This window comes from Cyrtonyx montezumae, unplaced genomic scaffold (genome assembly GCF_038088225.1).
Source record: "Cyrtonyx montezumae isolate F1298 unplaced genomic scaffold, pur_monq_1.0 scaffold_3, whole genome shotgun sequence".
Taxonomy (NCBI): domain Eukaryota; kingdom Metazoa; phylum Chordata; class Aves; order Galliformes; family Odontophoridae; genus Cyrtonyx; species Cyrtonyx montezumae.
In genome coordinates this window covers 66,283,559-66,355,647 of record NW_027072034.1, presented here as the reverse complement: position 1 = coordinate 66,355,647, position 72,089 = coordinate 66,283,559, and the positions used below count along the sequence as shown (strand labels likewise).

The 72,089-nt window shown below is 39.3% G+C and overlaps 1 protein-coding gene across 1 annotated transcript; it reads right to left on the bottom strand.

Annotated features, from left to right (window-relative positions):
- Positions 1 to 16,808: 16,808 nt before the first annotated feature.
- On the bottom strand, positions 16,809 to 39,063 carry NRIP1 (nuclear receptor interacting protein 1). Its single transcript, XM_065741849.1, has 2 exons — positions 39,015 to 39,063; positions 16,809 to 23,957 (listed from the first exon to the last, which is right to left on the bottom strand). Exon 2 carries the CDS (start codon positions 23,589 to 23,591, stop codon positions 20,124 to 20,126), a length of 3,468 nt encoding a protein of 1,155 aa, XP_065597921.1. The 5' UTR covers positions 23,592 to 23,957; positions 39,015 to 39,063; the 3' UTR covers positions 16,809 to 20,123.
- Between the last annotated feature and the right edge of the window lie 33,026 nt (positions 39,064 to 72,089).

Genomic DNA, 72,089 nt, shown 5'->3' with positions numbered 1-72,089 from the left:
TACAAGTTGCATTATTTGATTTTTTTTCCTATCGGCACCTCAAGACACAGTACTGATTCAGCTGACAAGACATTTGTGAAAAAGAGTAACACTCAGCAGGACCACTCTTCTGAAGCCACATTCACACCTTTCAGAGCAACCCCAAATTGCCCCTGCAAGATCTGGCCTCCAAAGCCTTCTCCCACAGTGCCACATAGTGACCTTCTCACTTCCAGGAGAGGAGGACACATTGTTGACTGCAGCACATTCCCACAGTGGACACCTGTTTGTTTTTTAAGGCTGCACCATGTCTGACCTGGTCAGAGCAGTGGCATGACCCAGCTGGAGCTGTGTACCAGTACATTCAGTGCCAGGGCAAGAGGGTGTGAAATGGCTTGACATAATCCCAGTGAGTCCAAAATAAACTTTACATGCTCTTGCCAGAGTTGAGAGAACTTGGATCAGGAGGCACCACTTGTTACTGGCCACAAAACACAACAGATCTGCTGCAGATTTTTAAAAAAGCACACTTGAAAGGCAGATTTTAAAAGTCCCTGCTCTTCATCTCGAGTCACGTGGTTTCTTTTCCCATCTTAGAACTTAAAAATGATGTCAGTGGAATGTGCGTGTCTTGCAAGCACATTTCTCCAATCTTCCAGTGCATTCAGACACCACCACCAAATGCACTGCTGGTGCCTTGCACCAGGAAAAATGTTGCAACTTGACAGCCATTACTTGCCACAGCCCTCAGGCTGCCTGGGCCAGGCCTGTCCCATCACATCCCATGGAGCTCCTGCAACCATCAGGCTGTCTGATGCCTGGCCAGTATTACTCAGCTGTTGGAGCCTGGCTGTTAGATAGTGTTGTTTATACCCCAAACAATTTGTCACAGTGGTTTTGACTATATGTATTCTTAAATGAACCATTTCACAGAAGTAAATACTGGAAATTTAATGACAGCAATGACTCAGCCAGGTGTTCAACTTGACAATCAAGACAAACACCCCACTGCAACAGTGCTGGCTCCTGTGCTTCCAGCTACACTTCAAGAAGTACTCAGAGGGGCATAAGGCACTGGCACAGGTTGCTCAGAGGAGCTATGGGTGCCTCATCCTTGGATCTGTTCAAGGCCAGGTTGGATGGGGCTCCAAGCAGCCTGATCCACTGGTTGGTAACCCTGCTCATGTCAGGTCCTTGGGGCTCAGGTAAATTCTAAGATCCCTTCCAACCTAAGCTATTCTATGGTTCTATGATAAATAGAAGTTGATGGTCTCCTCAGGTGAAATTCCCCTCCTAGCAAAGCTCCTCACTGGCTCCAGTGTCTCAGATCAAAGGGCTCTTCACAGCATAGCTGTTGTGTTATGGTAGATGCAAACCCTTTCTGCCCTGCAGCCTCATTTTTATTTATTTTTTAATTAGGAGCATTAAAAAAAGTTTCAGAGGCCTCATGAGTTGAAAAATGAAGAGGTTGTGAATGCCCACCGAGTGCTTCCTCGAGTGTTTACTTTCTCTAAAAGGTTGCATAAAGAAGAGGGCTGAGTGGCCTGAGCCACGAGCAGATGTATACAATGTAATGTACATTATGAGGTATATGATGCAAATTTATACGTGATCAAATGTACTGAATTTAAATATGTAGATTCAAAATCCTCCTTTCATGAGGGACCACTTCATATCCCTGGAACAACACAGACCTCAGGTGTACTCAGGCTTCAGCATCTTTCCATGCCCAGCTACAAACAAGTGCTAAGAAACTACTTGTAAGCATGTCTGAGACCAAAATTTCATAGACTTCACACTGGCAGTATGGCCTTCTGCCTGCTTCTTTAGTTTTTGCTGATAAGAAGCAATGATAATTGAGTATATAAAATCATCTCTTGCATACAGCACCATGATATATTTAAGTATAAAAATGTAAGAGAGAAATGTCTTAATGCTAAGCATGCTTTTCTCCATTTGAGACAGTAACAGATGCCATTAAAATCTGCAGAAGGAATTCAGAATGACATCATACAATTAAAAAAATAAATAAAATAGAAGTATAAAAGAGATTCGCAAGCATGGCTGAATTTGGAGTTGTCATGGTGCCAGTGCTACTACGTGTGAATCACAGTACCATTAGATCACTGAACAGCAGCAGCAGTTTTGCCTGCACACAAAGTGACAAAATCTTGGAACAAACTGTTTTGTGCCTTTAAGGAACTCCATGTTCACTCCAAACTAAGTCTGGATTCAAAGTTCAAAAAACAGCAAGATTTTGGATAAACTGGTAATTTTGTCAGGTCTGACTCCACACCATCGTGGCATAACAGAGTTACAACTCTGCAACCTGTGGATAAAGTCAGAAGCATGAGAACCACCACAGCCTTTCTCATGGCATTGATCCTCACACATTGTGAAGGAAACATATCACTTTCTTAGGCAATTGCACCTTGATCTAGCAATTAAGAATCAGCAGAACCCTGACTGTAATCAAAACATTTATTACCACGAGGCCTTTTGTACTCTGAAGAGAACCATGTTACCACAGCATGGATAATGCATCACTATCTTGTTAAATATATATTGCAAAACTTTGCTTGAATACATAGGCTAAGCTTTGCTCCCTTTATTGCTATGCTCCTAATAATAGTGTGCAGCCAAGTGTAAGAGATCTTCTGTCTTCTCAATTAACAGACTATTAAGCTTTCCCCTAAGAGTAATAAACTCCTGTAATCTGGCAGGGACAGCAGTCCACAGATGCAATTTTTTCCCCCAAGTGCAGCTTTGTGTTTCCAGATCTGTGTAGGTTGTTCTAAGCAGATTTTGCTGAGGAGAAACATAGAAGATATATTTACATTAACTAGTATATTAAACAGGTGAAAAGTCATCTGGCATACAATTAAATCTAAATAGTTTCAAAATATTTCCTTTCATCAAGTATTCCTGCATCTTTTACTTGTAGTACATGAATACTCATTAGATACTGTCTCTCTACATCTTCTCTACTTAGGGCCATAGGGATTCTGGGCATTCCTGGAAAATATGTAAGAAGCCTGTGAGAGATAGCTAGAAAAAGGGGATTTTGTTGTTGTTGGGATGGATAATTTCACAGAATTAACATGAAACCTGGAGAACAACATGCAGTTTAACCCAAATTTGTATAGGATCATAGAATCATTAAGGTTGGAAAAGACCATTAAGATCAGCTAGTCCAACCATCATACCTAAATGCACTTGGTTAGTTTCAGTGTTCTCCATGAAAAAGGAAGCAAGGTTGGTCTGCAGAGGTGAGTTGTTACCAACACTCCCTAAGTTACAGCAAAGAACCAAAGTTCATACCCAAAAGAAACAAACCTTCAGGGTGAAAAGCCAAGGCTAAGGATTATAGCTCCACAAAACCAAGGCCAGAAGGGGTTCTTAGGTCATTTAAAAAAGAACAAAGAATTCTTTTCTGAAATATATGGCCTGAAGATCTGAAGAAATACCATCTGCCTGTTTTCCCCATTTGTTGTAGTAAACAACGAGGTTCATCTGCTTCCTGTAGCTGCTTGGCTCTGCTGTATGTGAGCAGACACAGAGAGCACACTGTACTACAGGAAGAAGGAAGATGTGATGTGTACAGGTCTTTTTACAAGACATATAGATGGAAAAGTCATCTGCTTCATCAAGCTCCATGGTTGGATTGAAACCATCCCAACAGCTGTATCAGGTGCATTTTGTTATTTTCTTGGTCCTTGTGACCAGAACTTAGGGTAGTTCCCAAAAAAATTCTATAGAAAGTCTTGCTACATTCTTTTTTTCCATTTGCAGTGATGAGATGGCAGTGTCAGTGCTAAGCAAAAGCTAGCCTTGGGTTACAGTGCGGGGACCACCCACACACCAGACGACACTTCTCTGCTAGCTAAAAGCCGCAGAGTATAAACAAAGGGAGCACCCAGGGACTTGGAGTCAGCTTGCTTCATGTGGCCTTGCCTGATTTTACCTCACTACTGCTCATTTTTCAGATCCAGATGACATTCACTTCTCTGCTAAACTCTCAAGGCTAGTCTGTATAGCCACATACTGCTCGGCCTGCATATCTGTGCAGACATACCAGCCCTAGCTGTGACTTGGCGTGGGCAACAGAAGCATTTCCAAGAGCATCAGACCTTTTATCCAACTATGCAGAAACACTTCAATTCATATTTTAGAATTATTTATGTATTAAAGAAAGTTTTTAGTTCTCCTCTACTGACAATCTTCAGGTTTTTTGCCCCATACTTAGTCCTGAGTTCACAGAACACTTATGCAAGGGATTACTGAGGAATCCCACAGTGAAAGGCCCCTTTTGAATCACCTCCATGGTACAGACTATATAGTTAAGCATTCTTGTTTCAAGTTAGCATACGACATCTCTCCTTCAGAAATAAGGAACACCAATACTTGGGTAGTGAATTTACAGTTAAAAAAAATCTTTCTCCTTCTCTATTTGTATTTTATTTACTGTTTAGCAAATTTCAGAAGGTACTGAATGTTGAGAATGAGCTGAGAAAGAATTCCTGAGAATCATCTCAGCGTCACCTGTAAACAGTGTTTCTTCACTAGCTTCAAGTCAAGCTCAGTTATTTTGTAGTTCCACATATACATATTCCCCTCTTCCCCTCCCCAGTTCTCTTTTCTTCTGTTGTCTTCAGAAGTCACACATAAGTCCCTTTCTCACCAGTTCAACCTGCTTCCCCTTTGACCTCCTCTCCCTGACAGCCACTTCAGATAGGAAGTCATCTTTCTCCAGTGTCAGGGATAAAATCCACCCCACGCAGGGGAACTGGTGCCAGGTCCACTTCAGTCTCCAAAGAATTTCACCTCAGATGACTTCTCTCCTCCTCCTCTGAACTTATTCCTTTCACAATACTTTTCAACAATGACCTCAGCCAGATTCCTTCACTACTGCTAACTTGTACCAGTACTTAATGTACTTTATATGCTTGCAGTGTTGTTTCTGAGCTTGTAATAGGCCGTGAATTCCTTGAAGCACGTCTTGTTATATTTTGTATAGCTCTAGTCACTCTGTATTTAATAAATAATGTCCACTCTATACAAGAATGCTCATTGTATACTCCTACTGTTTTAAATATCATCCCTTGCATTGTAAGCTTCCAGCTTTTTCCTTTTGTCTGCATGAGTCCCTGTACCTGTCTTCTGCATATGTTGTATGGACACACGTTCACTCACATTGCTCTCCACAGAAAGAAACACTAAAGTAATTCTGTGCACTGAAATCTCTTATTTTGCAAATAAATCCAAGCATTTTGGATTAGCTGGAGACACAGCCAACTTTAGAGATTTTCCACAGCACTGACCATGTTATTTAACAAAACCTATTTTAGACAGAAGGACCCATGTTTAACATGCCCTTCTGTAGACATAAGAAATGTATGGCAGATAATAAACAAAAAATGTGCTAAAAATACACTGAAATCTTGAGCACTGGAACTAAGCCTAAGTGAAAGAGCTTTATGTTGGGGAAAACACAGTAAGGTGTAGCCCAGCTGAGAAAAAAAAAAGTCAACAGGCTCCCACAAGCTGCTATCATCACAATAGGGCTCTTTCACTGCTGCAAGGTCTTGCTTGCTTGTCCAAGCCTATTAGGGGTTATATCTGCAAAGCAGCCTAAAGCCTGGGGTCAGCTTCCTTGAGTTTCAGGTAAAAATCATCACCGCTGCCCTGCTTCTACCTCAGTTACTCTCTTGGTTGCTGAACATTTTCTTTATCCTCATCAGCTGTTATACTTGCTCATTTAATGCCTTGTAATTGAGTTGTGTTTCCAAAATATTTTTCTTGCATGCATATTTTAACCTAGTTTTACTCCAAGATTCCAGGTGAGATGACAAGAGCAAGGACAAGATTGCAGAGCATGGTTTAAATAACTGCTGCAGAGACAGGAAGCAAAATAGACAGGAGCTGTGCAGTTTGCCTTGTGCTCTGTGATCCTTCACTTGCAAAGACATTTCTGACAGGTTACCAGAGCACAGCATTTCAATCCTATCTAGGGATTTTCCCAACCAACTAGAATCTTTTCATTTAGGTATTCTAAGCAATAGGGCCATATCACAAGTTGTGCATTCCAACACAACAAAACTTGATATAAGGCAGTTGATATCCTCTTATTTATCTTGGGTCCACATACAGCTAATACTCCACTAGCACTGAAGTCTCCCTAAAGCAAGGAAAAGTCCTTTTTAGGTCTGCTTAACAGAGAGCTCTCGACACAACCATATGTTCACATGAAATCATGAAAACCTACAGTCAACCACAACACAAACGAGTGGGTGTGAATCTGTTTGGTGACTGTCCCTCCTCTCCTGGTGAGGATGGTGGTAGGTAGGTGCAGACTCAACTTGATTTACATTACTCCTCTTTATTTCCCAATACTGTATCAAAATCAACCCTTGCTCATGGCAGGAAGATTGCAGCGATGGCTGCTGACCTTGAGAAAGGAGTGATGTAGGAGCTGCAATTTCCACTATGAAAAAAAGAAAACAGTAAATAAGGATTTGGACTTCTACAGGAGCTGCATCTTTTTGACTCTGTAATGTCCTTGCTCAGAAGCTATGGCAACGCATCCTGGTACCACAATACTCCTGGACTTCTAGAGCTAGCCCAAACCTGGCATCATTCCCTCAGCACTCAGGATGCTACCATCAACTCAGCTAGCACTGTGGACACTCCACCACAACAAACAGCAGTGTCTGGCAGAGCTCAGCCATCGCGGCACCTTCTTGGTGCCTTGTTTACTCCCTGCCAGATCCCAGATGAGACCTACCATGACAGGATTTTGCATGCCATCTAAAAAAGACATCGAACATCTTTCCAAGTGCTCCTTCTGTGACCAAGCTACTGCTCTAGTTGTCTCCTGGTCCTGACAGCCTTCTTGACAGAAGTTGAGGCTTTTTTCTTCACTACCTTCTGATTGGGGTGCTCACTCCAGGGTCTGGGTGTATTCCCACAAGTGCCATTATTGGTCATCCAATTCTTCTCCTGGCTCCCAGTCCAGAAAAATCGAACAGTGTACCAAGCACAGAAGTTGAGCAAACTCCAAATGCTGAGCACAGCTGCTCAGAGATAAAGGGGCTCTACTCTGCCCTGTAGAAGCAGATGTTGCTAAACTTGCCAAGAGTTTGACCTCTTATGCTGAATCCTCTGCTTTCCTGCAGAGCATGGTCCACATTGCAGGTAGTCACATCACAGATCAAAACAAACAGCACCAGCTTGGCTCTAGAGCAATCAGCTTTGGGCCGACTGGGCATATGCTCAAAGAGTGGCACCTGGCACAGCTTTGCCTTTAACAGAGCAACATGAAGACAGCGGATGGCTGGAAGCTGGCTGCTACTTTTGCAGCCCATGCTGTGTATGTACTGCCAAAAATCTCCACATCTCCTTGATCCAAATGGAAAGATACAAGAACTGAACTAGGTAGAAATGTATACAGTGCTTGGTATCCCATATCACTCCAGCGGTGATAAGCAGCCCATAGCCGGGTCAGAGCAGTATTCTGTTCCAAGCAGGAGGTTGGTGGACATGTCAGGAGATATTCTGCATGCAGAGCTGTGGCACATTACAGACATAGTTTGAAACTGAACAGGGGACGGCGAGCTGCCTTTTTCAAGCATAAGCACAGCATCAATGTTTATGTAAGAAGAAAAACAAAGTAGACAATAATGGCAAAGACGGCAATAATGCCTTTCTTACCAAAGTGAATTAAGTTTTCAAGTGCTAAGCAGATGTGGGAGAACAATAATGAAAAAAATCCACGGAAGCCACTGGATATAAAAAGAAAAGTCATCTATTTATGTAACTGGGATTTATCCTTAGATCTTTGATGCAAGCTTGAAAGATTTAGTACAATAGCTGCTGTCTGCTTCTGGACCATTATTCCTTTTGCTTTTAAATTAATAACTGCAAACCTATGCCATGAAGAAATCTGGGATGTCTCAGGCTGTGAACATTTTTCAGCGGGGGATTTCAGTGTCTTCTTGATCCCTCAGCAGCTGCTGAGGCTTTGTGAGCAGCCGCCAGCAGCCCGCAGCTCTCTGCGTCACCTCTCATATACATGGCAGCACCTGGCCCCTGGGATGCAACCACTGCCTGCACCACCGCCCTGTCCTATGGGAAACAGGTGGTGACACAGAACAGGAGCAGGCTGCCAGCAGCAGCCAGCTAGACTGCTCTGAGGACAGATTTAAAGAAAAATAAGAGTCTCCCTCTCACTCTTTCTTTATAGCTCTTCTCTCTCTTATTCCATCTTTGGACTTGTACCTTTCATTCTGTGTCACTTCTAAACTCCTAAATGGCAACATTTTTTGGTTAAAAAAAAAAATCAGAGCCAACTGGTGTTGTCACTTGTACTTTGCTTCTTGCTGCCACAGTAAGCACTGCTCTAAAAGGAAACGGAAGATACCGGGGGTAGATGTTGTTACAGGTCATCACCTCTTTTAGTGCACAGGAATTACACAATGCTTTGGGTGAATGCTGTCTACTGAGAGAGCAGGATGCAATATTCTGTATAGTTATCTGTACTACCTTAAACAAGTGCTTATTTCAAATCAGGTTTTTGTCTAAAAGTATATATATATTTTTCCCCTTGCCTCTTCTGCCATTCATGAGTGATGACTGATCTACTGGATAGTTTAAAAATAAGATGAAAGGACTGAAAATAGTAGGGAAGAGGAAGGGAAAAAATAGCACAAGAGTTAACATTTGCTAGTTTGAAAGAAAGAACTACTACATGCAGGGATTAGCTAAACTTCTTTCAGAGTTTCAAGCCTACTTTCAGATCAACCAAACAGCCTTTAGTACTTCTGTACAATGAAATATAAGGCAAAACCAAATTTGTGTTTTGGAGGAAGTAAGTAAAAAGCTTTCATATGTTATAAGATGTAAGCAGTGATACTGGACTACAAATAGTTTATTACCTATAGCGCAAATAGATGCATGAAGCTTCTGTTTCCTGGATTTATCCAATCCTTGCTTCAGCTGCTGATAAAGATTTCCTCCCTGCAAACCACACTGAGGAGGGAAAAATGAGTTGGGGTTTTAACATAAAAGGCCCTTGGGAATATCATCGTTATAAGCTTGCTAACCTTAGATTTTCCTTTCCTCTCTTTCTTCTCTCTCTCCTTGCATTAACAGTAGCCCATGAGGCAAGCAGTTGCTGCTCTGCCATAGCACACAAACAGGACAATTCTACAGACACATCCAAGCACTGTCAAAGTGCACAGCATGTGAAGCAAGGCACATTTCCTGTGTGACCAAAGGCAAATCATGTGCTGAGCTAAATGCAAGGCTTGGGAGAAACTCATGCAGATTTCTTAAAAGAAAACAAGGGTTGTTTCTTTCTTCAGAGCCAAACGCGAATAATACCTTTTGGGGAAAAAAAATATTGCAACATTCTAATGGCCAAGGTATTGACAGAACTTTCTTCCTCCAGAAACCCTTGGGGAAACTTCCCCCATTATGGCATTCAACTGGCCAAACATCAGAGCAAGTAGCTCCAAAATTGTTTGTTCATGTCTTACTCTCCTCTTTGGTACTGGAAGTGAAACTTAAATGTGTGTTCCAGTCTGGCAGAAATTGTAAAACTGATATTTTGCTGGCATTACAAAGGTGTAGACAAAGATAAAGAAATGACAGTAACAGATTGGAGGTGTCTGTGTCCCAGTGACAACCCACAGCTGATTTGCAGTTTTCCCTGTGAATCTCAAGAACAACAGAGCAGAGCAGAGCTGGTAGATCTTTAAGGAAATTTTCCTTAGGTGCAGGAAGTCACAAAAGGAATGCAAGAGTCTGGTATGCATGAACTGCAACTTGTGGTTCAAACTGGAGTGAAGGAAGAAAACACACAGACAATGTAACCAGGGAAAGGTATCCTGGGAGGAGTATAGAGATGCTGCTAGGCTGTGTAGGGATGGAATCAGGAAGGTCAAGGCCCAACTGGAACTGGACTTGGCAAGGGGTACAAAGAAGAATAAGAAAAGCTTCTACAGGTACATCGACCTGAAAAGGAAAGTCCAGGAGGGCACACCCCCACAGTGAGCATCACAGACAGGCTGATAACAACAGAAAAGGAGAAGGCTGGGGTATTCGACAGATTTTCTGCCTCAGTCTTCAATAGCAACTGCTCTACACACAGTCCTCAAGTGGATGGTTCAAAAGGTGGGAACTGGGGGTGAAATGCCCCTCTTGCTGTAAGCAAAGATCATGTTCATGACCACCTGAGGAATCTGAACATCTGTAAGTCTACAGGTCTTGATGAGATGCATCCCAGAGTCCTGAGGGAACTGGCTGATGTAGTCATCAAACTACTTTTGATGATATTTGAAAAGTCGTGGTGGCCAGGTGAGGTCCCCAGAAAAAGACAATATCACAACCATTGTTAAGAAGGAATGATCCACAGTACTACTGACTGTCAGCCACACCTCTGTGCCAGAGAAGTTCATGGAATAGATCCTCCTGGAAGCTATACCAAGGCACATGGAAGAGAGGGAGTCCTACCTGACCAACCTAGTGGCCTTCTATGATGGCATAACTATGTCAGTGGATGAGTGAAGAGCCACTGATGTCATCTGTCTGGACTTTAGTTAAGGCCTTTGACACAGAACCCCGCAACATCTTTCTCTCCAAATTGGAAAGATAGGGATTTGATGGGTAGACTGATTGACAAGCGACTGGTTGAGATTGTACCCAGAAAGTGGTGGTCAATGGCTCAAGGTCCACACAGAGATCAGTGACAAGTGATGTCCCTCAGGGGTCAGTACTGGGACCAGTGCTGTTCAACATCTTCATCAGTGATATCAACAGTGGGATCAAGTATACTCAGCAAGTTTGTGGATGATCACACCAGGCTCCGTGGTGTGATCAGCACAGCTCAGGGATGGGATTCCATCCAGAGAGAACTAGACAGTCTCAAGCCCAGGTGACCTCATGGGATTCAACAAATCCAAACGTAAGATCTTGCACCTGGGTCGTGGCAACCCCTGCTACCAGTACAAGCTAGGTGATGTAAGGATGGATAATTGCCCTGACAAAAAGGACTTAGGGTGTCTAGTGGACGGCATGCTGGATACAAACCAGCAATGTGCCCTCACAGTCCAGCAAGTGAACTGTACTGTGTGCTGCATCATAAGAAGAGTGGCCAGCAGATCAAGGGAGGTGATCCTGCCCCTCTACTCCATGCTGGTGAGACTTAACCTGGAGTATTGCATCCAGATGTGCAGTTCAAACTAAAAGAGGGAATATTTAGAATGAATGTAAGTGATGAAGTCTTTTACAATAAGGGTGGTGAGGCAGTGAAAAAGGTTGCTCAGAGAAGTGGTGGATGTCCAGGCTGGACAAAGGTCTGAGCAACCTGATGTAGCTGTAGTCCTGTCCATTTCACAGAAGTTAGACTAAATGGCCTTTAAAGGTCCCATCCAACTCAAATAGCTCAGATTCTATGATAATTCGCCTTTGAGGTCTGAACAGATATTAAGTTTCTTAGCATGCAAAGGTATAACTTAAAAACTGACACCAGCTTCAGTAAAGGCTGGGGCCATAGAGCCCCATCTAGCTTAGAAAATAGTCTGGCTTGCCTCACATGCAACAAGGAAGCATTCCCACCTCACCAAACTGGACTGGACAAAGAGAATCAAAGGTCATCCAGTACTGAGAAGAGGGACAGAGAGGTATCTCTCCATGTCTCCTAAGGAAGAGAAGCACCAAAAGCACATGCTGAGTTTAACTATGGAGGCAAGTATCACACTTACTAACTGGCACAGTCACAAACCAATAATGTTTGTTTTGCATTCAGTTAAATTCGAATAGTTTAATCAGAAAACTAATCTGGAAATAGTGAAAAATCTCTTTACTCATTAAGAGCAAGCAGTCCTCAAAAAGCAAAAGCAAAGTAGGCTGCGTGAGCTCAGATCAGCATATGCTCCTTTATTAGCTGTACTGATATTTACCAGCAGAGAGAAGTTTTATGCCCTGAATCTGTGCCATGCTCCCTTCTCAGTCACTCTGATAATCAAAAGAAAATAAAATCCTACCTACAGTTAGCACCTGCATGTCTTAGCCACTGCTCGAGGTGCATATCAAGTCCCCACAGACATTCCCAGAGGTGTGTTACACATCTCTAACGTGCTGAGCAGTGCTATACAGAAAAATATTTTCATTGTATTCTTCAGTTCCAAAAATCCCATGTTTCTTGATAATGTTTAAAGGTCAATCAAGAGCCATTTGTTTCACTTTTATTTGCAAATGTCTATTTGTATTGCCAACACAAAAAGCTTTTCTGCTGATAGAGGCTGCCACAATGCACAGGTCTGCATATGATCTACTATCGGAGTCACAGAATCATAGAATCACAAAGGTTGGAAAAGACCTTCAAGAGCATCCAGTCCAACAGTCCACCTACCACCAATATTCCACCCACTAAACCATGTGCTTTAGTAACACATTGAAACATTTCTTGAACACTGCCAGAGACAGCAACAGAACCACTTCCTTGTTCAGCCCATTCCAGTTCCTTGCCACCCTTTCAGAGAAGAATTTTTTCCTAATATCCAACCTGAACCTTCCCTGGAGCAACTTGAGACTACTACTTCCGGTCACATGTAAGATGAGGCTGACCTCCCCACCTTGTCACAACCTGCTTTCAGGTAGCTGTAGAGAGCAATAAGGTCCCCCCTGAGCCTCTTCCTTTCCAGAATCTTTCAGCCAGACTCTCAATCCCAGCTCCCTCAGCCACTCCTCGTAAGGTCCATGCTCCAGAGCCCTCAGAGCTTCACAGCCCTTCTCTGGACATGCTCCAGGGCCTTGATGCTTTTCTTGCAGTATGGAGGCCAAAACTGAACACAGTACTCAAGCTGTGGCCTCAGCAGTGCTGAGTACAGAGGGACAATCACTTACCTGCTACTGCAGGCAACACTCTTTCAGATACAAGCCACGATGTCAGTGGCATTCTTGGCCACCTGGGCACACTGCTGGCTCGTGCTCAGCTGAGCGTCGTCCAACACTCTCAGGTCCTTTTCTGCACAGTCTTCCAGACACTGCCCCAAGCCTGTAGTGTTGCATGAGGTTCTTATGGCCAACGTGCAGGACCCAGCACTTGGTCTTGTTGAACTTCAGCAACCATCCTCGGTGCCCACAGTGCAAGTTTCACTGAGGAGCATTAGATAGGACTGCTAAATACTGTGCAAGCAGGTTGCTATTTTTTTCCCCCACATTTTTAAATCTGTGAAGCAACAACTTCAATTTATTTATCCAGAGGATGTTTTGTGATGAACTGTCAACATCTCATGCACCTTTTGTGCATCCAAAGATCAAGAAGATTCTGCACAATCATGGGTCTGCCTGCAAAGAGTACACTGGTGGTTTGAGGCACCTCTGAGCAGTTCATTATGAGTCACTAACCAAATGTTGTAAATGTTCACTTGGATTGAGGCTCCTCTTAGAATATTTACACCCATTCAACACTCTTGTCACTCTGAAGGCTGTTTAGCATACCATACGCTCAGCTCCACAGGCCTGATTGTTCTGGTAGACATTAAATTAAGTTTTACGTGGTGCTAACAGTACATCCTGAATAAACATATCAAAATTACAAGAGCTTAAACTCACCTAGAGTAATGAAATAATATATATACATATGTATATTCAGATCCTCCAAGGAAACTGCCCTAGGACATCTTCATGAGAAACAGACACACCATTGTTTTTATTTGGTTGGTAGAATCAAAATTAAATGAACCAAGCCAGCAAGGACACATGTATTTCAGAAATTACTTCCCAGCTGCACTGCTGTGAGAAGACCAGATTGGTTCCTTCGGCATACTGCATTTTGATGTGGCTGTATTTTGGCTTAGCCATTCATCTCTGAAATTGGATGCAAGTGTACTCACACAGAGGCTGACTGTAAGGATCTTTTCACTCCAAAGCATAGCTGAATACCCCTGGTGGTACTATACATAGGTTCACGTATATCCTGAGTTGGAAGGAACCCACAAAGACGATCAGGTTAAATTTCTGGCTGCATGCAGGACCACTTCCAAAATCAACCAACGTCTAAGAGCATTGTCTAAACACTTCTTGAACTCCAACAGGTCTGGTGCTGGGACCACTCCCTATGTACTTTAGGACAACACATCCAAACAGATCCTGAAGACAGTCCATATCTGAATCCTGTTCCATCTCTGATATCAGTCAATCAAAACACTCAGAAATAAACTTTATGAAGACATACCTGAACTCTACAGAGTTAGAATTATTTTTAGATTAAATTTATGGATTATAATTTATACTTTCCAGAAAGCTCCCAAAGAACCTAACGGATGCATATTTATCTCTGTCTGAAGAGATGAGAAAGCAAAGGATGATCCATGAAAATGCTGTTATGACCCAACTACTTGCTTGCAGCTACACAATTCTGGAGAGTGTGCCTACATATATCCCCAAATAAAAACTCTCTGGAGAAGCACCACTTACATCAATGTTGCAACCTACCAACTATGCCGATCTCATAACCCAACTTAAAAGGAGCAGTATATGACACAAAGTACACTGTTGAATTTTTGTAAAGTCTTCACAGACAAATTATGTTCATTTTTCTACACTTGCTTAAGAACCTAAGCTGAACACAACTGAAAAGTCCTTTCTGTGATGTGAACCAAAGCAGATTTTAATTGGAAAGCACACCTTTCCTGCCCCATCCAGGCAATCTGAAGGTTTCAACAATTGCTTAAACTAATTCTCACTTTAAATTGTCATTTAAAGGTTTCCAGTTTATGGTTGCTGATTTCAAGTTAATAAGAAGGGTATCTGAATAAAACATAATAGAGCACTTTGTAAAGTAAAGTTCCTAATCTGATTTTAATAGTTTCACTTCCAGCTCCATGACTGAGTTTCCAGTCTGTGGCCTTGCTGAAAAATGCGTCCCCTTAAGTTCCTTTTTTTTGTTGTCATAAATAGATATTAATAGCACTGATGCAAAGAGCCCAGCAGCACTCCAATAACGTGACCCATGAAAGAAAGCAGATTTAAAACCATCAAGACAATGCATTTTTCTCATTTATTCAAATCTTCTGCAGGAAGTAAACACTGAAAGATTTAAAAAAACTTCACACTGCAGTATGTACAGTTTTGTGACATCACATGAGGAAATTAATTTCTAATAAAAAAATGAGACCAGTTAGATAAATTACTGAAAACACATCACAATAAAATTGGTTGTGGTAAAATCCCAAATTCTTATGAATGGCAATGAAAATCAATATTCCTTTGTTTTACAGCAATAGAATAGTCCCGGTACAATATCTCAGTTACGTAGAATGGAATCCTGAACTTACATGACTGATTATAGTTGTATGAGTACTTCATGTTTGAAAAGTAGTTTTGCATTTGTTTATTTTTTTTCTTTTTTTTTTCCCAGACCCTTTTGATTTGAAGCACATTCTTTCACAAAGCTAAAATACCACAGCAGAAGTCATGTCCAGAAGTGGAATACTGTTGTGTTTTGAACTGACCTGACTTGTTAAGACATTTTTTTGCCAACGCACAGATGCACAGGGTCCCCCATGCACTTTTCATGCAGCAGGTAATCACAACTTTAAATAAAAGTATTTTTCTATACATTCTTCCAGACTTGCAACTGTATACATACATGCAAAAGTTTTTAAACCTATGTGATCATATTTACACTTATACATGGAATATACATAACAAAAAAGATTAAAAGGTTTTGTGTTTTTTTTTTCCTTTGCATTAGAACAATACAAAATATGTATTTTTCATTAAGGAAACCATTATTTACATCACCTTTTAAAAACCAATTTCAACATATTATAGGTGTAACAAGTCAATCTATTTACATTATATATAAATATATATAATATATACTTACCAGTTTACTCTTCTGTAAGATGTGGCAGAGAACAAACTGGTAATATCATGTCACTGACGTCAATGAGAGCTGTAATACCTTCACCAACATTTAGCAGGGTAAATTTAAACCATTCATTTCTTTCTTTTAAAAAGATTTGTAAATTAAAAATTTAAAAACATTACTAAGAGCAAATGGCTAAGAAAAGCGAAAGCTATGGCTGAATTCCCTTTTGATCTTACAACGGTTATAAACTTCTCAAACTGCGCTGACAGGTTAAGTGGTATCAGTGGAGAAGCCCTCCAGCAACACAGCTTTGATTCCGTGGTCGTGTGTCACCTTCCTGTCATTTCCTCACGTTTGGCAGCAGAGATGTTGGAAATCTGGTTCTCTCTGTCTCTTACACTTCCCTCTGGAAACGAAAGGCATATCTGTGTGGCAATTACAAGTCCAACCCCAAACCTGCCTGCTCTGAGTGCTACACTGACACAGCGGATGAAGCGGCCTGTGGGTCCAACCTTGAGCAAGGCACTGGGCACTTGGAAACCCAGGTGTTCTGAGTTACAGGTTAAAGCTGACCCTGGTACAAATCCCAAGGGGATGCAGTTACAACTTCAAGCATCCTATGCATTCCTAACTCACTTCTTCACTGCTCCATGAGGTGGAGGCAGCTTTCCCCCAGCAGTCCCACCCGTTCCCAGACACAGTGTCATCTCTCCTCCCGCCCCACTCCTCCATGGTGAGCTCACACGACCGCACCTAGCAGTCCTGCACCTCTCACCTTACACTGCTGCTGCTGCCCCTGTCTGACATGGCCCTGATCCTCTTCAAGACCACAGTCTGAAGACCTAGCTGGAATATCACCCTCCTAAGCTGGCAGACCTATCTTTGAAGCCTCCACTACCACAGGCTGAGGGAGCATTTCAGGGACAGCTGAAACGCATATCCTAGCAGTAAATATCTACTGAACCAAGAAGACTGGAGTTGCTGAGATCACTGAGTACTACTCAGCAGATGACCTTGGCTTGTCACTCACCCCACAGGGACTAGGGGAAATCAAGGATCTTTTGAGTTGCCTGTGAAAATGGGGCCAAGCCTTAACAGTCCTTCTGCTGGTGCAGCAAAGCCAACTCCCACATCTCCCTTTTTTTGGCAGAACAAATGAGAGGGAAAACTCCCCAAGGATGACAATGGTGACTCCTTTTTACTCACCCACACTATAAGATAAAAGATGATGGATAAGCCTTCAGTCCTTTAAAGGTTTAAAGGCTGTAAATGTGGATGGGGCAGATTTTGAAAAAGAACTCTCTTCCCTAGGGATCAGTAATATCAGTGGTGCTGGAGAACTGAACATAAAAGACTGTTGCCCTCTTAACAGCTGACTGGAGAGCAGCATTAAGTTAGCACACCCTTCCCTCTCAAGGGTCTCATCATTATGCTGTACACTGCATTGAGATTGTTAAAGTCCACAACAGGCAAGATACTTCTATGAACTGTGTGTTCTGAAATTAAATTCTTGTGTATTATAACTTACTGACATCTGTGAGAATTGTTAATACCATTTCATTAACTCCATTAAAAAGAAAGCTAAATCATCAACTGGTCAAACTTAACATTTTAACTTAAATGTTTTATAAAACTTGAAAAACTAAATGTTCAAAAGTATATATTTTAACAATAGAGTACCATAGAATAAATACATAGGGAAGCACACTCCTAGACTCCAACGTTACTTTTCATTATGGTTAGTTAGACTCTCTTTCTACTTTTCATCAGAACTTCGCTTTAATGACAAAACACATTAATTCATGTCCATTCAAGCCGCATTCTTCTGAGGAGCCCTTCAAGCAAATTATAGCCCTGTATTTACTCTGGGAACCATCTATTATTCTATACTGTATATATTTCCTAGCTATTTACATGTTGTTTCAAGAAAAATAATCAATTAAGACTTTAAGAGACATTTAACAGATGGAATAAACACCATCTTTTCTAAATATTTCTGTTGGGTTGACTCATACAAAAAGAATTCATTTCCACTGTCAATGCAAAATATACTTTATCTCGTTAATGATTACTCTATGAGACATCTGAACAGTCATTGGGCCACTTATAAATGCAAATATTAAAGACAAAATTTATTTCTATATTATACTTCAGACAATGACATTTAAAATGATATTAGATTTGCGTGAAGGTTTTAAAATATAAATCTTCTTTCTATAGCCCATTAATATATTACGCTTCACCCAAATAACATAAAAATATATCTTTAAATTGCTCTGTTACTTCTCATATAAACCAGGGGGAATGTTTTATACTGGATACTGCCAAACATTTGTGTTCCCTAAAAGAAGGTATCCACAGGAGGGTTCAACAGAATTGTGGTGCATTTTCCAGACAGCAGAAAGAAGTTCCTTTCAGCAGGGACTGGACCAAAAGAAGAGAGCCCAGGTGGTGGACAGAGGATGAGAATGGGACAACAGCTCACTCTCTCTGCCTAAGTAAGCCAGAATGCTTGGGAAAGGGTTTCTGCGACAAAAGCAGAAAGGAAAAGAACAAAATGCCCCATCGCTCATCTCTGCAAACATGAGCTGAAAAGAAGAAATAGCAGTTTTGTCATGTCGTCAACTCTCGATGGTGAAAATGGTCAACACTGAAACACAAATGTGGATTTCAGCATCTGTGCAAAGCAACTGCTTAGCTGTTTTCTGATAACACAGGGAATTAGAAATGAAATCAGAAGCTACAGGGAACATTTTTTCAGGGGAGTAAAAAGTTCAGTCAAAGTATTAATGTGTATAATTTAGAGGAAGCAGATTTTGTCCTCTTCCTCTCCCATGAGTAGTAAGGGTTCCAAATGGAGTTAACACTGCCAGCGTTAACAGTGCTGCTTGGCGCTTCCCCAGTCAGCAATTCTTTTATGGTGTCCCAGCTTTGATCACAATTTTCAGTTACTCCCATCTCAGGCTGATATTGCCAGATGTTACAAATCACAGCACAGGTGGGGATTGAGGAAAAGGGCAAAGCACGATTTCTGAGATACATCCCACTATCCATTACAAAACATGACAAGATCACAATTTTATCCTCGGTGCAACCTGAAAAATTATTCTGAAACCAGATTTTCTGCAGAGAAGAGGCAGTGCATGCATCAGCTGTTCAGAGTGTAATAAATATTGGCAGAATATGGATTCCCTCCCCTAGTCACAGGAAGAGGCCAATGTGTTTTTAATGAAAAATTCTATTCTATACTTGAGTGGAAGTCTGACGTGCTACTTAAGCACAGCTGGCACTCTCTTGTGCAGGAAGCAACAAACAATCTGACTATCTCGTTCACAAACTTTCCACCATTTTCCTCGCCAAATCTATGTTTTATGCTTGATGAAATGCAGTACTCCAAGAGGCATTTTGACCTTCCCTTTTCAAGGAGGGAAGTGACAGGAATGTACCGACAGAAGACTGATGTGATACTTGCATGATATATGAAAATATGTTTTTCATATAAAAACCTAGAAAAAACCCTTAATTGTAGCTAAGAACTCATAACTATGGCTAAGGATTCTGAGGAAGGCCTTTGTCAAAAGCAGGGCAAGGAAGAAAAATAGATTTTACACCACTATTCTGTCAGGACCACAAACAAGATTTAAAAATAACAATAAAAATTTTGGAAGCACTAAAAATTACATTTCAGTGCAGTTCAATTATTAACACTGACATGGGTTTTTCCAGTGTGATGAGTTAATACCTTGGACGGACTGCTCCATTTCTTTAAAGTTATTCATAAAATTTCACAAAGCATATTAAACATTCCAAGAAAAGTACACTGTCTCTATGCTCAGGCTTCCAGAAAAATAAGGATTATTTTACAGGAGAGGGAGGAAATGCAGCATTACCACCACCTAGGCTGTACGCTTACACTTTATGTTATACCAAAGACTTGCAAATCCAAGTAAGACTCTGATCAAAGAGTACTCATAACTTAATTTGATGCATACAGAAATGTCTTGTACAAATTACAACCTTCCTAATTTCCTTGTGACAATCTATAGTAAAGCAGATTTTATCTACATGTATTTTAAATAACATCACCATAAAAATAAAAAGTTTATCAAATGAAAATGTTTCAATTAGACCATGCTTTTCTAAAATCATGCTCAATTTATACAGTAGTCAAGTTCATACTTTTTTTTTTAATGTTTTTTTTCTTTCTTTTTTTTAAACAAAGACTCAAAACCACAGATTGTAAACTCCTTGATGAGGCTGTAGTTTATTCTGGCTCTTTTTTGATTGTTAGCACTTTTTCCAGAAGTCCATGCACTTCTCCATTCACACCATGTTGATGAGAGGTCTTATTTCCCATATGGCTGTTGTAAGGGCTTCTTAAGTTACAAAAAGGAGTTTTAAGCTCTCCATCAGATGTTAACTCCTCTTTGATTGTAACACGAGTTGAACTATCAGTAAATGACGGTTCGTTCCAAATTTCTTTGTCATGTGCTTCTTGGCTACTAACAGAGTTGCCCCCTTTCTGTAACATGTAGTACAAGATCGGATTGGTTTTGGTCAGTCTCGGAGAGTCCTTTTCAAAATCATTCTTGTCCATACCTGTGATCACCCATCTAATGGGACCTTTCTCACTGGGCATGGGACACACACTAAACTGGTCAGGTTCAAGTCTCCCCAAATGTTCAGGGAAGGGGGAACTGGCAGGGCTTTTTACTGGATACTGAAATGTTCTGTGATCTACACAATTGCTCTGTTGCACAGGACTTCCCATTAATGCATTTACTGAAGAAATGCTGAATTCGGGTTTATTAATTGTTGCATTGACTTTGCTTCCTTTTTTCTTGCTCTCAGTTAGTAAGTTATTCCTATGTTGTGACAGGTCTCTCTCACAGTTTTCTGAGAGAAGCAGCTGTTTCAACACATTAAAGCCTTTACTATCTCTAGACCAACTCCTACTATCACTTTCATTGTTTGAACCATGACTTACAGCATATTTAAATTCTGAATCACTTCTGCCGAATTTCAGTTCTTGCTGGTTTAGCAAAGGTCCATATAGTGCCTCTGTAGGAGAAACGTGATTGTTTGCAGCATGAGACACATTAGTTTTCATCTTTTTTAATGGACTTTCCAAAGGCTCAGCAGGAAGCTTCCTTTTCTTCGGTACTGTACAAAGTACCTTTGATTCCAGGTGTGTCAGTTCATTGTTTTGGTGACTTCTGTCCAGCTCATCTGCAGGGTAACTATCTTGATTCTGTCTCAGCAATCTACTTAGCAGGCCATTTTTGGAAAAAGAAAAATCTTGAGGTGAAAGAGGCTCAGACTTCATCTCCTCAGATGCCGGAGAAGCAGCTGTATTTCTCTGTAGCGAATGAACAAATCCTTGAAATTTATTACCCTTACACTCTCTTATTGGTTGTGCATTTGAATTATAAGGGACATTTGATTCTTCAGATGGTTCAGTTTTTATTTTCACTGTCAATATTTGCTCATTCAAAGCCTTATCTGTCTGTTCCTGAGAACTTTCATCTCTTAAAAGCAGCCTCTCTTTCTTTTCACTTTTACCTTTATTGGGAGTTCCCAGAAGCAGCTGAAGGACAGTACGCCTTTCAAGGAGATTTTCTATTTCCGAACCTGGAAGTCCTTGTTCAGTGGGTACAGACTGACAACTTAATATTTTGTTATTTTCTTCGTGTGCACTTACTTTATTTGTAAGCAGAGGGCTGTTCAATCTATCAATCAAGCCTATGGGTTTATCTGTGTTTCCCACTAGCAGATGTTTGCCAGATCTTTGTTCTTCACTTGACATGGAAGTTTGCATACCACACTGAGCGAGATTCTGCAACAGCTTGCTGGCACTGAAAGCTGAAGAGTTTTGTGGACTGTCATTTCTGCTTAGCTTAGCTCCTTGAATATCTTTGCTTTTTGAAAGGTCTATCAAATGTTTAGAAGCAGGATTCACCAGTCTGTCTGGCTGGATGCTGCAGGCATACGGCGGTGAGCTACGCTTAATGGCTAATGATTGGTGAGAGAGATTTATAGGAGAGTCTGCTTTTGTAGAAGTAAGCAAAGGTGGAGTGTTTAGTGGAGTCATTCGATTTGCATTGGGACTGTCAGTAACAGGAGTCCTTTTACCAGTTTGTACAGTGAACTTTGCCACATCAGCAGCACTGTGTGGTCCCTGAGGCTCATTACTTTTGTCTACCTTTTCTTCACTCTTATGCCCAAGTAACAGCTGAAGTAGTGTTACTTTTTGATGGGGATTCAGCTTAGATGCCTTCGGAGTGTCTTTGTCTTCCTTGTTCTCCGGACAGGAAACTTTCGGATCCCAGCTATGAAGCAAGGACTGAGTCAGGTTATCCAACGATGCAGGTGGACCTGCATCTGGTTTGTCTGTCCTCTGTTTAAAAGATAAGTCTATAGGAAGACAGTTAGAATGGGAGCTTTCGTCATCACTGCTGTCATCTGTAAAACTAGGATTGTTGTCTGAATACTCATCAATAGTTGTTGGCGTGCTGCTCTCTTCAAAAATGCTGGCTCTCTCACTCTGTTCATGCCCTTTTAATTGTTTGGTGGTGTTCTGGCTTTTCAGGAGATGTAAGAGCAAACTGTTGCTGGGAGAAGTTTTCAGATTATTCCTTTCCAAGGTACTTTTGAATCCCACATTTTTGGGTGGTGAATGTGTGATTCCCACTGAACTCTGAAACGGTGCCATATTGCTTTTGCTAGATACCATTTTGGTTGATGATCCTGCTTGACCATTGAGATGGCTTGTCATTCCTTTTGCTAAACTGAACTGGCCCATATCTTTTTGAGCACTTTCTTGTAATCTGGCCATAGCTGCAAGTCTCTCACTTGCTATTTGATTTGCATTTTGTGCTTTTAAAGCATGTTCCCTGGAGTACTGCTGCAAGTGAGCTTCACTCGAAAGGAGTAAAGCTAGTTGGCTGCATGCTACGCTGGGCTTCGGTGAAGCAGCAGGACTAGATCGTTTCTCTACCATGCTTGCAACAGCTTGTAATCTTGCAGCACATGACAATGGTTCATTTATTACTTTAGGTCCGCCCTGCACTGCATGAGGAGATTCTATAAACCTCTCTTTGGGCAGGTTCTTTGTTATATCAGGCAGGCTGCTGTCCAACTTCTGATCTTTTGCTTTGCTCTTCTTCAATAGAGTCTTCAGGTGACTGGATGCAACACCATAGCACCGTAAATCTTTCTCCACCTGTAAAGAATCATGGCTAAGGGAATAGCCTTGCTCCTTAAGGCTCTGTCTAATCTGCTGTGACAGAGCAACACTCTGAAGCCTAGAGCTGAATGACTGAAGCAAAGAGGCAAGTAATGTGCTATCCTGTTTGCCTTTAGGCACATTTTCAACCATGCCAGCTAACAAAGCTTCCTTTTTTCCATCTAAATCCACAATGGAATCAGACAACCGCCTTCTCTTTGCTGCATTCCAGTCTTCAGAAGACTGCAACAGCCTTGCTTTTTTGAGGTGCAACATGCCAGATCCCTGATATGTACTTGTGTTAAGAACTGGACCATTACTTTGACAGCTGGGAAATATATTTCCAGAAATCTTAAAGTTTTGATCCTCTCCACTATGCCCAGTAGACTTTTTGTCAACTGTAGTACCTGAGCCTCCTGCTGCTTGATGCATTAGTAATCCCTCTAGGTAAGTTAGAACAACAGAATCCTGGTGCATCTCAGAGCCAAGCTCTTCTCCATGAGTCATGTTCAATAAAAGTATCCAAAAGGGCTCTGTTTCTATTCACTTCAAAGACTAGTTTGCTGCAGCTGAATCGAGATGCAGAGTTAATAAATAATAGATAGATGTCTACAGCGTTTTCTCGCAAACTTTCAGAAACAACACAGTCACATTCCAGGCAGGTTTCTTCCAGTGTATCTTGTTTGATAAACCAGATTTCCAATCATGTCACTGTGTTGATACACAGAATATTTACTGAGGATGTTTAGGAACAGCACTCAAAACACACTTCTAAGGTAATAAAGTTCCATTACGTATTTGCTTTCTTCAGCTTTCTCCAGGAAGCTAGTTTGGTTTTCATCTTTTTCCATCTCCATCAAGCACATAGAATACCTAAGTGGAAAAAAAAAAACCAACAAAAAAACATTGGTCAAGAAAAAGAATTAGGATAAGATCTAAATAAACTGCGTAAGAGATATTTTTTTTCCACATACAGTTTTAGAGAGATCCAAGGTGTATGCACAAAAATCACATTCTAGGAGAAATTAGTAATTGAGTAATGCAATGAGTCTATGGCATCTAATCTGAAGAACTTTGTGAAAATGATTCTGAGTCAGAAAGCATTAAGTAAAATCTAACCTAAAGTGAACTATCCTAAGAGTAGCTACTAGAAGTGATCACTGAATTTCTCTGCTCAAAATAAGAGCTAGCAACCATGAAAGAAAAATCTAAATACTGCTTAGAAAAATTTACACTGGATTTTACCTCACAGTTCCATCAATAACTTTTATGTTAGTATGTGAATACACAAGGCATGAACAGTGTCGCCGTGAAAGAAAATTCATGGGAAAAAATATATCTAGAACTCAGTATTCAGGTTTCTTTTCAAACACCAAAATAAGCAGCAACACATATCTTTGTTGTTCTTTCAACTCCCAACTACCATAAGTTATTGGAAGAGTCAGGCAATAGGAGTGGAGAAAAAGTGATTACTAACATGTTCCTGGTAGATCTTCATTCAAAGATATTTACTTTTACATTCCTTCCATGTATTCAATGCAAACTGTTGAAAAAACAGGCTTTTTCTGAAGTCTTTTTATTTTCAAAGTAATTCTCTCAAAACATCTCTACTCAATACTTACCTGGATGAAGCAGTATGCTATAAAATGTTGTTTATATCTCTTAGTTTTACACTGCTCAGTGACAGAATGAACAGTTCACACAGCTAACACAGTACAATACTGAGATCATTATACTACACATGCCTCCTTCTTTTCTCTTTCAGTTCTACATAGGCATAAATATTCATTGTGAACACAGCTAAATGCCTTTCAACATGCCTAGCTCTGCTATTTTATTTCACATATGAAAAGCATATTTAAATTTGTAAATGCATGTTTCCAGAAGGATATACAAAGGTAAAAGCCATGCATTCTTAAAGTGAATTAATGCTTTATGATTGATTTCTCAGAGGCTTTTTTTTTTTAATTCAAAAGCTACAAACAACTAGAAGTTAGAAAAATATCAGATCTGAAAAAAGTGTGGAGTTAGAACAACAGCAACACAGACATAACGCTAACAGCTTATATACATTCCTGTACAAATAGATTCTTAACAGACTATCTGTCATTTAGGGAAGCTTCACAAACTATTCAAAACAAACAAGTAAACAAATAAAAAAACCCCATAGAACTAAAACATCAGCAACACATCGTAGTGTAAATGTGTTTACCCATGTATCTAAACACTGAATTCAAAACTGGTAACTGAGGAGTCACTATTTCCCTCAGCAATACAGGTGTACATTAACCAGCACTTACATAATTACCTGCAGAAAATATCATGTTTTCTTCAATCACATAATTACAACTTAAACCTGGATTCACCCTATGAAAAATTACCTATGATCTCCCTGTTCATTCAAAATCTCGTGTCTCTGCATGAACTTTTGAAAAGGTTCAATTCCAAATGGTTTAAATATAATAAATAGCAAACCCTTGAAAAAAATATAGTTCATACATAATGCTTCTCATGAATATGTCAAGCATCCAACAAGTGCCATGTCTATACAGCTAAGCTTATTTCCTTAAATATTTGGAAATACACTTTATCCAGAAAATGAAGTTCTCCAGCTTCCGAAAACAGTTTATCTGTAGATACATTTTCACATTTCAAAAGGCAATTAAGCTCACAGCATGCTGTTCTTATACGGGAGTAAGTAGTCCTTGATAGTCTGTTTTGTGCTTAAGAAAATAAAACCATATTTTTTTCACTATCAAATGCTGCAAGTCACTGTTTAGCTAAAGCCCCAAGACAATGCACTGTGTTATGTTGGTATTTGGTAAAATATTACCATTTATAGCTACAAGTAATTTAAAAAATAAAAATAATTTTTCAAAATACAATGCATTTATGTGAATTCCTCAAGTACTCAAAAAGACTACAGCAAGAGATGACACTTGTAACCGGTACAGTTTACATTCAGGAACTCTAAACAGTGGTTCACCATTTTTATGGGATCTTTTTGCTGTTGTTTGTTTGTTTGCCTGCATGTTTGAAATTCCTCAAGGGTAAAAAAATATACCTAATTTTACAGAAATCTGATTAATGCAAGGGAGCTTTCATTGTATAGAATAAGATCTGAAAAGCATATAACACGAGGAAAAGGACACCACTAACCCTTCTGAACAGCCTCTCCTTATCAAGTACCTCAATGGTTATTATAACATTATAAAACCCTGCATGACCTGATGTGCAACACGTGAATGTGTAGTCATCTGTCAAGAATGGAATTCTCATTAAAAAAAAAAAAGACAAAAAAAACCCCAACAAATCTCTAAATCTGTACCATATTTGTGATGAGAATCCTGGTAGTAAATTTAATGGTTTGAAAACAATCTCACAACCACGCATTTCTAGCAAGTTTTGAACCTGGTACGCTTATCTTCCACTATCTGATCTGAAGTGTGGTCATACGGAATCAGAATCAGATTTGGAATTTAATGTTTAGCTGCACACAATCACTCAGTAACCTTTCCAAAACATATGGACTAAATAAAAAAAATTCCTTGGAAACACGCAAGAAATATCATTCAGTAAATTATCTGAAATGAGGAATTAGAAATATAATGAAAAAAAAAAAGGAAAAAGGAAAAAGGAAAAAGGACAAGGAAAAGGAAAAGGAAAAAAAAGGAAAAGGAAAAGGAAAAGGAAAAGGAAAAGAAAGAAGGAAAAGGAAAAGGAAAAGGAAAAGGAAAAGGAAAAGGAAAAGGAAAAGGAAAAGGAAAAGGAAAAGGAAAAGGAAAAGGAAAAGGAAAAGGAAAAGGAAAAGGAAAAGGAAAAGGAAAAGGAAAAGGAAAAGAAGGGGGATCTCATGTCTCTAACGTGTCTTAATCTCTAGATCTAAAAATTGTATTTAACTATAACGAAAGATTTGAGAAATTAAATTTGATATGCTTTCTTGACCAGGCAACTACTGTACATGAGCCATTTTTTGTTGCTTCAACTCTTTCTTCCCAGATTCTCGTATTATACAAATAAATAAAATGCTTGTTTTGCAGAGGCTATTTTCAGAACCAACATGACCACACACCGATCACAGCTCATTAAGTCATGTTTACCTAGACAAAACTAAAGCAGCAGCACGACTCACAACACAAATGCTGTAACCTGGGGAGACACTCCGAAAGTGGAGCATACCATACGAAATCAGTCCTACATCCTTTTAGAAAGTGCCCAGGGAGAATCTGTAGGCAGAGTGAGGAAGATAACAGAATATTAAAACATACACTGAACTGTAGAAATCATGAATGTCCAGAATATTAATTCTATTTTTGCAGTTGTCAAGAGTTCCTCTTCGTTTGCAAACTACAGATATACTTGGCAGTTGCAAAGATTTCAGTGGCAAGATAACAATAATCTCTTAGATCCTTTGGTTAACATGAAGTATTACTACCCCGAAAGAAAATTAAATCAGAGAACAAACCTTTCCAGGTTAAAACAACAACATCTTAGACAATAGCTTTTATATATATATACTTCATGTCTAGTATATTACTAAATCCCTGCTTTATGTCAGACATCTCTTGAGATGAATGCAGCAGCTCAGACCTCTTCATAGATTTGATTCAGGCATTTTGAAGGTTCCCCTTCCCAATTTTTTTTTAAAGACAAAAAGGTAATCTGATGATGGAGCACAATTCAGCAACAGGTGAATTCTTCCACTGTTACACTCTACAGAATTTGTGAAACAACACCTCTTCTCTTCTCTTCTCTTCTCTTCTCTCTCTCTTCTCTTCTCTTCTCTTCTCTTCTCTTCTCTTCTCTTCTCTTCTCTTCTCTTTTTTTCTTTTCTTTTCTTCTCTTTTCTTTTCTCTTTTCTTTTCTTTTCTTTTCTTTTCTTTTCTTTTCTTTTCTTTTCTTTTCTTTTCTTTTCTTTTCTTTCTTTTTTCTTCTTTTTTTTTCTTTTCTTCTCTTTCTTTTCTTTTCTTTTCTTTTCTTTTCTTTTTTTTTTCTTTTCTTTTCTTTTCCTTTTTCTTTTCTTTTCTTTTTTCTTTTCTTTTCTTTCTTTTTTCTTCTTTTTTTTTCTTTTCTTCTCTTTCTTTTCTTTTCTTTTCTTTCTTTTCTTTTCTTTTCTTTTCTTTTCTTTTCTTTTCTTTTCTTTTCTTTTCTTTTCTTTTCTTTTCTTTTCTTTTCTCTTTTCTTTTCCTTTCCTTTCCTTTCCTTTCCTTTCCTTTCCTTTCCTTTCCTTTCCTTTCCTTTCCTTTCCTTTCCTTTTCCTTTTCCTTTTCCTTTTCCTTTTCCTTTTCCTTTTCCTTTTCCTTTTCCTTTTCTTTACTTTTCTTTCTTTTTTTTTTTTTTAACAATTAATGTAAATCGAACTGTTACCCTATAACTGTGGGACGTCACTTTGAGAAAACAAAAGGAACTCTTAAAAAAGTTCTTTCAATTAATGAATGCCTCAGCTGCAAAGCTTACCCGGAAATGCTAAAACAGCCATTCTACAAATAACCAACAGATGCTCAGTTGCTACCATTTAATAAATTAAAAACAGGTAGTGATTTACATGGTCATCCAGAAGCACATTTGTCTGGTATCTCTGACTAGTACTTCCAGCAAAATCACTTTTCTAGGTCTCCCACTAGAGCTCACAGCCTGCCCATTCTTGTATTCCCAAAGCAGCTACAGCCCACCGCATCATGCAATGCTTCAGATGGTCATTTTAATCATTATGAGTTTGAGGAATCCAGGGAATACAGCAGCAGCTTGTGGTGCCGGGGTCTTGGCTACTTGCTGTGCTTCAGACAGGCTGAATGACTTCTGCTTTTACTTTTCTGTAACCTATTCTCATAGATGGAGTAATAATAGATGCAAACTTCAAAAATGCAACTGGGAATAAATACATTAAAGGCTGTAAGTTGCGTAACAGCTTTAATAACAGCACTGAGCAAGCACCTAAAACAGGATTTCAAATGATCCTGCATCCTTACAAGCTGTCTGTAGAGATGCTGCAGAACACAACTAAATTAAGTTCTACAGAAAGATTCCTAAATGCACTAATAATGAAAATCGCAGCAGAATTTTTCAGTAGACTAAACATGAGTGTGGAAAGGGAAAATGGCTGTCCCAGAATTATTTATTATGTTCTGAGTTCCATTTCTTGGACTTCAGCGGACAGGAAGGATGCATTCAGAGTGGTGGTACGAGCACTTCTGTTGACTTTTTGCTAAGATTACAAGCAGTGAAAGAGGTATGATTCGACAATCATATCCATACAGCAGCACAAATGCGGAGGTACTTCAATAGCACTTAAGCATGTACTTTAAGAGAAGCGAGTATTAAGTGCTTTGCTAAATCCCAGCTTTATTACAGAAATCTACTGAGATGAATGGAGCAGCTGAGACCTCTTCAAACATTTTATTTAGGCTGTAAAGGCATTTTGAAGGTTTCCTTTAGTTATTTTTATTCTTTTTTTATTAAAATTAAAATAAATTCATTTTTATAATTTTTTTAAATTAAAATAAATAAAACTTTATTAAAAAAAATAGATTATAGACCAAAATTCATCAACAGGTGAATACTTCTGCAGTTGTACACTAGAGAATTTACGTTCATGGAAACTGAACACTTTTCTTATGATCATGTGATACCATGTTGAGAAAGCAAGCACAGGCTTCTTCCCAACAGCTTGACATGTCACTCACTTGTTGATGGGGCCGACTTATTCCAAGAGATTTTAAACATGGAAAGGACAGCCTACTGCTTCTAAAAAGCTGCATCAGGAGAGGGCACACTGGGGATTGTGTGGCAGCAAGAAAGGTTGCTGGCAGACTTTTCCAGGGACTCCAAGGCATGCAGGAGAAGCGGAACCCCAGCAGCCAGGACCAGGATGCTCCCCACACCATGCTGCCACAGTCCTGCTGCCAGCAGAATCACCACCCACCCTTTAAAATACTCTCCTTGGGTAATGACACGGCCACACAGCCTCATCATAGATTCAGAGAATCATTTAAGTTAGAAGAGAACAGAACCAACTTCAAAGCAGACAAAAAACATTTTTTTTTCCCTCAGGGAAAAAATATGACTGTTAGTGAACCAACAGCTGAGTGGAGAAAAATAACCAAACTGTAGTGTCAAGTTACTGACTATTTAGGTTTACTCAGGCTTTTGTTTTAAGGCCTACTAAAACATAAATGCTAATGACTGCAGATGTCAACTGTAGCCTCTGAGCTGTACGTAAAAGGGATGGCTGTTTATACATTACTCCTGACAGATGTGAAGGAAGGGATTCAGACATCAAAGCTCAGTATCATTCTGCTCCTCAGACTTCACATGGTCTTCTCCACCAAGACCACACCACACCACTGCATGGCAACAAGGTTTGTCAAAGAGGAATACAGTATTTCTGTCTTTTAAAGGAGGTGTGGAAACAAAGACGTTTTCATTTTTATGTAGATACCCTTTGAGGGAGGCAACAGAGCAGATGGGGGACATTTTATGCACGTGTGAGGAGAGATGCAGAACTCTTAACACCTCAAACTCAGAGGCAAAGTATCTGCATATGGAAGACCAAAAGCCCTAGCAACATTATCTAGCCCACAGCTTACAGATACCTGAGTCATTTTTTTATTAACACCTGCAACTGAGTGTTTCATGTAAATTCCAGTCAATTCCTTTGCAGAGACACACACACATGCATTTCTAATCATAAATACTATTGGAGGAACAGTTCTTCTATTTGAGTAAGTGCTTTTATTCAAAAACACGCTCTTGCCAGATCCAGTAAGAGGAATAGCAATTTCCAAAAGGCACTTGTGAAGGAACTGATCTTCTACATCTAAAACTGCCCCCTAAGTCACTACTCAACAAATGCCAGAGTGCCAAAAGCAGACAGAATAATAAAATATATATTGAGATCTAATTGCAGGACACTGATATTTTTAAATACAATATACTTAGGTACAAGAGAGTAGGCAGAGGATGCATCTTCCTAATCTTTGTAAATTTATTCCATAACTGCTTATGTAATTAAAAGAAAACTAACAACCTGATTTCTACTGCACCACTTCCCCTCAACAAGCAACTGATTTCATACTTAATGGTGCCAGCCCCCCAAGAATGCAACTTGATTAATATATAGTAGCTTCAGGACAATCATGATTTCTGCTTTATGATTACTGCATGCAGATAGAAGATCAGAGATATGTGGAAATGAATTGTGTGTCAGAGGCTGTCAGAGAACTGAAAATACCATTTCACCATACAATGGTGTGTTTCATGCATTGGGTGGAATTACTGTACATATTCTGTGATTTGTCACAAGTTATTCATTTTGTTTTAACCAATAACAGGTTAGACAAAGGCCAAGCTATGCCTGACTGAAACCAAGGCACTTTTTATTGAAAGCAAGAGCTGCGTTCCACTTGGGACCAAGTGTCTCATGGCTACCTATGAATGAGAGATACTTTCCAAACTTTCTGCAGAACAGGTTTTAACTAACAGGGAAAAACAAAAAACAAAAACAAACCACCTCACACAGTAATTCCACAGTAAGGTACAGGACCACATTCACACAATAGTCAATTATATATACACAGGGGCTGCTCCAAAAGTAATGCCTCCAATTTTATTATGCTGACCCATGTTAGAGGATATTGTGGTATGGTGATAGACTCAATCTTCCTGACACTATTTCACTATATTTTGATGTCATGCAACAGATAAGGGGTGGTGCATTTCTGCTGTGGTGATACCAATGTGAAAGACTTGTTCTGGATGGCCATGCACAGCTGGCACAGCATCATCAGCTCATCCATGCAAACAGGGAACTCTGTACAAAGCCAAATATCAGATTCAGTGCACTGAAAACAATGGTGACAATGCTGGAATACCATTAACGGAAGAAAAAGCTCAAGATGCCCCCAGTGGGTAAAGGGATGCATGCAGTCTTCTGAGATAGGAAAGGGGGGGTTCTTCTCAGTTTCCTGGAACCCAGACGAACCAACTCTGACCAGTGCATTGCACCACTAAGATGAAGGCTCAAACTTCCAGAGTCAGGCCAGAGAAGATAACCATTCTCCTGCAACACAATAATGCCAGGTCTCATATCACATTATCAATCTTGGCTGGACTGAATGGTCTGGATTCGATGACTTCTGTCTTCCATCTTTTGGTGCTGATGAAAGATGTATTGCGTGGGCAACATTTTCCTAGCAACAACACCATCATAGCTGCTGTAAAACCATGAGTCACCTCCGCTGGAGCAGATTTTTTTTTCCCCCCACATGCATGGCATGCAGGCACTTGCTTATCACTGGTGAAAATGCCCAGCTGATGGTGTTGACTATGCTGAAAAGCAGTGTTTTGTAGTTGAGAACCTGCTCAATGAAATAGTATTATTGTACTCTTTGTGCCTGTTATAATTTCCATGGAAATAATAGGAGGCATTACTTACAGAGTGACCTGCGTATAATCTCAAATAAATGAAAATAAAAAGAAGTCATAAGTGAAAGGACAATATTGTTTCTATTTTAATGAGACCTGAGCCTTTTGTAGGTCATGTTTCCAAAGTCTAAGGACATAGAAAAGGCTTGCATAATTTCAGCTAAGTGGAAAAGGAAAAACCTGCATTAACTAGGTTTTTTTTTCCTAGTGCAATTACAAAATTGATTTTTTTTCTCCTAAGCAGCAATAATATCAGTGGAAATGAATGCTTAACATAAGAACCAATTTTAGTGAAACTTGAGGAGAAAAAAGCTAACATCTTGTAAAGAATGTCACAAATTCCTTACCTTTAAACTGGGACAGAGTTTATCTGAAAATACACGTATCAATTTCCACCTAAATACTGAAAGCTCTAAGTCATTCAGATGTATAGAGAGATAATTAGTTACTTAACAACACTCTCAAACTTTAGGAATTGTGCTGCAACTCAACCTAGGCCAACAGTCATACTGATCTAAACCCTGAGTCAAATTGGAACAGCTAAAATACTGACTCATCTGAAAAATAATGAAAACTATTACTTCATATATGCTGCTGAAAAGCCATTGTAAGAATAGTAGAAGGATGGCAAGGGGGAGCACTTAACTACCTTTCAATATAAAGGGAAAATTTGAGAAATTATTTGAAAATGTTTATGTTGAAAAAAATGACAAGCATTTTAAGCAGAAAGATGCTATGCTGTCATTACAGTGTAGAAGTTTTATTAATATGTTTAAATCTGTCTTTCATGAGTGCTATATAAAGCAACTAACTGCAAAATAACAAGAGATGACTGTTTTTTATTAACAAACTAAAAAGATAAAATAGTATACATACCCAAGTTAAAAATACACAAAACAACATATGTGCAATTCATTTTGAACAAAGCATGCATTCTTCTACATACAAGAATATAGCCAAAGAAAAAGAGGTTTAAAAAAAAAAACAACTTGCGTGTAAGCATCAGCTAATCTGGGACTATCTTTCAAAGCGCGTGTCAAACCAACAACTTCACTAAGCTTTTATGAAGTCGTATGCCTACACTGCCAGTTACAAAATCAGCTTCAATCCCATGTTAGCTTATGTCTAAAATTAAAGCCTGTGTCCAAGAACCCTGCTGAACACGCGCAGCACCAGCAAAACATTAATGGGCTGCTACCAAGTCTCATCATCGTGTAGGAAGAAGTCAATCTCAGTCATGAAGAACTCCAGTAACAAATAAAAAAGACTAGTTCAGAAGCTACATATTTAAATGTATATAAAAACATCATTCTTCAGGAATTTGCCTAATTTGAGCACAAATCACAGAATTGTAGGGGTTGGAAGGGACCTCTAATTGAGTCCAACCCCCTGCCAAAGCAGCTCCCTAGCCCAGGTTGCACAGGTAGGCGTCCAGGAGGGTCTTGAATATCTCCAGAGAAGGAGACTCCACCACCTCTCTGCGCAGCTGTGCCAGTGCTCCGTCACTGCACTGTGAAGAAGTTCTTGTGCACATTTGTGTGGAACTTCCTATGCTTCAGTTTGTGGCCATTTCCCCTTGCCCTATTGCCACACATTGCTGAGAAGAGTTCAGCCTCGTCCCTTTGCCTCCCGCGCCTTAGATATTTATAGACATGGATCAGACCCCCTCTGAGTCTTCTTTTTTCAAGGCTGAACAGACTCAGGTCTCTTGGCCTTTCCTCATGGGAGATATTCCACGTCCTTTTTCATGTTTGTAGCACTATGCTGGACACTTTCCAGGAGATCCCTGTCTGTTTTGGTTTTTTTTATTGGGGAGCCCAGAAGCAGACACAATATTCCAGGTGAGGCCCCACCAGGGCCAGAGTAGAGCTGCTGCCAAACACATGACTCTATGAACCTTGAGTTGCTTGTTCATCACCTTCCTCCCACTTGACAAGCGTTCTTACAGTAAGTTCCTACTGGGCAATTAGGACTAAGAGCCTCAGTGTCATCAAAGGAACCCCCCAAAACACCATTGAGCACTTGCTTCACTGTTCTCCACATGGGAATGTATGACTACTGAAGAAGCATGTAGGACAAAAGACAGAGCCTGCTTTTTAGAGTCAAACCACATTTTCATCAAATTAAAACTACAGAAGCACTGCTACTGTTGAAATTCCCTAGAAAGAAACCCAGGCAAACTGTCCCTTGAACAAAGACAACTTTACTGGTCAGATGAGGATGCCTTGAAGAAGTATCTCCTAAACAGAATTTTAAAAAATGTGTATTACACGTATGCACGTATGGTTAATTTATACATACAAACAGAGCAATTAAAATATTTTTACATTATACTGAGGCATCCTGTGAAGCTGCAGAACAAATCCTACTAAACTGAACTTAGTTTGTCCATTCCTAAAATAGATTTGACATACAAACACAAACACAAGGTCAAGGTCACAGATCAGCAAGAAAGATTACAAAGAGGCCTGATGTAAGAGCTGGCATTTGATCAAAGCTCCTGGTGCTGGTTGTTTTTTTTTTCCCCTCTTAGTACACTTAACAGAAATACTACTACATTTTCTTTACATTGGTGCATTCTAAGTTTAAGTACTCCCCACCTTTAAGAGCAGCTGACCTCTGCTTGTTCATGTTACTAGGAGAAGTCAGGCAGGTTGTCAAATAAATAAGAAACAATTACATTAAATGAAAAGCAAATGGAAGATACCACTTTTTGCAATCTCTCATGCTATTCAATACATATTAAATCACAAATTCAGAAGGAGACCACTGCTAGAGAATCAAGAATGTTATCTTCATATAACAGTTGCACACATACTTCTAAACAACACTCATCTAACCTCACCAGCTGTGTGTACAGCATATATTTCTCAATTTAATAAAAACAAAACATAACACGTGGTCTATGCAGAATACAATCAAACTAACTTCTGTAATCAGGACAACAGTGATCTCCTAGAAAGCTTCTTTAATGCTGAGTGCTGTGCAATTGAGCAGGTTAAACACTTCAGCAACAAGACTTCCTAAAACTCAGAGGCCGAGTGAAAACAGTTAGAAATGGAACAAGTCATTTACTGACCTATCCATCCACTCACCCACTGGTACATTCTCAAAGCCTGAAATGTACTGAAGGATATTTATCTTGCTGCTAACGTGCAACAGACACAAACACAAAGTCACACAACATTCAAATCTGCATCACCATCAAAGTTGAGATGCTCCTCCTAATGACTAGCAATCTGAAGAACAGTAAGGCTTGTACCAGCATAGCTCTGATATTAGCTTAGGCATGACTGGGAGCAGTTTTTTTATTTAGAGGGCACTATGCCTATGAATAGGACTGTTCATGTTGGTATAAAGCCTTTACTGGAACTCATTTAGAGCATGGGTAATCTCCGACATCACCAGTAAAACGCTGTCATCACACATGCATCTTCATCTTGTTTCTGTTTTAACATGCTTAATGATTTTTTTTCTCCACCTAGTTTTTGTATAGATATGACATAAACCATTTGATTGGGTTGGCTCAGTCAGTACTGAAGAGGCTTAAAGGAATAGCACAGGGAAACATAATGCCAGCTTAAGAAGGCTCCTTTTCAATAACATTCTTAACATGAATTATATCAGCACTCTTATAAGTTATGGTTACTGAGTTACTACAGCCAAACACAAATCGCTCCTGAAGCCTGGCATGCAAGCTTCACAGCACAACAATATAGGTGTTTTTAGCTGTGGTACCAACCTGTGATATCTTAAAACAGTCACTGTTTAAGATTAAACTGAGTTAAATTTTAGACCTTAGGGCAATACAGTTCCGTTAACCTTTTCTTTAACCTCTTTGAGCAAAATGGAAGAAGGTGCATTAAAATGCAATTTCTAATTTTCCTACACTACAGAAGGCTAAGAGAGCTTCTCATTGTATTAAAGAGAGAAGAAGGCAAAAAAACACATTACGTATACAAATATCACGCAATGATTATGATTCAAGATTAAGAACATCTGTAAATTAGTGACATGCTTTCTGATAACCAAACACACGTGAAAAAGTACAAGACATCTAACAACCGAAAACACTCAAAGAAACGTATCTGTTTGTAAGCAGTATAGCTAACCAGCACTTTAAATCAAGCCTATGTGGAGTCCAATAGCATAAGTTTACTAACATACACAAAAGAAGTATAATGCACAAAAATTCTTTCACTTTAATCGAGCTTGTAAATAAGTCAGTTGCTTATCACATCTGGAGAAGGCTTATCTTATACTTAGATTACAAACTTTTCACTTGATTTGGTTACGAAGATTAATCCAAACTAAAGTCGGCAGCTTCCCCCCGCTAAATATAGGTTCACACTTTACCACCCCTGCAGGAGCAGGGGGCTTCAGCTACTTCTGAATTTGGGATCAGACTGAAAACTTTTCACATCAAAGGGATGTTGTACACTGCTATAAATGGGAAGTGGATGTTTTAGTCTTTTTTTCCTGTGGCAACATAAAATTGAATCTCAGACGTGAAATGTCTATTTTATTTCCCTTCAGAAGACTCTAATGGGCAGAGTCAAAGCTCTCAGCAGAGAGCCTAAACATGTAAATGAAAGCTATTTTGAGTGTGCAGCCTTTTTAAAAGGGGGTAATGACTAACTGCAATGAATGAATGGTTAGCCAGTACAATAACAAAACCAAATGTCAGCTAGCACAATGAAGAGAGTACTTCTGATCAATTCAGTAGTCAAGTAGTCCACAGTTGATCACCTTGAGGCACAGTGGCTGGCTGCTCCTGCTTAATTCTACAAAGGCACTATTTTTATGTCAGGTTTTTTTCTTTTAAAAAGAATGTCTGTTTTCATGTTTACATGAAATTTCAAATTAAGAAATTTTTAAAAGTAAAAAATAACATTTAGACAAATGGTGAAACAGTAACTCCACTCCTTTAAACTTACTTTTACTGACAAATTAGACTATGGATTTTAACAGGACACCAAAATAACAGGAAAACTACACGCACATAGAGGTTCCTGCACCAAAGTGGCATCAAATTTTATGCAACATAACTTAATATTGCAGAATTAGGCACATGATAAATGGACATGCACCATACTGAAAAATAGCAATAGATCACCAGCTTAAGAGTCCTGGCTAGTATAGTTGGAGGTCCAGAACTTACTGAAAGCATGTTCGAATTCAAGATTTGAATACAAATTCATAATGTAATCAGTTACTATTCAGAGCACAAAACAAGATTTCCTATTCCTATTCTAAACTAGACCAGAAAGATTGATTATTCCAGCTTGTCTGCTCCTCAAGTCGCTCAAAACACCACCAGCACAGCAGGTGATCTGTTTTGCCACATGCTGGAAGTCTAAAATTAAGCTACCTCTAACAAATGCAATAGGAGGAAGATGATAACTTTTTCTGTAAACCTTCCTAATGTTGCAGAGTGGGTGGGGAACAACACAGGAGTAGCTCAGAATTGTAATCACAATTTTAGGCTGTCTACTTAATGCCTACTGGTAAAGTACAGAAGGAAGGAAACAGACAAAACAAAGCAATTCTAAGTCAAGAACACAGTAAATAAAAACATTTTACGCAACTTGAAGTCTCCTATGTACCATACAGTAAAAAGTCATTATCTACAGGTAGTATCCAAAACCACAACTTGGTCAATTTAGCTGATCAGGCTAGACATTATTTCCAACTTAATCTGCCTTGGTAGAGATCTGAGCACTGCTGATGGGTCACAACCCTTGTCCTTTGTATTATATAAAGCCATCTTTCCTTGACAGAATCATTTCCCAGCTCAATATACCATCAATAAGCAACTCTGGTGTTTTCTCAATCAATACATAGTGAAGCATTGTCAGTGACCAGAAGATAAAAGATAAGTTCCATTGGCTGCACATATTCTTACTAAACATCATAATGTTGCTGGTTTTCTGTTTGTTTGTTTTTTAGAGTGGCTATAAGAAAAAAAGGCACAAACCCAAAGGTTTTAATTCAACCTCTGTTTCTAAACTTGGCCAGCAAATGACACCAAAGAACTTCACTAAAGATATCAACATGGTATCTTTCAAAGGAGTTCAGCCTCATACATACCTAGAGAACCTAATTGAAATGAAAGGTGACTCACAAATACCAAATTAACACAGAAGTGAATGACACTGAATCAGCAGAGGTACGAGTCAAAAAGGGCAACAAAAGAAAAGCAATAGGGAAAGGGGTAGGGAGGGGAACAGCCCCCACTCTTCTGAAACAACCAAATACAATCTAAAACCCATTTATCAAGAGAAGGTCAGAATTTCTGGTAGTCAGTTGATCATGTCTTCAACTTCTTGGGATACTTTCAGAAGATGCTAAGCCAACCACCTCAGATCAAAAATTTTCTGTGCATGTGAAATAAACCACAATCTGACTCAGAATTCTTAGGAAGGATAAGGACCAAAGCTAATGTGATTTAGATGTGAAGCAAAAATATCCAGTGTAGTATGTTTATTTTCAAGTTCACACTCATACCTTGAAAGTGTCAGTGCTGGAGCTCTATGAAGCTGCTTTTCACTCCACCCTGCCAAAAATAAATATATTAGATCAGTATGTAGAAGCTGAAAATGGAAAGCAATTTTAACAGTGAATTAATGAATGACTTTCCTATTAGCTCATGAAAACGAGTCTGTCTTACTTCTAAAGGATGTTTCAAGAAATAGACCAGTTTTGCCCTAAAATTGGTTATACCTGTGGAGTTAGTTTGTCATAATATCAGGTCTTGATCACTGTATAAGAGTTGAACAAACTGGTAATGGTTAACATGCCAGAACAGAGGTGAAGGGTTTTCTCACCTGGTTCTAGGTAAAATAAGTAAATAAATAGAAAATAATCAGGAGATACAATTCTGACGTTACTGCTGTCCGCTTAACTTCTGACAACTTTGACACTGCATTCTGCTTTTCTAACATGTTACTTGTCCTCTCCTTTCTCTTTAACTGTTACCTTCATTTAGTCAATGCAAACATCCTACACTTCTACATTATAAACACCAAACAACCATTCTGCACTACACAGAGCACAGATGTTACTGTAACCATTTCCTTCAAGACACTGCCCATATAGACCTTTACTTCAAGTTAAATTGTTCTTCCTCTTACTCTCAATGCGGTTTAACATTTCTCATTTGAGTTCTACAGATACCAATAACTCTTTCATTTCTGCCCACATAGCCTAACCACTTCTTGTGCCCTTCTTCCCTGCTCACGCTTATGCAAGCATCTGTTTTTATCAAACTACTCAGGCACCTCTCACACAGGAAATCCGTTATGTTTCTGCACTGCTCCCCAGACAAAAAAAAACAGCTGCACTCTTGAGGCTTGCTCTTAACAAGTCATCATAATAAAAATTAATCAAAATCCACTGGAGTGGCTCCAACAAACCATGTGACAAAACAAAGATTATGCATGTTGCTTGCCTTTTGTCAGAGATTCACAACCATCTGTTTTCTTTTCCTCACTGTAACTGATACAAAGTTTAAAAACGTATGTATCTGTACCTCTGAGATACTAAAAGCATGTAAATAATGCAAATTCTTCTGGCCAACAATTAGAAGCAGCCTTAGAATTGGCCTCCACAATAAATACACTTTTCCTTCCTCTTAGAAAAAGAGCCTAAACATTGAAAACCACAGTTTGAACTACAGTACGAAGAAAGGAATACAGAAGGGCTAAAATACACTGCAAAAGGGCTTCCCTTCTCTTGTGTCGCTGCTCCAAAAGAGTTAGGAAGAGCTCTCTTCCCCGGTTGGTACAATGGAAATATCTCTACCCTGTTGCAAGCTGTATTCATTCCAGTGAGCACATGTGGAAGATTGACCAGACAGATGAGAAACGGGAAAGGAAATACTGCTCCTAGAAAAACTGATTATCAGGATGACAACGCTTATTTATTTAATCATTACAGAGACTGGTGCCAAAGCCAACATGAACATGGAAATTTTTGAGGGGGACCTTTAAAGCAGAGAAAGCACCTGTCCCAGGGAACAGTTAAACATAAACCCAAGACCTAGTTCAGTGAAACAAAGGAAGCTTTCTGTCTCAGCTGCCTTAATTAGTTAGCCTTGTGAGCCCAAACAGCAGGCTTATTTCTGCACAAGCTCCACTGACTTCTTTCCAAAGTCCTTCTGGTCTTTCTTTAAACCACACAACCACAATTCCAGTTGTAGCACTTCTAAAGGTGAACAGTTTGGCTTACCAAGAACAACCTACTGAGATGCTAATTCCACTTGCCCTCTTTATATTCTGCCAGGTTTATGGGACGGAGTCTATCTGTGCTTGACATTTGCAGGGATACATTGTTTGGCATAATTACTACTGTAAAACACTTTATATACCCATAAATTCAGACTATAATCCCAAAGTGCTTACAAACTAAGACAAGATACAGGCATAGCTAAGCAGAAAAGGAATTCGTAGGGGAAAAGAAGATTTCAGGAAGAACAGTGACAATGGGAAGTGAAGGCAGAGAGGTTACCCAAGCTGCCTGGGAAGCTGTCTCAAAAGTGTGGCATTCTGAAGAAGAGTAGGAACAAGACTGTACAGAATACTGCACATTGTAAGAAGAAACAGACAACCTCTATCTTCAAAATAGAAAGGTAGGGATGAAATTCTAGGCAGTGCAGTTTCTAAAATACCAGCTATATTTCTTCACTGATGTAGAAAAATAAACAACATGGAAAATGCACATGGATGAGGAGTCAAAATCTGAGGATATCAGTATTACTTTTATACTGATCTTGACCAATTGAACAAGAGGGAGAATTGGAAGATCCAGTACATCCCAACTCTGTAATTTTCTGTTGAGAAAGGGGAAGGAGGTGAGGGTGGAAATCACTAGGTCACTACCTATCCATCACCAATTGCATCAAAACAAACCACTCATATTTGTTTAAAAAATAACCTAAAGAGAAAATTTTAAATAGACTGAACACTGTTCTCGTAAATCTACTTTTACATCCGAGAAGCAAAATGAGCACTGAATGCAAATTGGTTTTGTCAACTACCTGATGAAACACAAACAATTCAAAGAAGCATGGGATAACGCACCTTTTTGCTAATATATCTCGACATAACATACGACAAAATCTTTTTTTTTTTAATTAATCAGTTTCTTTGCCTTTGATTCCCTTAAAGCAAACAGATATTTTTCAAGAGCAAGTTCTAGCCGTATTCCTCACAGATCAATCACAAGAAAGGTTTTACAACAGCTCTGCACATCCAAAATTAATCTTCCAACTACTTGATAAGATTATTCAGGTAACATTGTTGCTGCTCCAAGTAGAGCCACTAAAACCTCTCATTACACATCTTTCTTTGTTTGACTGGCAAATTTGATTATGAGTTTATTATTTACGAGTAAAGCTCATCCAGTCATTTTTAATTACAAATTGTTTTGCACTCCATCATGGCTAAGTGAATGCTGTAAGAACCCCTTGACATAGTGACTTCATAAGCCTTGGAGAGCACTAGAAGTGTTCTTAGAAGCACAGAACTGTTAATAAGAGACGTTTTCCTCCATTGATTGTACTGTCAGCTGTAATTTTGCAAGAGTCCGTACTTGCAAATTATGGAAAATGTACATCCGAACTACCCTTCCATGAAATGATTCTCTTTCTCAGAATGATAGTACTTGTAGAAAAAAAAAAAAAAAGCTGAGAAGAAAGTATCTGAAGCTGAGCGTATTGAGCAGTAGCTTTTTCTTAAAATACAAGCACAATTCAGGAACAAAAAAGCTTTGTATACTCCACCACCAAACTGCAGACAATAGGCACCATTCCCAACTATAAAACAAATTCTCATGAACTCTCTATTCACAACGTGAGCCTGGAAAACAAAATCTCAAATTATTCATGACTTCAGTGAACTAAAAAGTTCAATTCTATATTACCTACATGTAAGATGAGATCATGAAAAAAAAACACTCACAAACCAAAAACAAACTAATGACAAGTAAGAGGCATCTCAGTTACCAAAGACCTATTTCAGTCTGACATCTAAAAATCTGATACTAGGCTGCTGTTGCTTACTACACACTGACCATAGTAATTTCATTCCTCTGCTGTTCACCAGGACCTCTCATCACGTGCACTGTATGTGTCTAAACCATGTTGGAAGCTTCTGGGTACTATAAGAAGTGGAAGAAAACACCTATTTCTGATGAAAACAGAACACACAACAAATAGAGTCAACATACATTCCACCAGTTTTCCCCTCTTTCAGAGATCTGTCTACTATGGCCGAAGTCTACCAAGTTCATTGGAGCTAAAAGGACCGCAGCAGCAACAAGGACTTTTCAAAATGAAGTATGTATAAATGCTTATACATCTCTCTAAGCACATCCTTCCCCAACAGATCCATTTTTATTTCCTTCCTTCAGAAAGCTGCCACGGTCTGCTTTTTGTTGGTTTAATTCAACTGCAATACATTCAGCACTGAATTGCTTGGAAGGATTAGAAACCGATTGTGCATTCATTTGTGTGTACACAAGTATACAAACAACTCCGACAGCCCATGATCTTAAGAGAGCTACAAAGGAGAGGTGAGCAAAGCCAATGCAAGAAAGTACATTCATGCAGGTGTCTTTAAGAGCTACAGAACTTCTCAGTGCTGCTCATGTTCTGGAACACTGAACTGAGCCAAGCTTGACTAAGGTTCCAGTGGACATCGCGTGAGTGACTAGAACTTAAGCCTGACAAAATGAGTTTGCATTCCATTTAAACAGAACCAAGAGGATAGGAAGAATATTCACCCCTTAATAAGCAATATTAATATTTTGCCTACTGATTCTTATAAGCTCAAGTTCTGTCTTCAGATCTAACAATACTAGCTTCAAAGAACTTATATTTTAAATTGATCTTAAAGATTTATTCATATAAGAAGTTTCTATTTTGGTTAATATAACTGAAAACACATGGTTACTATAGAATTTTCAGATACCCACCATAGTTTCCCTCCACCTGAGAGAGAGAAGATACCTTGAATGACTGCCACTGGCTTTACAAAACGTGAAAAGACTGGGAAGAGGAACAGTATTCCAAATCCTGTAACTGCTCATAGGCAGCTAATCAGGCTACCTAAGGTCAATGTTTTTAAAGTAAAGATTCAAACAAAGAGGGAAGAAACTTCGTTTTTATTTTACATTTAAGCGTTCAGAACATTTAACAAACTCAAAGTTTTCCAAGTGAAAAAAATGGAACAATATACTAATCACCTTGTTTAATCCAAAGCATTTACTGTTACCCCAATTAGGCATTTATGCTAATAATAAAAACAAGTCACAATTCTTTCAACAGCTACGTTATGAGAACAACTTCAAAATGTACAAAAGCGTTTTTAAGCACAGTGTTTCACTTCCTTATCTAACCACAGTTGCCCCTGGAAGCAACTCTGATCATGTTTTTATTAATGGTTCCATTTCAATCAATCACTCAAACCACATCTGTTACTGCAGATGCTTTGTCCAGTAGTCAGGAAAAATAATCCTCAGGTTCATTTTATTAAGTCTTATAAAAATCGGCCCCTGTTACTTCAACAGAAAGTCAGCAACACTTAATTTTTAGGGAAAGTTGAACAACATAATAGACAAAATAATTCCCTCAAGAGGTTTAGCAGCGGTCTCAGTTCAGTACACAATGCTGTTAATTACACAACTGCCTTCAGCATTAGGAGGAATCTGGTATCTACATCACTGATTGAGTTAAGACTGCCTTTGATATCTGCCTTCATTATCTATCTATTTACTTAGAAAAGTTATGCAACCCCTCAAGTTCCTCTTTCTTTAAAAATGCTAAAGCAAGCTAACAGAAAGACAGTAGGTGGATTTGGGGAACAGGCACTTCATAGGTTCAAGGAGGGCACGGCTACTGTTCTAGAAACACCTAAGCCCAAATTCTTTACTAAAATCTGCCCCACTTGATGATATGCTCAAGCATCAACACCTGCTTAAAACTTGGTTAAGTACCTCCAGAGGAAAGACTGCCCTACACAGTCAACCAATGGTGGAATCAACCGCCTACCTCCACTGTAAGAATAGTTTTCTAAAAGAGAAGACCACTCCAGGTCACACTGTATTCCAAGCTCACGATGCAGATTTTACTGTTTTCAAGTATGCTGTCTCAGTAAAGCTGGCAGTGTAAGTTTTCATTCTGCAAATAGCTTTCTACTTTCCCTTTAAGAGAACAAACTCCAACGAATCACATGCTACCCACGCTGACATATTCCACAACACTAGGACAACCGAGATATCAAAAACACACAATATTTCCTCTTTTAACCGTGAACCAAAGAATCTACCTTGTATCACTGTTGCTACAGTAATGACTGGGGAAAAACTGGAGGGAAGGGGAGGGGAAGAAATAAAATCACAACTCCCACCTCTGGCTCTACTCAAAAAAAAAAAAAAAAGGAATTTCAGGAAGTCACAGACTGGTAAAATGTCTTCAAAGACTTGGATTTAATCATGCATCATTTTCTTTTCCTCCAGTCCTTAAATTAAAGTCATAGGTTGAATTATCTATAAACAAAAGTTAATTGCATCAAAATGCAGTACTGCTGTGTATTTAACGCTTTCTTCAGAACTCAAACCCTTCCCACTAACAAGTCCACAAGAAGTCAATACTGAATTTAAGATGCAATGTAACTATGTCTGCAGTACTATTGTTATTAACTTTCAAAATGTTGTTATCTGCTGTGACAGTTGTGTAGCCATTTCTATCCATATTTATTAACAACACGCATTCATACAGTTTTCCAAAAGAATTCCAGGGGGAAAAAAAACAGCTCACTCACAAAATATTTGCTGTGAATAACTAAGTTTTGACTAATTAGTTTTAATTAAATTAGTTATTTGAGTACAATCGCAGCACAGCATCTGGGATTCTCAGAAATTTTCTTAGCTGTCAAAGGATCTAGATGATAAATGACTTACGTATATAAGGCTGCATTCACGCTCCTTGCAAGGTGTAAACATAAGCTCAAGCAAACACTCATAAATATACCACACATCTATAAAGTGTTAATCTTAAGCCTGCAAGGCCGTTAAGACGGAAGTAACTTTTATAGTGCATGACTGCTTTTCAGCATACAGAATTTCCCAAGTCTTTCATTTCCTTAAAGGAACCCATTTACTTGTCACCTGCCAGGACAATGAGCAGAGAGAGAATTTCAGATACCTCCATGTGTTACATACAGTGACAACACATTGGGAAAGATGGATTTTCATTTTCTCATCAAGTTAATAGATTAGGTTTGCATCCAGATTTAAATGTCCAGGACAAGTCTGTCACCTGTCCTGAACTTGATTAGTTGGAAACATCTACATGACCAGAGCAGATACTTCAGATGTTCTGGAACGACCACAAGCAAACATCCAAATAATCACGAACAACTTCACGATGCCAAGAACGAAGCTCTAATCACAGCCCTCTGTGAAACAGCCTGAATCATATTAACAGAGCACTTCATACTTTGCAAACACAACTGAGCTCAGCTGAGCGTCTATAAAACCAGAGAATCAATTGTGTAAAGTCTGCAACAGAGTTGAGAAAATGAACTGCACTAGCTTTCTTGCTAAAAATAATAATAAAATAAAAGGGTGCATATTTACATGGTTGGGGTGTGTGGTGGGAGAACTGAAGGCTCAAATACTCCAAGACTTTTCTCGGCTATGTTCTTGTTCTGTTTACTGCAACAGCATGTCTAAGATTTTCATGTCTTTGTACATTCCCTCACATACCACCTCCCGCCCCCCTCACCCCCCCCTTCCCTCCACCTCCCCCAAGACACAGGACCAGTACAGCTGATAAAAGATCCAGGGAAAAACAGCTGTTTTCATTTAAAGAGGCAAACACATCAATATTCAAATGTATTTCTCATTTATCATCTTAATAAAAGTCAAAGCAATCCCCCCCCAATTAAAACATTAACTGGAATTGTATCTGTATAGCTATGAAACCACTACTGACTGACACAGCTGTGCATAACTGAAAATAAAACAGAACTCCACTGCCAACCTTCTTACGTTGCCATTGGCATATACAATAAATTTGCCTCGTTAGCAGGGGCTACTGTGTTCTTTGTAGTAAACAAAGCCACAGATATGACTGGCTCACATACTTTTCATTCATCCACATATTTCTCTTTACTTAGACTTCCAGCACGTGCTGTAGAAGAGCTGAATGTTAAGCATTCCTGGAGTGTCACAATATGTAATACAATAAAACAGATTACAACCATACCTTTCTTTCACAGCAGTGGTGCCAAGCACAGGTACACTGTAGCAATCAATTTGTTCTGCAGACAGTAAGGCTTTCATAGAATACTAATGCAAGATCTCTTTTCTTTCTTCTTCGACTTGACTCCCCAATGCCCGGGTCCCGACCAATACAAGGAGGAGGGTGGAATGTCTTCTGCCGAGATAACCACAACTACTAATCAAGTATACGTGTACAAGGGCACGGGATTAAACCTCCACCAAGCTTGACACGGGCACCGAGAGCAGCTAAACACATGCACAGCAAGGTCAGAATTAAACACGCACACACGGACGCGCATCTATTTGTGTGAACTAATTTATCACACTTTACCACTGACGGCTTTTTACCTCAGGGGAGTAAAATTACATCCTGGTGAACTGACGAGATGCAGACACACCAGCATCCAACACCAAATCAGATTTCACAGAAAGGCGAACCGTGTGCTGAAGTGAACACTTCCCTCCCTCTATACTTAGCAGACTGTTTCAGAAACTCTGCTCCTGCTGCGTGTATCTGAATGCGCCTATGTGCTGGTGCATGCGTGTGTGCGTGTGTGCTGCACAGGCATGTGCCTAACACAGACTGCTGGGCGGGGGCTAAAATAGAATGAAACCATTAAAGTTCAAAAATGGGTGACAACTACCTTCCAGGGAGTTTTCTTTCTGCCTGTATTTACCTTTACCTCTTAATGTAACCAGCCTATCAGTCTAACTACTCCAGAAGAAAGCATTTTATTACTGTCTAATATGCAAATGTCAAACAAGCCGTTCATTTACCTTGAAGTTTATTAGCATCGAAATGCAACATGAAGATGCTCTCAAAATATTGTCGCTTGTATTCACAACATGTTTTCTAAAACCCACTTAGCAGGTTTTTATTGGCTGGTATAGCTGGATACTGTATTAGTGCTTAAAATAGGCTAAGCATTATCTTCACTGTATCACTCCTGAGCCAATGGAGTTTTACTTTAAACACTCAATTTACATCTCACTTTTCTCTTTGGCTCTTTTTATTTAAGGACTTTCCCCACATTCCAGTCAGCCATACATAAGTGAACACACACGTTACCATGAAGATCTTGTGAAACATGTGCTTTCTAAGTAGGAATTAAAAGCGAAATGCTGAAATTCAAAAGCAGAGATTTTCCTCCTCGGTATTTCCCTTATAGTCCCTGCAGATGCACATCTATAAAAACCATCAAAATGAACCCTCTAAATTATTATTGACAGGGTTTTAGTAACACTGCTTTTCTCTGTGATCAGTACTTAGAAGAAAATACTGTACAGCTACTCCTAAAAATAACCCTGAAAATAGCGTTTGGCACTTTACTTAGAATAAATTAGCAAAATAATTTTGTAATACCAATAGCTTCACAGATATGCTATGAAAAAGCAGCATAATCAATACTGATGAGTTTGTCCTTGACATACTGACCGTGTCATCGGGCTATTGTCATGTGATATCATGTCATTTCCCCACCTGGCTCATGACCTTGTCCTTTAAATGACCCAAAGCTTCCCTCAAGTAGCAGGAGGCCCCTCCCCGCTGTCTCAGCAAGGTCGAATGGGTCAGCGTGTCCTCATCTATAATCCACCACCATTTGTCAGCAGGGAGGCTGGAGGAGGCAGGCTTGCTACAAGGGGAGAATGCCCAATTAGGCAGCTGTCACACAAAGCATAGGCTGCAAAATTATCCCCTGTCAAAAGAAAGAGCAGCTGCGGGTGCCAATTACAGCAACCTTTCAACCCTTTAGGTACTGGAAACTACACAGAAGTAAATGAAGTACAATTAGTGATAACAAATCGATGAATTAGGACAGTAAATTAGAAATTACTAGCAGGTGAGCTTAGGTCTCCCATAATATTAAGGGCACAGCACACCCCAGGCAAGGGCAAGGGTGTACAGATTTCACACAGCACATCCATCTTGTCCCATCCATTTTTCTCATGTGGAGTCTGCCATCCTCCACCGCTTCCCTCCCGCAAGCCTGATCCAAGATGGGCAGTGCATGAAGAGAGAAGCTGCAGCCCGGAGAGCATAGAAGTTGCAGTGCCTGCTCTCCCTGTCCACGCTGCCAAGTACGGCTTCCCCCTTCTTCCAAGGAAGGCTCCGGGAGCCAGGGTAATCCGTCCACAGCAAGCATACTCCATTTCAGCCTGACATTTGACATTTGCTGTACCTCATGCTCCAGCTGCACAAGATCTACTCAGGGGAAAAAAAAAATCCACAAAACCAACAAAAGAACAAGAGGCAAAACCTCGGTATATTTGACGCCTTTTACACTTGAAACCTGCAGATTGGCACGCTTAACTTTTGGCTTGAGAAAGACGACATATTCCTCCACGTTTCAGGTGTCTGATGCATCACGCAGCAGCATGGGCGAGAACAAGCACAGCCCGCATTCGACCCGCCAGCAAACCCCTACCTACTCCGTGCTGCTCCCCCAGAGCGGCAAGTGCTCCCGGCCGCCCCTCCGCCAGGGGGCGCCATGCGGAGCGGCCGAACGCGGGGAGCTCAGAGCACACCTCGACGTCACATCAGGGACAACCGCAGGGGGACTGGGCGAAGGGGACCGGTAACTAAATGGCAAGCAACCTCAAGCCAGGGCTGAACCCAACAAGTGGAAGGAGCAAAACTCAAATCCCAAGGTCCCTCCTTACAGACAGGCTTTCCAAACAGCTACTGATACTTCAAAACCAAGTGAAGTTGCCTTCACGCTGTTGATTCTCTCCTTTCAATCTCAAATCCAACTTTAACGTAGTCCAGATTTCTTCCAGTAGCACTTCTGAAGCAATATTTGCAGGCTTGCTGTGCAAGTCACGCATGTATTCACTAGTACTGTCACTAAAACATAAAGCACGCTAGAAATTAAACCTCTGATCTCCAGGTTTCCTATGGCTCCCTCTCAATCCCTGGCCAGTTCAGAATATTTCACCATAACTAAGTCATAAATAAATATCTGGCTTTTCCAACTCAGATAAGGGAAAGCATAATGCAATCTCAACTATAAATAGACACAAAAAAACACTCATTTATCAGCAGTTGCAGCACTGCTCGTCAAGTCTGACATTTTCTTTTCAGTAGCATATAGAAGCTGCGGAGTACTGAAAGGGTTAATGTGTTTAGAATTCCGTTTCCATCATACTTGGGTGACTATCTCTTTAAATAATTTAAATCCTCTCCATCAACTACAAAGCTGTTTTGAAGCCATTTAGCTTTGTTCTTTACATGTGTTCTAATTAAGAAATGACCTTGTCATCACACACACCAGAAATCCTGGATTATTTCCTGCAGCAAAAATCTACGAAGACAGAAAAAAAAAAAAAAAGAAAGAAAGAAAAAGAAAAAAAATACACCCTTCTTCCTTTAGTGAGGAACTGAGGAAGTTGTTGGTTGGCTGAACGCTGAAGCAGTTTCACCGCATAATTTTTTTTTGTTGTTGAATGTCACAGGGCGGGTTAGCGTGACCTTGAGCTGCATCAGCAGCACAGCAAGGGTCGAGATGCCTGCAGGCGCCCTTGTACTGGATTTGCAAGACAAAAACCTTCAAACTGGCTGAAGGACATCTTAAATCTCTTCAAAGGTTTTTCCGAACTAATCTGGGCTGCTCTTAGCCGGATCTGTGCCCGTGTGAGAGGCAAAATTAAAAACAAGGTCTTTGACGGATGTTGTCTGCTCTTAACCCTTCTCTTGCAGCCCGCGGTGCTGAAGGGACGCTGCTCTCACATGTGGCAGAGATTCAACGGTTCAACCAGCAGCATTCTTTCATAACAAAATTATGTAAGCAACCATTTACTAAGAAGGGTGCTGTTATTAATACTGAGCAGGCTCTCTAAAGCAGCTGCCCCCCTTTCCTTGTTCAGTGCCATCGCCAGCTGCCCACGAGGCTCTGAGAAGCCCTGCAGAGCCCAGGCCCCTACAAAATGCTGGGGCAAAGGGCAGCTTGGGTGCGTTTGCAGGAGCGCCCACTTAACAGGCTGTGAGCTGGGGCACAGTGGGTAAGAGGAGGAGCGTCAAGAACATGCTATTTAAGCACACGTAAGATGTGTTCTATGGGAAGAATTTAGGAAGCGTCCACTCTTCATCTTACCCTGTGATTTCCTTCTCAGCCACCCTGAGCTGGCAAGGAAGGAGAGGATATTAGCATGCATCAGGCCTAGCAGGAGTTTGAGAACACAAGTGTAATGGGAACAAAAAAAGTCAGCCAGCCTCTTTCCTCTTGACTGCTCATCACTTGACAAGCAACACAGAGGCTTTCTATAAGCTTGAGCAGAAGCACAGAGATAACCACTAAGAAAGGGCCTAGGAACACAGTTACACCATGAAACCACAGGTTTGCCCAATAGATTTGGAGGGGTCATTCAGATACAACTATCAACACAGTTAAGATGTGGATTCTTACTCAAAAACATAATTGCAGACAGAACCTCCAACTCCAATAAGAAACAAAGAACAGCTTTCCGTATTCCTAGTTAGCAAACAATACAGATTCCCATTTCCAAAAGCAGATAAACCAGCACCACCTTATCCTCACATCTGTTTTGCAGTGATATTATATAAACTATCAAATTTCTGAGAAAAAAAAGATACAAATGAGTCAAAAATAATCTCAGATTAATAAAAAGAAAGCAGCATCATGGTTTAGAACTGTCTTACTATTTCTAGGATAAATGCCTGATAAATGCTTAAAGTCCTTGAGAAGTGGAAAACAGATCCATTCACACCAGCAGAGGGTGTTCTAATTCTTTTCTGGTTGAACACCAGCAGCTCACGTTAGTCTGCTTTTGTATAGTGGGTTTTTAAAGTATTATGCTCTATTACACAAAAACAAAATATTTAAGTTTGCTGAGGAAGGACTGTTTTGGCAATTATGTCACAATTGTTATAACACTATCCTCCACCTACTCCTGAAATCAATTCACATCATGATTCCCGGGAACCACAGCTCTTCTCACAAAGCATTCACTGTGTCAAATAACTAGCCATTTTAACGGTTAGTTTTCAAGCAACGCCACTGATAGTGCATTTTATATCAGCAGAGAAGGAACTTGTACAATGCAGAAGCTTTCCATAGACCTACCAAGGTTTCTACTGTGTTTATTATGCTTAGACAGAGAGCCACGGTGTTCCCACAGTGCTTTCATGTCAGAGCAACCTCTGCCATTACTCAGAATGTTCTCAAGGCTTGCCTTGTGGGAAGGGCCCAGACTGCCTCTGGTTTGCAGCCATATGGGAATGGGAATCAGCATGCCACCTTCTCCATTTTGGGACCTCTGGCAAACGTTAATTGATCAGATCCACACATGTGGTATATTGACTGCTCTATACAAATGTATTCTTTTTGTGTCTTCCACATTAACAAAACACCACACAGTTGTAGACAAATTAAAAAATGTTTGGTCACTTGGCCTATTACATAATTTTTATTTTTATTTTTTATTTTTTGCAGTATTGAATCCTGAACTGTATTTCCTAGAAAACTTTCCAGTTTACCTCAGAGTTACTAGGAAAAAGGGATTAGGCAAGACCAACTTGAGTAGCTTCTATAACATGTTAGTCTTTCAGAAAATACTAAGAAATACTTCTACAGCATGAACAGCTGAACAGGCGACATCAGTGGTTTCTTAAGTATTCTCCAACATTCAGCAAGACAAAGCTATATTAGGGATTTTCCAAACACCAGGTGTGAAAACTTGAAAACAAAAAACAAAGAACTCATGCTGCAATGTTCCAGCTGAACCGGGTGACTGAAAGATGGAATGAAAGCTTCCAAGCCAGGTCACAGTTGCTGCCAAGTACTGGACAGATTGTGTGGCTCTGCCAAAAGCAGAAACCAAAACCCCAAAATACAAATTGGTATATTTCTTTCATGGCCACAACAGTCCAGCAAAAACTTCATAAATCAGACTGCCTTAAGAACTTCACACAAAAAGTTAGCGAGTGTGGTTACTCAGCATCCAATCACAACTCAAGAGTCAGAGCAGCAACACGTACACCCACATGCAGAGAAAATATCACTCATGACCCTGTAACAACTACAAAGGTGGACAGTCATACATTTCTAACCTACTGATAAAAATGGTCTTTGTGGTTACAATTTCTCACTGTCAGTAACTTCACAGAGGCATACTGTTCACTGAAGTAATGCTGTCCACTTGGCTCCTTACACAGTTGTAACCACACAAACTCAGTATCGGACTAAGTCATCATTTTACAACCCATCTGTGTACAAGTTGTACATATAGCCTTAATATTACCATTTTCTAACCTCTGATTCTGACTATGTGTTAACATTCCTTAAGCATAAAGTAGTTATTCTTTATGTCCTGTAGCTCTGAGCACCAAAATAAATTTAAAAAAGAAAGATGGCAGGGTTTAATACAAACTGATCTTTTACCACCAAAGCCCCCATTATTAAATAAAACCATACCTGCTAACACAAAGATGATACTGGAGCAAATACAGACATTCTCCATTGCTACTGCTATTAACAAGGAAAAATTGTGAAACTGCCCCAAGACCATGTCACACAATGTTGTTGTCCTGTGATCCTTGCAGTATCAAAAGCAGCCTAAGGTCTGGCACTGTACACAAGGGTCTTCTAGAGACAGAGGTTGTAAGCTATGATTCTCATTATCATACTCAATACACTGTGGTGGAGAAAATTGACATTTTTTCTGTTGTTAGGTGCAAGTTACATGAGTTTGGCTACTTATATTTAAGAAACGTGAGTAAATAGAAAATTGGATAAATTTGTTTTTAGACTGATAGTACCATTAAGTAGTGCTAATACAGAAAAAATTGAGTGTGCCATCATGAAAATGGAAGCATCAACAGACACAAACTACATACTGAAGTAACAGAAAACATGAATATGGCCAGATCTTAAAACTGGATTTCAAAATGTGCCTAAAAATTCACACGAGCGCTGTTATGAATCTTTAGTTACATCTAATTAAGTTCTACTCATTGTAATTAAAATAATGGAAAAAATGTAAAGAAGTGAAGGCAGAGCAGCTTTATAATCAGTGTATTAGTCTCAAGCATACTTAACTTTCATATTCTAGTACATATACTAGTTATATTCTTAGCTTCCTACTGCATACCAGAATGCAGTATTCTAGTCCTTAACTGCTTAAAAGTAGCAGTTAAGGACAAGAAGCACTGAATATTATAGATTAAAGGAATCAAGTGTTCCATTTCTTTCCAAATCCACAGGGGAAAAGAAATAGATAATCAATGTTTATACCAGTAGAAAGGAAATCACCTTGTTCTATCAAGATCTTAACACCCAGGCAACCTCCCCTACATGAAGTTCTTTCTCTGCTCTCTCCCTTGCTAGTAAAACCAAAGCTTTACTTTAGTTCTCCCAACAACTTCCAACATTCACAGCAAGAAATTTTTTCACGTGTTTTGCCAAAAGCACTATCTTCAAAATCTGGATCTGGGAACCCCAGTCTCTGACAATGTGCAGAGAGAGCACTGTTCATTTCAGGGGCTCCACTTCCTACTTCAGAAATATCAGATATCCATCAAAGAATTTCACCAACACTTCATATTACATACACTCATAAGTGCTGTTTATTCTAGTATTTAACTTTTATACTGATCAAGAATTACATAGGTGTAAAACAGAAGAATAGCTACTGTTCATCTGTTTTGCTAAATCAAGAACCTGGACTTTAACGCAGGCTTTTCACACTGCTGTGCCAGTTCATTTTATTCAGTACGAAACCACCAACAACCTTTGAGTTCTTCAGCTCAAGGTCATTTTTAGCATTCACATGCACAGCTTTTTGGCTGTCTGCAGAGAATTTTTTTTAAGTGCATTCAAGAGCAAAGTGACGTCTGGAAACATCTTTAAAAATTAAACTTTTTTTTAAGTTGTGTTTATCAGTTGTTCATGAATAATTTTATTCTGCTAGCCTATTAAACATATACTCTAATTTTGCCTTCAGTCTCTGCAGCCACCATCTGAAAGGTCTAACATAAATTTTAACATCAGGTTCAACGTCTACAACCTCAAAGTCTAGGCCACACTTCTCACTCTTAGTCATTGAAAGCAACTAGTAGAGAATCAGGTCCTCAAGTTCCTCTCCCTGCTCTGCCAGACACAATCTTTTCTAAACTTATCAAAAGCAAGAGAAGGAAGGTGGAAGGTGGCTTTCACTCAAGTTAACTGCTTGCCTATTACGTTTCTTAACGGTTAAGAAAGACATCCTGGTCCCCAGACTTTTGCTTTCAACACTCTAACTAGTTTCCTCAAGTCTTTTCCACCAGTTTTCCTTATATTTAGGAAGACAGGATGTGGGAGAGGAAGCAGAATTGACATTTTATGGTTTTTTTGATTGTGAGGGTTTGTTTTTGTCAGCACCTGACTAATAAAGAAATATCGCAGCAAACATAGGGTAAGAAACGTATTTTGTTTTTCGGATATTGTTTCCTATTGTCACTGACACACTACACTAAATACCTTCAAAGAATCTTGTTTAAACAGTCCTCTGTCTTTGGAAATCTCAAATGGAAAAAAGAAGCAGAATACCAATTACACAAAGTACACCCACTTACGAAAATTAAAAAAAAAAGAAGGATGTGTCCAGCAATGTTCTTTTGTATATGATATACTTTTATTTCCACATGAGTCCATCTGAGTTAGACACACATGCTTCTACAGGTACTCCACATCATTTTAAGAAACGAGAAAGAAGCTGACTAGATAAACCCAACAGAAGAATGAATCATACTTGTACAGTCCCAGCAGTGATCATGCTGCAATACTGTTGCCAGGCATCCAACAAAACAGCTGAAGCCAACTTGATTCAGCAGTGGTTCCTGGTTATCGAGTTCATTGGAGTATTCAGTTGCATTTCCTTCTTCCAGTATGTTTCATTCTCATCATCAATGATACAAATTTCTAGGTTATACAGTGACTCAGGCTTCTGTTTTCCAGTTAGCAAAAGTGTAGAAAATCCATCTAACAGATGCATTGTCTTACTGTTTTGTTTTTTAACTTAACAAAACTCTTAATGTGTGTTTCAGGTGCATTGCCTTATGCTTAGCCAGGGACTCTCACTTTACTGTACACATACTAGACTTCCCGACCCCCTGCCAAAACATCACATCCTCTGAGAAAGGCTACACTGATGTTTTTAGAAACAAGGCCCTTCGTTTGTCTTACAGTATACATAACCCCTTAAATAAAACACGTTGCCTCAACAAAATGAATGACAGCTCCATACTCTCTTACAGAATTTTAAACTACAGCAGGTCTGCAAAACTAGCTCAGGAAAATACAGAACATGCTAAAATCTGCTTTTTCAGAAGACGCAGTTAAGTATTTACTGCAAATGTAACTCCAGTTTTTCAAAATGAGAAACAGCCTATGCAAGTTTCCCTAATCCTTAGTATTTTCAGAGTGATACAACCCCCAAGGGCAATTCATTTAAGGAATCAGAAATGTGAAGCTTTGTGAAGTTTTTTCTTTCCTTTTTAAATGCACCAAAGATTTCAAAACACTTACAAGACCTTTGTCACTTTTCAATTATTTTCAGTTACGGATGACTAACAATACGTCTGCATGCCAAAAAGACGTGAAGCACACTCTTCAAGAGGCATGAAGCTACAAAAAAACCACGTATTTATTTACTAAATGAAAATGCTGTGAAAAGAGTGGTTTTCTTCAACCAAAAAAAAACCAACTTGAAAAAACAGAAAAAAATATTTCCAATCTTATATTAACATCACAAAAATAATTTGAGCTATTAGAAATGTACACGAAGACCACAGAAATGGAACAGCATTGTTATATTATTACTTGTGCAGCAGAAAAATGAAAACTACTATTTACTGAGAATTCATGGGTGAGCAGAAGATACCATATTGGGAAAACATAAGCCAAAAATTAATATCTGAAAGGATAAAGGAGAAGGAGTATTTTGTTTACTACTCTTACATCCTTTATAAAATAGTGTTACAAGTAACAAATGTCCTCCTACATGTCATTTCAACTTTCAGTGGTTAATGGAAAACCTTATTACGGGAGAAAACCATAGATCTCTCCTCTTTACAATGTGTTGAAATATTAAACATTACAAAAAAATAGAAAAGCCAGTTTACCTCACAAGAGCAAAATTGAATACTGCAGTACCTCCCAAAAGCTTAGCACCACCAAAAAAAATAATTTACATAGTGTGTACCTACACAGGTGGCTCTAGGTTGTGGCTACACTCCCTGGATTCTCCCAGAGCACATCCTATGCTCAGGAAGCAGCATTCTCCTCTGATCTGCCACATTCATCATTGGAACAGAGTGCAGACGACATATGAAAGAAGAACCTCATGGAAAATTTCCTTCCCTTGATTCTCTTTCCTATGAGGCTTTCCACAGCAGGAACAATTTGGCTCTGCAATATTCATGCTCACTGCCACCTGACATTAAGGTTCATCTCTTTGTGAAAGAGTCTCCAAAGGATAATAAAGTAAAAGCCTGAACACTTGCAAGAAGCATGTAATAATGCAAGGAAGCAGTAAAGCTCACTCCTGCCCTAAGCAAAAGGAATAAATAGACAAAGATGGAAAAAGAAAGCAAGATCTTCCAAAAGCCTTTTTCTACTTAGCAACAGAAAAAGAAACTCATCTTTCAGTGTAATAAGCATTTGTATTGCTTCAAAGCAAGCTCAGAGACTCATGTAAAATCTCAACTTATATTTTGTAAACCAAACTGGAAAGCCTGAACTGAAGCTTGCAGACCACATCAGATCCACTGGAAAAATTGACCTGGCCTGCAGACCTTCCCACACGGCTACACAGATACAAAAAGAAGGTAAGGAAGTAGGCAACAGTTAGAAGAATTGCCCATCCCATCCTAGTGCTTCATGAAAACCCTGCAGCCTCAACTCTGTCCAAAAAAGCATGTAAGTTACCATGCAGTAACTCACATACCTGTCACACAGAGCAAAGTTTGCGTACATTAACAAGTGTATCTATTAACATGGCCAGTCCTATGTCAGTGTGACTGTATTTCCTAACGAAGTTTGTTACAACATACATGTTTTCTTTCCTTCGGCAGTTACCCACGCATCTGCAGACATTATCCTGTGGTCCAGAAACAGGTTTTGTTCCCTTGAGCACCAGGCACTCATTCTCCAGATCAACAAGTTTCACACCAATCCTGGCACTAAACACCTCACCTTGCACAAGCAAAGACGGTGGTGGGATTCCTTTCAGGACAGGCACAGTTCTCTGAGAAGCACTCTCCATATTGACTAAGTAACATTCACTAAGTGACGGCTAGCTGCTGCCACAACCACATCAGGGCATGCACACTAATGCTCTTGGACTGCAGCCATGTTATCTATGTACATTTTTATTATAACTCATCTCCTTAATGTGCAAGACATTTATCTCTGATTCTTTCAAAGTGGAAAAAAAAAACAACCAAACAACTGATGCTGTAGAACTGGTTTTACCACAGTTCTGAATATTTCAACCAGGTCACTGTAAGCTCTTTAGTGGATTTTTCTTTGTTATGAAAACAAGTAGCAGCACTCCATTATTTCTGCCCTATTGAAAAAGAAGCAAACATTCTTTTATGAAATATAAGGACTAGGATTTCTAATAATAGCCATACAAGCTTCTAGTCATGGTTTTACCATTTTTTTTTTTTTAATCAGAAGATTTCAAAATTAAAAATACAAAATATTATTGGGTCTGTGAAATTCCCTATCAAAGCTTACAACAAACATACGGATCCATAAGTACAAAAAACAGTACCAACTAAACCTAAACATTAGAAATCTATCCACTTTAACATAGTGCTGAAGTCCACAGATTATTTAGTTACAAGAGGGGAGGTAAGGGACAAGCAAAACTTGCAGAAGTGAGTCCATAAACTCAAGAGAAAATTAATGACCAATATCTGCGGGAAGGAAAATCATCTACAATCATCACAGGAAATACTAAGATCTTCCCATTCATTAGGAGGCAGTGAACTCAAGGAGAAAAGGCATCACTTCAAGATGAATGAAGTGTGCTTTTGGGATAAAACAAATTGATTGCGTTCACTGACTTAAAACCTTTGTCCAGTGTTTCCTTTAGGATGAACTGTACCAGATGTCCCACAAGAATAATTCATTCTGAAAGCCTGAGTATCAGTGATACAGGGGAAAAGCAAACAAACAAAAAACAGAACAAACAAAAAACCCACAACACATGTATCCTTAAACTTGAATAATTACTCATAAAAAGTTATAGACCCACATGCAAACAGGATTTACTAGTCTTTCATAATGGTTAAGATTACATACAAAATCCTTTAATCCACCCATCAAGAAAACTTTCCTCTGTTGCTTGCTTGAAATTTCCTGTTTCACTTTAGACGTGAGCTACTTTTAAGATAATACTTTCTAATAGCCCCTAATATGATGTCACATAACATCCCTCACCAGCACAGACTTACTGATTACGTTATCAGCCACAGTACAAACTCCCACAAGAAACACTGCAAGAAGGAGCCAAAACATCTGATTAGTTTTCACCTTCCTTTATGCATGTAAGGTCCCGCATCAGACTGGTAGTAAAAGATTCAGTGGTAGAGTCCATACGGGTTCACTAAAGCACAATACCAGCCTGAAAGTATTTGAAATCCGGTTGCTGGGTCTATTCCTACACAATAGCAATACACAGTAGAAATGGATGACCTCTTCTTTATCAATTGCACAAAGCCTACATACTCTATCCTGTTCTTTGCTCCTGCTCTCTTGTCCTAATTTACTGAAAGAATGCACATGGTAACAAACTTCTCCATATTTTAAGAAAAACAATTAAAAAGTTTTATCAGGTGAGGCTTACAACCTATCAAGGTTGAGCTCGATAGTGTTCTCAGAAATTATTTTTTCAGATGGTGCATACCATAATTCTAACAAACCCGAACATCTGCAGCAAATTATACTCCTTGGGATATGAGATCAACAAGTTGCGTTGCTGTTGCAATTTACAGCAAACAAACACACAACACTATGGAAAAGGAATTCTTTAAATCTTAAAAGTTTATGCATCATCCCATAGTGGTTATCTCCAGTTCAAGGCTGCATGTCAAGCAGGCTCAGAAGGATCACACTCCAACATGTTTTGATACCTTAAGCAAAATTCCACAGTAATTTGTATTTAAGTATTTGCAGCAAATTCTGTTCAATACTTTGTTTACATTCACAGAAGTTAAATTAAATGGCGTCTTCGTGCTGAAAAGATAGACTTATTTACACTCAAAATATGACTCACCTCAGACGAAAAGAAATTCTTGCCAGAACACAGTTTGATGCATTTACAATGAGCTTCATGTGCCAGTAATACTCAGCCTCCCACAGCAAAATTTTCACAGAAGGCATACATAGGTGCAACCCCCCAGAATTTGCTATCCCAACTTTGGCTTTTCAAACTACTATAAATACTTCGGGGTTTCTTATTTAAAAAAAAAGTTTCTACAAAGACACAATCCCCTTTACCTTCCAGATAAATAAACCCATGCCAACACTAAAAAAAAAGCCTCAGTCAAAAAAAAAAAACCCATAACCTTAAGGATGCAGTAGTTGCGGTGGAAGCCAGAGAAAAACTGAGTTCTCACTTCTGATCTGAATAAGGATACAAGTGGCAACAAAAGATAAAAACCATGATAATGATACATGACCTCAGAAACTTCTAAGAGGAGGTCAGAAGATCCAGGCTTGCTTCTCATCAGGAAGAGGACACTTTGAGAAGACTTAGAAGTTGTGTTTTCAATTACTTGCTCTATATGACTGACAAGAATTAGTCTTGCCAAAGTATTTAATGCTACAGGTAATGGAATAAGCCACTACAAGTGGTGACTGAAGCAAATGTTTAACTGAGTTCAGGAAAGACCAAAATTAGTTTCCAAATTAACAAAGTAGCAGCTTCATAAACAGGGAAACTTTAACATGAGCTACCATCTTTTTAGAGAGTCTTTGAGGTCTTTAATACCATACACCATTTGCTTTTTAATAAAGTAGGTTGTGTATATACTTTATTAAACCAACACAATGACTAATCTCAAAAAAAAAAAAAAAACCTCTGACACCACATCAAGAATTAAACCAAATGTGCAGCGCTCATACATGGACCAGACCAGCCTCCCCCCAGATCACATTTCATAAATGGTCACAGGCCATACAGGGATCCAGACACGACTTCCATACCAAAGCCTCTCAGATAGGGCACTTCCTAGTCCTGCAGCTGCTTCCACAGTTGAAACCCACAAGCCCAGAGAGGCCAGCGACAGAGTAGTAGTTGTCCCACCTCCTTTCTCCTCCCCACGGTTACACAAGTAGAATTGTTACACAGTTCAACACTGCTGACACTGTTTCAGATTTAATCTGGGCCTGTAGAACAACATGAATGCAGACTTCTGCTAGCTTAGCACAGCTCTTCAGGTTTGTGCTAAGCTCTCTGAAGTTCTGATACTGCCACAATAAATTTAAACTGAAGACCAGGCTAAATACGCCTTGAAAGTAGTGTTCAGGATTACTGTTAAGTCTAGTAGTACAAACTGAGGCAAAACAAAAAGTAACAGGTTTAAAAGATAAGGTAAAAATTCAGAAAAAAATTATACCAAAAGAACATGAAGAAAGGACATCATCCTAAATTAGTGAGAATGTAAGAATAGGCAGATTAAGAAATAAAACTGTAAATCAGGTTTAATCCGAATATTTTGTATCAACCATGCTGCAAGAGAACTGTTAAATTGTTTCCTGCACTTCACTTAGCATATATGCCCTCACCCAAACAGCCAGATCTCAATCCGCAGACTGCTTTTGCTACTCAGCTCTACATTACATCCTCATCCTCCCCAGCACTGAAAGAGTTAATCAGATTTCTGTCCCACAACACATCTCAGCACCCTGTGCACTTTCTAGAGCAACAGAGCCATTTCCTCAGACCTATCCAACCTCCTCAGCAGAAGCATCTTCAACCAGTTTCAAGTCAGGATTGCTTACAGTCCCAACCAATACAAGAGATTCCTTAATGGCTGAAGGTCAGAAAGCAACCAAACAAGGGGCAGAAGACAACAGGGTGAGGAGAAGAGGAAGGAGCTGGGGGAGAAGAGGACAGAAAAAGAGATGAAAAAAGTGTTTCTAAATATAGAGCACCAATTAGAACATGAGAGCCACCAACTGAAATTGTAACTTTAGGCTTTAAAATACACTAGGTGAAGAGTCAGTCTTATTAGTGAATTGACTAGCTTCATTGGGTATGTATCTGCCTGCTAGTATTACTTGAGCTTTCACCATCCCCACCCTCCCCCCAGTCACAGCTTCATTGTGAAAGAATTTAATTACTATTTTCATTGCCAGATGCATACATTATAAAATGATTGTACACAAAGACAATAAACACTCCAAGAAAATAGGTGTAATAATTAGAATGATCTGAGTCTCTTCATTTTTACTGCAAACAACAAGGATACCTTTTAAAACATCTTCAGTAAAATCATTCATAGAAGTCTCAACACTAATATAAACATTCCCTTTTTCTTAAAGGATTACTCCACTGCACTGTGTTTTATTAAAACTTGAATGAAAACAATTGTTTTGATTTTACTTCCACTGAAAAAATGCCTGAAAATTTTAACTTGAATACACTTCACAGAAACAGAGGACTTAAGATTTGTTTTATTTTATTTTATCAAAACAGTCCCAGAGGCATCCATTATACTGGGTACCCAAAGAAATAATACTGTAGCAGCCATATAAATATGCTGGTATTTCAGATGAAGTGTGGTAAAATTCAAGATAAAAAATAAATACAGTTTGCAAATAAAATAGATCAGGTACTCAGCAGCACAATAAACCAACAAGAATCTCAAAGCCCTGAAGTTACTGGAGCAGATTTACACAGACATGATAGTAACAAAGGACAGAAGAGTAACATTTGCATATTGCTTATAGTCCAAAACTAGAATCAAATCACCCACTTCCATCAACAGCAAAACAGGAGTTACTGTGTTTTATGGAGCCCTATTTAACTATACAGTGCAACACTACATTCACCTAAGAACCAGCTTAAATAAGTCATTTAATTTCATGGCCCACCAAACATGCTTGGCAACTTACAGGCAAATACTAAACTTGTCACTAGTATACACACTCTACTTCAAGTAGTAATAATGCTCCTGTTGAGCTTACAATTTGACCGCCCATCACATCTATGCACATGTACCTATAAATCAGTTGCTGCTAGATGAAGACCCTTCGACAGCTTGCAACTTAAGTTCATTTGTTCATAAGTTCATAAGGTTGGAAAGGACCTATAAGATCATCTAGTCCAACCATCCTCCTATCGCTATCTCTACCCAACTTCCAACTCTTGGAAACTATTAACTGCTCCAGAGCTGTGCAAACTGTGAAAAAAAAAAACAAACACGCGTGCTCATTTCACACCAGTTACTCTGCAAGACGCAATCTTATAGCAAAACCCACTGCTGGTGTCAATCCACCAACTCAAGAGGAGAATGCTTGACCCCACCACCCTTCTCTGGGAAAACTGCAGAAACAGCACAAGGACAATGCTCTTGAAGTGTTTCAGCAAAAATTTCAGATCTACCTGGGTAGGTCCCCAGAAGCCTCAGAACACCAACTTACATTCAAGAAAGGTGTTGAGTCTTTACTCAGCGAGCATGGAGGGCATCTGACATTTAACCACAAGCTGTAATGACAGAGCACCCTCATCTTCCCATTCTCAGATGTGGATGCCAAGCCAGAATTCACTCAACCAAATAAAGATGTTTACAGCGTAGGTGTCAGTATCTGAACAGGTCCAGACTCTTCTACTGAACTCACCCTATGGGATGTAGCTAAAGGAGGTCAAATGAATCACACTCTAGAAATTCCCACTTCTGCCTCCTGCCTGTTAGAAGTTCTACAGGCTTCCCATTCCTTTCCACTGAAGGTATATAAGGTCTTCTCCACAACTCTCTCTCAGAAGACAGCTAACTTTAAGACAGGAGAGGTAAATCCTGCCGTATGTCCCAGTTCCACCATTATCATTTACATCTAAGACTCAGGAACAAAACAAGATGTCTAAGTTCCTATAGTTCCCAATCAATACAGTCAATACCTTCTAAAAGGTAACACCAGTCCTCTAGTTCAAGTTCTCTAATTCTGCTTCTCTTTTTCGTCATCTTTCTCACCAGTCATTGGATGACTGCAGCCAGAGGGTTGTGGTTACTGGCATTATGTCCAGGTGGAAGTCAGTCACAAGTGGTATGTCTTGGGAATGGTACTCTTAAACCTCTTAAAGAATGACATAGATAGTGGGACTGAGTGTGCATTCAAAGTCTGCAGATAATATTAATCTGAGTGCTGCATCTGATACAACAGAAGGAAAGAATGCCATCTAGAATGACCCAGACAAGCTTGGAAAAGTGGTCTCACAAGAACCTAATGAGGTTCAACAAGGCCAAGAGCAAGGTGTTGCACTTGGATCAAGGCACTCCCAGATGAGTACAGACCGGGACAAAAACTTTAATTCAAACTTGGGGTTCCCAACACAAGAAACTCATGGAGTAGGTCCCAAGGAGGGCCACAAGTATGATCAGAGGGCTGGAGCACGCTTTGAGCACTTCTGAAGCAAGGCTGAGGGAGTTAGGGTTGTTTAGACCAGAAAAGTCTCCAGTGAGACCTCATTACAGCCTTGCATTGCTTGAGGGGAACTTACAAACAGGGCAAAGACTGACTTTTTACATGGTCTGTTAGAGAGAACAAGAGGAAACAATTTTCAACTAAAATAAGAGCAAATCTAGGTTAGATGTTAGGAAGAAATTCTTAGAGAGTGGTGAGATACTAGAAGAGGTTTGTTGGACAGAGAAGTTTTGGATGTCCCATTCCTAGAGGACAGGCTGAATGAGACCCTGGGCAGCACAATGTAGTTGGCAGCCACCCTTCCCACAGCACAAAGGCTGGAACTAGCTGGTCTTTAAGGTCCTTCCAACCTAAACCCATTTTATGATTCCTCCCCTTTCTTCTACTAAACACTGTTCCAGAAACTTTCTAGAAACCAGACTGACTGAAAAGAAGTTAAGACAGAAAAACAAAAAACCACACACACAAAACCCAGCCAGATGTTTTTCTATCAGGGCCAAAGCAGATATTCAAATTCAATTCTATTGGCCTGGAGGACTACACAATATCTCACCTGAGTATAACGAGGAACAGCATAGCTGTACTTCTAAAAATTGGTTCCGGCTCCTTGAACTCAAGGTTTTAAGGTCAAATTTATCTCCACTGCATCTCCATAATCCCTTTAGAACCACTGTTATCTGATCAGCTATAGAGTATTTGTCCTGCGTTACACTGTAGTTGTATAAGAACAGATTTTTTTTCCAGATCAAAGCTACCAACACATTTACAATCCAAGAGCTCACTCATTTTGGCACACCCAGTCCTTCCCAACATTAACTCCTGTTCCTTAGTATTTTTCTTCACTACACTGACCTACTGCTTTACAAATTGCACAGCCACTAATAAGTATCAGCCTCTCTGAGGGCAAGATGAACCAATCACTATCCATCCTACAGCGAGGCTTGGGAAGGGGGTGTACTTTTAAGCTTAAAAAATCTGGTGATGGTTCTAGGGGTTTGATAAATTTCCTTTCCCAGCAGGAAGGAAGCTTTCTGTGATCAGCAGTGAACTGCAGCATCTTCTACAAAGCTGAAGAAAAAGCAGCATGTATCTAAATTTAAGTTACCATACTTCTAATCTGTTTTCTGTAAAGAAGTTATGTTTGCTTCCACACAAAATATTCAAATAAAATTCATAGAAAAAGCCCTTTTATGAATATACATAAGGATGCTGGGTTTTCTCTGAAATATGCTTCATGTGCCTTCCTACACGGCTCAAGTGAAAAGTCTCAGTGTAGCAATTATAAATCAATACGAACCTGTCTTTCTTCACTAGAAAAGGAAAACAGGAGAAGCACTGAACAATCCCTCATCTCTGCAGGCAAAGAAATATGATCTGCCTGGCACTGAGCCCCCTCAGCAAACTGATTCCATCAGACCAGGTTGGGAACACATTCCACAGTCACAAGTCCTTCTCAGAGAACTTCCTGGCAATAGCTACTTGACATTAAAAATTAGGATGATCTAGGCCAAATATTCCAGTTGACATTAATTGCTTTGTTGGATCAAAAAAGTAGACAGCCTCTCAGCTAGAGCTCAAGTCACATTACGGCCAAAAAGCAATCATGCCCAAATACCTGAATTACACCCAGAAGGCAAAAGGAAACCAAAGCAGCTGTTGAAGAACTGCCCAAGTGTGTTCTTGCCACCCATGCCCTCCTTGCAGACAGGCAGCTGCCTACTTCTCAAACAGAGGTTTTATAGCAGCATTCAAGTGCAGCCTCAAGAACAGGTTACCCTGTAGCTTCACGTGGAGGTCACAGAGAGTTTATTACTCTGAAATGAAATCCCCCTTAAGTAGACAGTTGGGTTTTTTTTTGTCCTGATGCAGAAGGCTGAGTGACAGACTGCTGGCTGTAAATGCCTCAAAAACAGCAAGTTACAGAACACTTATGAGGAGGTTGGATGACACACTTCCATTGCTAGTAAACCAGAACCACTCAACTCTAGTTCCACACTTCCATTTGCAGTTAACTTCTGTCTTTACACACTTGTGTTATGTCCAACTGGAAAGCAAAGATGAACAGGGAAAGCAAGTCATCTTTGTACTGACAGGAGAACAAGACCAGGTCACTCTACATATTAATAAGTGTGTTTAAAAGCATGAAGCACTCATCTGATACCAGAGAGTTCTCAGATCGCGCTGTTCTGGTCTTTAAGGGAAGACTGATTAGGAGCAGTAATAACTTTGAGAAGACACCATATGAAGATAAACAAGCAAGGCTCAGTCAAATGCACAGTTCCAGAGTTAACTGATGGCCAATGGCAAGAAGTTCCAAGTTTGTAATGCGAAGGTGGTTCTATCTCCTTCCACATATTCTTTTAATTATTTCCAAAACATTACACAGGGAAGAGAAAAAAAAATGTTCATGTCCATAATGAGTTCATGTAAAGAAAAAAAGCAACTCCAAGAGCCCTTGCCATTAACGTATTTTCCCAAGCTATTTTAACAGAAAACAACCAGGCAGCTCACCTTATGTATTCAAACAGCTTAAGACAGACTTTCGAGAAACAGAGATAAAAAGGAACAGACCTTGTTTTTTTTTTCTCCCTTATAAAAGATTAGAATACAGCTATGTATTTTGTGACTCATAGTAGGCTTCCAAATCAGAATCAATATTTTCATTTGCTTTTAAACACTACTGAATCAATGTGTTTTACTGTTTTTTTTAAAACACGTTCAAGTGCCAGGAAAAAAATAACTAATACCAGAGCTAACTGTATTAGACCCTGACTGCAGTTTGTGAAGCTCCTTGCAAACTCAATACGGGTTAAGCATCCTCTTATATTGTTACAAAGCCCCTTTCCAGGGCTGTGATATAATAGCTCAAGCAACAGATGCTGAGCTAGTATTTAGCATACACATGACACGAAGAAATAAAAAAATCACACACAGACACGAAGAAATAAAAAAATCACAAGTCTACAGAAAATCCAACAACATTTGTATTATTTTATAAAAAGCCTTAAGAATATTGGTGTTAAAATACACTTTTCAAAGCAAAAACAATATTTGAAGTTAGTAATTTATAAGTCATGCAATTAGAACTTGGCAATTACAGCACATGTAGTCCTGGGGACTACTGGCAGCTCAGTAAGACAAAAAGACTGTCCCTTAAATACAAGTTGTTTATCCAGCATATATAGTGACCTAAGTTTGCTTCATTATTTATGTTTCCACATTTGGGTCAAAACTGTTGGTGTCAAGGATCATATTATAGAAATCTTCCCAGTGCCATTAAAAAAAACCAAAAACCAACAACCAAAACAAATGCCTTACTTCCTCCCCCCTCCCACTTCTACATTGTTCATACTATTTCAGGCTCAGGTAAGGAATAAAGCTTTCAACCCTAAAAGCACTCGCAATAAGTGCATAACATTTCTCAATGTAAGCCAACAAGTACCACTATAGTGTTATTATACTCCAGGAAGTAAGGCTGGTCCAGCAGCCCAATCTTACTAACTAGAGTAGATCCTTCCCTTATCTGTGACATTTGCAGTCAATAAGACGTTAATAACCTATCAATACTTCTGAAGGGGCTTTTTCATTTGGAAATAACCAGTCATTTGTTTTCTGCTCTTTCATTCACAGAGTCATCAATATTTTGTGATAGGTCTCCTATAGTCTCCAGAGCAAAACTCTGGAACACAGAATATTGAACAGATATTGCATACACAAATTCTTACTGCAGATGACAGATTAGACAGCTGCATAGATTAAAGATTGATGACAGGAATCAAGAACCCCAGCAAGAACAGCCTCTTTGTCAAATGCAAAATGTCTTCAAATCTGGACATCATTTGCTCAGTCTCCTAATGTGTGGTAGCCAGCTAAATCACAGCAATATACAGGAGGTCATTCTGTTTTTGCACAGTCTAGCATCACCTTACTGTGAGCAGAAAGCCCAGACACTAAGTAGAACCAGGGCCCACTGGGATGGCTAAAAAAGACGACATCAGAAAGTGCTTCTTTAATTCAGCATGCATGCACAGAAAGTGTGAGGCATACACACAGAGAATGCTCAACTCCACATGTTCCTCTGCAAAATATCTCTTTGGAAACATCCACTTCTGCATGCAGATTTATTTAATAAAACCTAATCCCTGAGCCCTTACTCCCATCTCTCTCCTGCTCTAAGTGATGCTGCTATACCATAAACACATTCAGAATGGGAGTATTTAAGAGACGTTTATTTTAACTCAGGATGAGCATTACAGTGAGCTGTTAATAATACCTTAAAAGGTTAAAAAAAAGGATATATTTTAGCAATAACAAAACTACAGTCTTTTGAAGTACTTTTTAGTGAATCTGCTATCTATTTATTAAACTTGTCTAAAGATGATGATAAATTTACTTCGATAGCACATCTTTCCAAACAATATTGGGTTAGTATAGTCATTTATTTAACATAGTACAGATTTGAGTTTTACACAGAAAGTATGCTACACGAGACAGACTTCTGATTTAAAAAAAAAAACCTTTAGCAAACTAGAGTAGAATCTCATGAATTTGACTCAAAAAAAGTCACTGTCTTCTGAAATTCCTGATAATGCTTCTTCCATTTTATTTTAGTACTTCTTCAAATTCTGTCTTGCTTCTTATAATCTACTACATCTTAGGACATAACAGTAGAGTTCTTAGAACTCTGAAGATGCTCTCAGAGCTAAATGGGCAAGCATCCTCAGCAGGCAAGGAGACAGCACCAAACTCAAGTTTACCAAGCCAATACAAGAGAAAAGAGAGTAACAAAGTCCATCAATCACAGCACCAGAGAGTAAATTAACAAGAATTATACAAGATGGCAGATCTACATGAGTTTTCTCTCCTGTACAATGACCTAAGGAGGACAGGAAAAGACCATCAGCATGCTTATACATTAAATGTATACAGTATTATCCAAAGAGTAACCAATATCTGAGGCTGTAAGTCTACTTAGGTAGTAGAACAGAACTGCAGAGGTCAGAAGGGATTTCAAAAGATCATCTAGTTCAACCCTCCTGCTAAAGCAGTTCCATACAATAGGTCACACAGGTAGGCATCCAGATGGGTCTTGATTATCTCCATTGAAGGAGACTCCATAACCTCTTTGGGCAACCCATTCTAGAGCTCCATCACTTACTGCAAAGAAGTTCTTTTTCTTACCAGTACGGAACTTCCTACATTCAAGTTTTAGGCCATTCCTTGTCCTACACACCACTGAGAAGAGTCTGGCTTCATCCATTTGCCTCCCACCTGCCTTTAGGTATTTGTAAACATTAATCAGACTCCCCTCAGTCCTCTCCTTAGGATGAACAGAGGCAGGTTACTCAGCTTTCTCTCATACAGGAGATGCTTCAGGCCCTTTACCATCTTTATGGCAACCCCTGGACTCCTTCTAGGAGATCCCTGTCATTTTTAAACTGAAGAGACCAGAACTGGACACAGTAGTCTACATACGGCTTCTCCAGGGCAGAGTAAAGGTGGAAGATCATCTCCCTCAATCTTCTGTCCATGCTCTTTAAGTCTATCCAAGGATATAATTGGCCTTCCTAGCCACCAGGGCACACTGATGGCTCACGGCCAAACTGTTGTCCACCAGGACCATCCAAATTCAGCTCCACAGAGGTACTCTCCAACACACTAGGTTCTGAAAATATCAGAACTGTATCACAGTGTAAACCAAAACATCCAGTCAATAAGTGATGTCCAAATACTGTTCATCTCTACATTACATTAAAATACTTTGAAAGCAAAACCAGAACTGGGTTATGTGAAACAGAAAATTAGGTGCTGCTGGAAAGTCTGAAGAGCATGGTAAATATATACTTTTTGTTTTATGAGAACTCACAGTAGAATATAACTAATAAAAATCTTTATGTACAGAAAAAGTAGTCTGGGAAAGTAACCACTTATTCTTCTCAGGTAAAAAAACCAGTTCATGGTTACATGTGTAATGAGGATCTTGAATATTAAAACTACTAAAAGAAAAGGGTTGGTGAATAAGAGCTTAAGATAGCTATGCTGAAGAGCTGTGCAAAGAAAGACACCAAACTTGCACATTTGATGTCACAATCTAAAGACGAATCAATGTTCAGCAAACCTGATTCTGCACAACCTTGTTATCTTTTCATCTCTACAGTTAAACCTACTTCAGAGAGTGCAAAGAGGTTACAAAATGATATCACTACAGTTTATTAGTGTTTGTTCTGCATTTACACTGAATCAAACTTAAGGTAGCCCAGAATTGAGAGACTGACATCTGAGAAATGACCTTAACCTCCAGCAAAGAATTACTCTTCTTCAAAGAATTTTTCACCTTTATGTGGCTACTGTTGAGAAGTTAGGAACAGGTTTACTCTTGGTATATTAGCTAAGCAGAAACTAAGGGACCAAAGCGTATGGATTCTTGCCTTATCTTCCATAAATTGTACCTGAACTAACAGATAAAGAACATCTTTCAGCTGTTCTTGCCTTTCCACCACATAACCATCTATCTATTGCCTATTATCCAGGAAGCTCTAGAATTAAGGTGAGATATTAACCCTACTGAAACTTAAGAAGGTGAAGTATTTCACTTGAACTTGTTCTCCTCCACACACTCCAGTTAGATTATTATTCAAGATCCAATCTTGAATTTTAGCTTCTTATACTCCTTCTCTTCCATATATGAAAGATAGCTTGGCATATTTCTATTCTGAAAGCAACTTTAGATCACTTCAGATTATGACTGTTAATATTTATTTGTATTTTTCAATTCATAAAATCAAACTATTATCCTGCTGCACGTTTAGGAAGCAAGAACTAAAACTCTTAGGTATGAGTTATAGGGTATCCCCACGAGCCAGGAATAGTCAGTTAGGACGTTCACTGTATTAATCAGCCTTTAAAGTACAATATTCTCATTGTTGCATAATGGAGCACATGGCATTCCAGTAAGCAGAAAAAAGGTAGCTGCCTCAACAAGGAGCCTAGGTACTATTGTTACACAAAGAAATGACAGAAGGAAGTACTCTACAAAAATAAAGCAGACAAGGCAGCAGCCCTTGTCATCTAAATGATTCCAGAAAGAGAGGTGCTGAAAGAGGCGCTTCCAGTTTTCAAATAGCTTCATCCCTCCATTCTGAACTCAGTGCAGCACAGGTCTGTGGTGCCCAAGTATGTTCTGCCATCACCCACCTCAAGTATGTAAGCTTTTCCAGCTAGAAGAAAAAGCCATAAGCAGGAGACGAAAAAGGTATCAGAAAGAAGTTTCCTAAATGCCACACGGTTACCTTCAAGTTAACTCCATAGAAGTAGTTACCCTAAATTGCAGGAGAAAAAGTAACACTCAGGCAAATACTATTTTTGTAAATGATAAGGAAAGCAAGTCTATTCAAATGAAGCTGAGGAGCACAGACTAGAACACAGGCCTAAGCACCATTCTCTGTGGAGCAGACAGCAGAAACCACTAATTTGATGTTCTTTTCCTGTTGTTTTATACTGCTTTTCACCTTTATTTTGGCAGCAGTAGGAATAAAACAAGAAAAGTTACTGAAGGACAAAGCATAAATCCTATTCTTCTAAGAAGGGGGATGGGAAATAGAAGACTTAAGTGGAAGTGAATAGACTACTTACAGCAATTATTGTC

What these genes read in the sequence shown, in the direction of transcription:
- NRIP1 (XM_065741849.1), bottom strand. Translation starts at nt 23,591, where the DNA reads ATGACTCATGGAGAAGAGCTTGGCTCTGAGATGCACCAGGATTCTGTT.